Source organism: Benincasa hispida, chromosome 12 (assembly GCF_009727055.1).
Source record: "Benincasa hispida cultivar B227 chromosome 12, ASM972705v1, whole genome shotgun sequence".
In the NCBI taxonomy this organism is placed as follows: domain Eukaryota; kingdom Viridiplantae; phylum Streptophyta; class Magnoliopsida; order Cucurbitales; family Cucurbitaceae; genus Benincasa; species Benincasa hispida.
The window spans coordinates 24,113,034-24,185,122 of record NC_052360.1 but is presented as its reverse complement, the minus strand read 5'-3'; the positions used below and the strand labels follow the sequence as shown (position 1 = coordinate 24,185,122).

Sequence of the window (72,089 nt, the reverse complement as noted above, 5' to 3'; positions counted from 1 at the left end):
ACCGTGAACATAGTTCTAAATTCACAAATTCACACAAGAAAAATCATGAAGAAGATTAAATCCAAAAAGACGGGTTTACCTGTGTAGCAGGGCCGACTTTGAGTTCGACAACGGAGCCAGGTTCAATGAGCACGCCATTAAATTCATTACTCTCCAATCTCAAGCTCTCCACTTCTTCCACAGGCCATTGGATTATGTTGTTGCCTGTCTTCTGATCGAATAGCACTGTCCTCGGAAGCGTCTAAATCATAACAACAAACAACTAAATTATTACAAATAGTATAAGAAAATCTTAGGCTGCACACATTTTTTGCAGTATACACAGTATCTAATTAATATTTGTTAGGTTGCAAATTTTTACCTGAACAGAGGCCCAGCCTTTTGCCAAGTCATTATCTTCGGTGTCAGTTTCATTAATCCAACCCCACAAGATTCTCCTCTCTTTATTTTGGTCATAAAATGTCTTAGAAGCATAATACCTTCCATAATCCAATTTCAATCCAATCCCCACATCCTCTTCTGGGTTATCAGGAACCCAAGTATCATTATTACCAAAATAAGTCCCAATTGCATAATGATCCATTTTAGTATCGTCCAAGCTCGCCTTAAGCACGTGCTTAACTCCACCTCCATTGGCCGACGTGTCCAAACCCTTCGACCCATGGACCGATACCGGATAAAAATCGACACATTCCCACATACCTGTACCCGGGACCGCGTGCAAGAACCGGTCCACAAGCTCGTACTTTATAAAATCCTCAGTAGTATAAACCAACGAAACGCCCAACGTCGTCCCAACCCGTGACCCGATGGTGATCCGCCACTTACCGTCGGGGCCGAGCCACGCGGTTGTCGGGTCTCGAAAGTCTTTCGGGCCAATGCCGGGCGGGGGAACCAAGACCGGGTTGCCCGAGTACTTGACCCAATCCAAGAGGAGGGGATCGGATAGGTTGGCAGGGTATGCTAGATTTTGGACCTGCACCCCATCAATGGTATCGCCTGTGTAGAGCATTATGATCCGACCGTCAGGAAGAATTGTGGCGGACCCGGTCCAGACGCCGTTGACATCGTACGGTTGATCAGGGACCATGGCGTAAGGGAGATATAACCAATGGATGAGATCTCCTGAAACGGCGTGGCCCCAACTTATGTTGCCCCACACGGCTGATTCAGGGTTGTATTGGTAAAATAGATGATACCAACCCTTGTGATACAGTGGGCCTGCAATCCCACCAATATTCTTTTTAGCCTTTATTTTATATTATATTTTGTGTTTCGGAGTTTAAATTAATTTTGAAGCACATGGGAACAAGAACAAAACCAACATTTTTCATAAAAAACAAACAAACAAAAAAAGAAACAAAACAAAAAAGGGAAAGTGGAAAATATTAATGATTAATATTGTTGATTTAATTACTAAGGAATATGGTACATTCAAACTCGTGATTATAATAATTATCATGGACGTGGCTGAGTCGGATTTGAATTATTATTCTCTTACATTCTAATATGTTCTTTTGTTTCATTAGTATTTTTTTTTTTAAAAGTTTGGCATACCTAGATTTACACTTTCATCTTAAGAGAAAGATTACATGTGAATGTGAATCCTTGCTAAATTTTACTCATTTTAGTTTTTTTTTTTTCATAATTAGCTGATCAATAATAATGGGTGAAAATTATTTGATTCAAATTATAATCTTTTCAATAACATTTCTGTTTCTTTTTTTTTTTTCTTATTGGTCATTTCTTCCTCCTTTTCCTGGTAAAGAAAAAAAAAATCTTATGCTTTTACTTTTTTGTAAAAGAAAAATATGTTGAATAGTAATATTTTATATCACATGTTTTGCGTAGGTATTATTTTAAAATTAATTATTTGATTTATATAGGGATATATGACACTCAAAAATTAATGTCAGTCTCTAACTATTGATATGTATTCTTTCACTCGAAGTTAGAGGAATACTTCATTGTGCTGATATTAATAATAATAACAACAACAAAGGTGATAATGTAATTTTTTTGCTAGCTTTTCATTTCTATTTAATTAAGTAAAAATCAAATATAAAATTAATATACATGTACAAGAATGATATAAATAATGGATTAAAAATATTCAAAAACGATTTTTTTCCCTAACATTATGAAAAGTTTTAAAACATACTTTATACTAATTCAAAAATCATATCAAACTCTCATTAAAAGAAATTATTTAGGCTAATACCAACTAATTCCAAAAGTATTTCACTTCATATACAATTTTTAAAAGTTATCTCACATCCACTGTAACATTGATGTATTAATATGATTAACTAAATTTAAATATTCATTAAATATATAGGTATGATACTAAGCCTACAAAGACATTAATACAAAAAAAAAAAAAAAAAAAAAAAAAAAAAAAAAGTAGTCAAGAATTGCAAATGTAACTGGATACCAATTTTATTTTTATCACAACAATGATCTATTCTAGTCATATTTAGCCCTTCATTTTGTTATATATCACTACATATAAGGATATTTTTAGTTAACATAGGTAGAAGTATTTAAATTTCTAGACCTATATATCTTAACTAAGTCAACTTACTCAGGTTAGTTATAACATTAATTTTAAGTTTAAATACTACTTAATTTTTGTACTTTATGTTTTAGTTCGTTTCAGCCCTACAAAAACATTCGGTTTTAGTATATAACTTTTAATAGTTTTAATTTGTATACTCTCAAAATATCTCTTTTAGTTATTTTTAAAAAGTGATTATTTCAATATCTCGTTAAAATTTTATCATTTCACAAAATATTTTTTAGAGATAACTATAATTTTAAATAAAATAGAAATCTACTTTGCAGAAAATTTATGTTAAAATTTAATTGATACGAATCAAAATATAGTATAAAGATCCAAACGCTACTTTCTCAAAATAAAATAAAATTAAACTAAAATTTAAATTTTTTTTTAAAAAAAATGTTGCTATTATAAATAATTGCTATCTCTCGGCTGGCCTTTCCCTCTCCGTTCCTCATCTGTTTAACCAAACTTATTTAATGTTAAAAAATAATATGCGTTCATTTCTGGAGAAGAAATAAAGAAAATAATTATATATATCCAAATATCCAATCCAACGTGGTGAGGATGACGTGGATAGTTCTGGACCAAGTAAGATGTGGGACCCACCCAAACAATTCAAAATCAAGACTTTTAACACTTTTAACATTTCCTTGGTTGGTGGGTGCATAGACACAACCTAAAAAGCATAATCTCTTTCTAATTTTTTTTATTTCTAATTTACAGATCTTCATCATGTTGATTAATTATGTTGTCTACTAATATTTAAAAAATAAAAAATAAAGTAAAACATAGTGGAAAGTACTATTAAAAAATCAATCATTATTCATTCTAAATCTCTTATTTTCTTCGTTTTAAAAAACTAATCATTTCATTTTCTCACTTTATAAATTATTTATAAATCTCTTTTTTACAAATTTCTAACCTACGTTTGATAACCTTTTTATTTTTTTTTGTTATGTTTTTAAAAATTAAGCCTATAAATACTACTTTCACCTCCAAATTTCTTCGTTGTTATCCATTTTTCATTAATAATTTAAGAAACCAAACCAAAATTTGAGAACTAACAAAAGTTGTTTTGATTTTAGAATTTGATTAAGAATTCAACCATTGTACTTAAGAAAGATGCATAGATAAGAAATATGGATGGTACAGATTTAACATTCAAAAAAATAAAATAAAATAAAATTATTACCAATCGATACCTAAATATTTAGTGTACCCTTACTTTATTTTTATTTTTTTTCAAGTAGAGATGAAAGATCAACGATAAGATTACTAATATCTTGATTAGTTAATCCTAAAGATTATTAATATCTTGATTGTTATACATCTTTTTCTATTATGTCCATATGATCTAAAACTCTAACTCACCTTGAATACCACATAAAAATTAAATGTAGAAACGAAAACAGAACATGCTAGAATAAACCAAATCAAAAGACCAAATGGACTAAATAAAAAGTACCAATACAAAACAACAAAATTTACATCTCTGACACTCACATTCTAAATAATATTAGTATGATCTAATTACTTATTAAATACCTGGTACCATATAAGAATGGACTAATACCTATAAATTAGGAACTTTTTATTACCGCTGCTAAGTATAGAATTTTTTGCCATATCATGATAATAAAAGATCATGTGTATTATTACTCAATACAGATCATCCTATTATTATTGATCAACTGCTTATGGAAATTATTCTTAGTAGCAAGAAGTTAGCTACTAAGATTTAGCTGGAGTCAAATATTCAAATCAAATTAGTTAAAATTGAATGATCATCCCCAAAATTACCCAAAATCAATCGCAATGAAACTAAAACAGCCATTGGAATATGAAGAGGAATATCAAAATTCAAGCAAAATAAAAAGGAAAGTAAAAAAGTTACGTACCATTGGGATCTGCAGCAAGCAAGGAATCCATCCAATCAAACACCAGAGAGAAAAACCCCCACAAAAAAAATATTAAAATTAGTATTGTGATTTTCAAATAGTTAAAATAATTTAAAATTACTTTGGAATGATTTTTAAAACGATAGAAGAAAGGTTCAATCATTCTAGAATCACTTCCAATGGATCCTAAAAACAGGGGTGGATCTCTGAAAGAAAAAATGAAATGAAATTACCGTTCATCCAATTGCCTTCAGGTTGGAAATGGAAAGCAGTTCGTTGCCAAGAGAACATAGCGTTAGTCCAATTGAAAGAAGAATCGACGGAATCAGAAAAATAAGGATTCGATTTGGCGGAGACGCCCTCAGCGACTCCTCTAGCCAGCCGAAACGGCGGCGGCGACTGCGTATTGTCCGGCAATTTATTAGCATCAGGAGATGGATCGTGGTAAGAAATCAAAGCAAGTAAAGAGACGAGAAGAAGAAGAGAGATAACAATGGTAGTAGCAGTAGAGAGGTTGAGGGATTTTCGGGTAGGTGACGGCGAGGGATGGCGGTCCGGCAAGGCCGTGTAGGGCGGAGGGATGAGATCTGAAGTTGGATCCATGGTGGGGGATTTGAGAAGTGTTGTATTTGTGGTGAGAATAAGAGCTGTGAATTTATAAGTGGAGGGAAGAAGAAGAGGAACAGAAAGACGGAGAAGAGAGAAGAAGAAGAGGGGTGGGGGGGACAGTAGGTTTGTGGATCACGTGTATGGGTGTGTGTATAAAACTAAAAAAGATGGAGATGGGAAATAATTGGCAAAAGGGACAGCGAGGCATATTTGTATGGATTAGCTTCCATAAACAAATATTTGTTATTTTTCTAATCAAATCTCTTCGCTTCCCTTTCTGTTTTTTCATTTTTCTTGACTGCTTTTGCTTCTACCTATACTACTATTATCACCCTTTTTTTCGCTTTATTTTTGTTAGACTTAATCTATTAAATTATCCTTTTTTTTTAATCTAGTTCTTAATTTTTTGGGATTGAGAAAATTTTATTATGGTCTTATAAGATAATAATTTAATGATATATTAATTTTTTTTGGTTAAAAAAATTTGTTAACATAAGTCTTATAGAGAATGAACTTAGGCATTGTTTACTATTTCGTTTGAGATTTGGGTGTAATTGTAATTGGATTGCATTATAAAGTAATTGAAACGTAATAGTAAATGGAATACATTTGGTTGTGTTTATGAATCTATATAAATAATTGGCCGAAACGTAATGGGATTACTTTTGATTATATTTACCTACATGTGTAATTGTTAATAGAAAAGTGGTATTTTACCATAATACCCTCAAATTTTAAAAATTTAATCCCCGAACTAAGAATTTTAAAAAAGAAACAGTAATAATTTTAAATTTTGTTAATCTAATTCATATTTTAATTTTTTTTTTAATTGATAGAATACTTTTAACATATATATATATATAAGGAAAAAATAACAATAATCTCGCTTTGCAATCTTAAACTAGAGTGAGAAGTACCTAACGTGTCTAGTTTTGGTCACATAGCAAGGGCTAGAGAACGAGTGAAAGCAAGAGCGAGATCAAGTATGAGCGGGAGTAAAAAAATTCAGAGAAAAAAATGAGGGATTCAAGAAAAGTGCTAGGATGGAGAAAAAAATGCATATGAAGTTTGATACTTTTGAGTTCTTTTTTGTCTTCATAGTATAGAGTAGTGCGTTTTTGCTCAACTGAGATATACAGACTAAGGGAAAGCAAGGGCAAAGTACATCAAAATCCAAGTGGGTCCCTCCTAATTCATCCATTTTAATCAGATTAATACCTCAAGTAGGAGCAACCGAATTGAAGTAACGAGGATAATGTTAAAATATGGGTCCCACCAATGCTTTACTTTTACATAATTAGGTAAATAACCACAAAAGCAATCAAGTGGGTCCCACTTCTATGAATTGGACTGCATTTACTAGGATTGTGGGATAGTAAATGTCGTCTTATTACTATCCAAAAATCAATAGTCATTTGTGTGTTTCAGTTGATGGAGTGTGAAATTTATAGCATCTAGGTGTTATGACAAGCTATTCTCTCGATTTTATGGCTTGGCTGAAGTTTTTTAGCATTGAGAATTCTTGCTTCATGTAGCCAATAAGTTTGGTTGTGTTTGTGTTGGTTCATAGCATTTTCTCGATGTCTATCATGTTATGTTTGTAATAGACCTTATGATTAGGAAAACACTAAGTTTAATCTAGCCAATTTGATTTCGTGTCTATGTCAATCCCTAAACTTAATGCAACTAATTGGCAAGTATGAAACGCTATCGTGCCCAACTTGTTGGGTAATTTAGAATTAATTTTAAGTTGTTTATGTCTAATTAATTGAATTAAGCAATTTTTAGTCAACTTAGAATGCGTTTACCATGCTCAGCTAATCGGATTAGGCTTTAAATTAAGAAGTCATAATTATGTGATTAACTGATGAACGAAATCTACTAAGTAGTCCAACTATCTTTAAATCAGTTTAGTAATCTCTTGACTATCTCGCTTACTCTTTCACTCTTCATCTTATTTTCCTACATTTTACCTTTTCTATTTTAGTTTATCTATCAGTTCCTCTCTTTCACTATATTCCTTAGACTTAGTTAGTTTAGAGAAATTAAATGTAAGTTTCCTGTGGTTTGACTTGGTTCCTGTTAATATTATATTACTTAGTTTTAGTAATTCTTGATTGATTATCCTATAAACTTTCATTTGATTGAAGACCCTCGTCAACTCCTCCTTCAAATTGACATTGTTATCGAGGAGCCAATTGATTTTTTGATGTGAAATTTGTTGTTGTTTTTTTTTTTAATCAAAACCCCTAAAAATATTTTCCTTTTTCATGTGTCTACTTGTTCTAACGTGGAAAATGAGATTATTCGTGAACATTGGGTGTTGTCTGCAATGAGAATTGCTTATCAAGACGAGGGATTTAGTGAGTTTAGGAGTCAATGTTGTTCAATAGTTAGCTTTTAGGAAATTGCAGGCAATGTAGTCATGCATAAAATAGCATAAGTTAGTTAAGAAAAATACTCCTAAACTTTGCAATTCACGTAAAAAATACACCTAAACTTTCAAAGTTTTTTATCATAATCTTAGACTTAAAAAAAAAAAAAAGTCAAAAAAATACTTATCGCTTGTTTTGGATGGAAATCATAAGTATCAATATGCATACCCAACAAATCAATTCCATAACTTCACTTGTGATGATGCAAGCAAAATGTAGGGGTATTAAAAGAATCTGATGACTTGAAAAAACTAATCAGTCCAACCCAAAACTATACGCTATGAACTTCATTTGGATTGGGTTAGGTTGAATTCAAATAAATTAAAATTTTGTCGATTAGGTTGATTCATGGATTAACCTAAAAAATATGTTTCTTTACTTAAGACATAAGTAGATATACATATATTAATTTTAAATATATTCAATTTCCTGATTTTTTTAGATAATTTATTATTTGACAATTCCTTAAAATAATTTTTTAGCACTTGAGAAAAAAACTTTTCAAAATATAAACTAAAATTGAGTTGTTGGTCTTAATTCAATATATACACTACAAGAAATAATGGATACGATAGCTAAAAAAAAAAAAACTATAATAGATCTTTTATAGCCTTTTTCGAATATCTTGACAACCCATGTTTTAAAAATCTAAGATTTTTTATAACGTTTTTGTAAAGCTATAATGAATGCTATAATAGAGTATAAAGATATAGCTTATATATGTTGCTATAAAATCATTTGAGAGCATTTTTTTAGTAAAGTTATAATATGTAACAACCCCATCTTTCGATTACTTTGACAAGGGCTGTTATGACATAATGCATATTTATATTAAAAAAAATGACCATTATAGCAAAATTTTATTAAAACAAGGATGTCTATTACAAATCATTTTATTAAATAAATAAAAAATAATAAAAACATTTAATTGGTACTCCTAAAAATATTTACAAATAAAACATTCAAAACATTAAATTTTTTGTTTGATATTAAATTCTAGTTTTGAAATATTTAAATGACTAACAAAGAAAACATAGACTGAGCAGAAGCAGTTTTTCTTGTTCCCATGTGGCTCTATCACGGGTCTGTCTATCACTTGTCGATCGATTCCTGTCATTGCCTAAAAAATATAAAGAAAAAAGGATAAGTATAAAAATACTCAGTAAGTGACTCGCTACTGAGCTCTCTAGGTAACTGGTTAACTAGTCTATCTAGACATCAGTGTGATAGAATAAATTAACATGCAGCGGAGAAAAACAAAATCAATAAGCACTTTAATTACATTTAACTTGAGTTCTAAAAGGATGCTTTGACAGAAATCATAAGAGAGTTTCAAATTTAACATACATTTGTTGAATCCTCCCAATTCCAAGCTACTTTTCATGTGAATTCAACTCCAATTCTACAGTGAACCACAAGGAGATCTTCTCTACTATTCGTAACCTTCAATTTGAGTTGTGGAACTCCAAATTGAGTGAATTTGTGAAGGGAATTTTGTAAAGGTTTTAAGAGAGAAGAAGAAAGTTGCATATAACCTTTTTTCAACAACCCAATCACCAAATACTCAGCAAAATTTGAAGTCTTTTATTTAGTCTTTACATGCAAGCATTATTGAACTCCATAAATGCCAGCTCCAAGTTGCTAAATCAGTGGGATTTGTGTGTGATTCGAAGAAGAACACCTCCTACTAGGTGTGTTTTGTGGGACATTCCCACTTAAACCAAATTTTCATTTTTCAATTTCAAATTTTAATTAATTCCAAAATTAACTAAAATTTGATTTAATTAATTCATAATTAATTGAATCTAAAACACCAAAATTCAATTTCTTAAATTAAATTTGAAATTGAAAATTAATTTATTTTTTAATTAATTAAATAATTTAATATCAAATATTAAATTAATCACACACCTAATTTAAACATGAATTCTATACATGTAATTTAATTTGGTGAAATTAAACGTTTAGTTATATCACATACAATTATATAAAACCCTAATTTTGAATTAGAACTTATTCAAATTTTCACATACAATTATATAAAACCCTAATTTTGAATTAGAACTTATTCAAATTTAAACTTTAATTTCAATTTAAACATTCCAAATTGAGATTCAATTTGAACAATTCAAATTGATATCATTCCAAATTCACTCAATTTATTAATTCAAAGTGTTCATGTTTTACGAGCTAGTAGAGGGACCTTATGGGCCTATAAATCATGAGCTCCAAAGATTTAAGATTAATTGGCTAAAACTCTTTAGACCAAATTAATCAGTATTCATTAACTATCAAGTCACACCACTATAGCTCGATGATTGCATTCTCCTCACTGTAGATATATTTGTGTCCACTTGATTTAACCATATCAGTAAGTCGACCCTTCACAGATTATCATAATAGCGGCTGGGTCAATATGTTGTTTTACCCCCGATATTACATCTTGGTCCTTAAGTTCCACTGATCCTCTAATGAACAATTGGTTTGTGATCCAATTACTAAATCAGATCACTCTCAGGCCAATGAGAGGGGGGGCGCCTTGTTCAAGACCTGGATTTAGTACTTAAGAGAACAACCTTTCTTCTATCCCTGAATTGGGTAGGCGTGAATTACTTATTGCACTCTATGTCCCCAATTATCTACCCAGTCTTACCCCTGAAATGGGAGGCTTATCGAGCCGACGCTGTTGAGTCAACCCTCACCTATGAAAATCTAAGGATAATCCCAAATAAATAGGAGTTCATAGTTAGCTCAAGATTAAGGTTTAGTTACCTAGGTCATCTAAGCGAAATAGTCAGTCTTAAACAGTAAACAATGTTACAAAGTAAGAATGACTTATTTATGAAGAAAATCGAATTCGAGATTTCCATGAGCAGCGGAAAATAGATCATTCCAAATTACAATCATGAATGAACATTACAAATTACAGTCGTAAACAAAACATACAGTTGTGCAATTGTTACAGAAATTATAGATGAAAACTACAAATGAACAAGGCGAAAGCTACAAACATTTGTAGACTCGTCTCTACGCTCCCTTGCTCACGAACGCTCAAACACAGCAACCTCGAACACTTGAACAACACGATCGCAACACTACACGAACACTTCGCACTCATCCTCAGCGATCGCCTCGGTCACGAACACTCCAGCAAGAACATGAACGGCCTCCACAGAATCTCGATGGTATCAAATTGAGTATGACACCACCAAGAAGGGTACCTTGGTATTCTCGATGTGAGAATCCAGAGGGTGGGCTCTGTTTGGACTTGGAATGAGGCAGACGAAAGAGGAATGAACAATCGTGTACATGATTGGACAAGTGGGAGAAGACAGAAACCTACCGCATAGGTCGATGCCCAATTGTTTAGCTAAAGCTATCATCGTTTAGCTCAATGTCTGCCACCTACAAAACACTACATGATTATTTACTTTGCTCAAGCTATCGCTTAGTAAATCCATATTTACTTGACAAGTTCCGTGAGTTTCTTTTACGAGAGAGAAAGCTCAAAAACAATTTTCAACCTTTTGTAAAAACTTACTAAAATTAGGAAAACAATTTTCCTTTTAACTCACGGTTACCATAAACCACCAATAACCTCCCACTCAATTGGTTATTAGAGAAGAAGAATTAATTATCCAATAATTAATATTATTATAAATATAAATGATAACCAACTTATCATACTATATTTATAACCTATAGTTTTAATATTTCATCTCATGAAACATATAAACTATTACATCAATCCTATGGTACTTAATGTAAACTATAATATTCCATGGTACTTAATGTAAATCTCATTTACATCAATCCTCTATTAGATGTATCTCATACATCATACCGATTATATCATATATAATCAAAATATCTCTTGTCAATTTGAACATTTCAAATCAAAACCAATAATTGATCCTCAACTGAATCCATTGAGCTACCAAGAGGACCTTATGGACGCCCTCACTCCTCATGTCAATACATGAACGAATCAGGGTCACTTCATTTATAGAACCCTTACAACAACTTGTAATAACTACAAATAGGGTTGCATTCAATAGTGTTACCAAAATAAGGCACCCAATCTTATTTGTATACTATAGACCATTTTGGTTATTTACTCGAACCTGATCCACTTTTATGTCTCTATGTAAAGTTCAAGTACTCATATAATAACTGTGGATTTTAGTTTATTGGATTTAAATTGTATAAGTGCAATTTATAGATTTCAATAACAACTCTATTGAAGTAATGTCGAATAACATCTTTATTAATAATAGAATATGTTTAACTTTACAAACTGCGAGTTTTAGAACATACAACCAAATAATACTCCCACTTGGACTAAAACTCCAATAGATAAAGATATACAATGTTGAGTATGATAACTTGTAGAAATATGAGTTATTGTCTCTCAAAAGTTGGAATAATTGGGGGTTTTAATGATAAAATCTCATCATTCTTAGAGAAAATGTATGGAATTACTCAAACACTACCAAACTCATACAAAAGAGTGTTTATTGCTGAAAGCTGCGTCACTAACGCATAATATTGCAAGATTTCAACAAAGATTCTAAGTGTTGCAGGCAATGTCAATGCATGGACATGTGTCAAAGGGATTTCAATGCAACAAAGGTATTGAGTTTTATGTCCTAAAACTCGCAGTTTGTAAAATGGTAAACATTTTTTATAATCGATATACTTATTATTGATTTCATAAATTGTATGAAAGTCTAAATCCAATAAACTAAGACTCGTGATTACTGTTTGAGTACTTGAACTTTATATGGAGACATAAGAGTGGATCAGGTTCAAGTAAATAATCAAAATGATCTATGGTACATGAATAAGATTAGGCACCTTATTTTGGTAACACCATTGATGCGGCCTACTCCGTAGTTATTACAAAGAGTTGTAAAGTGCTACATACGATGTGATCTTAATTCATACATGTTATGACATGCGGAGTAGGGGCGTCCTATGCAATGAGTTTGCATAAGATCAGAACCAAGAAATAAGTCACTCTTACTTTATAATGTTGTTACCTAGATGACCTAGGTAACTCGATCTTAATCCTGAGCTAACTATGAACTTCTGTTTATTCAAGATTGCCCTTAGATTTGCATAGGTGAGGGTTGGCTCAACAGCGCCGGCTCAATAAGACTCCCATTTTAGGGACTGAATAGATAGTTGAGGACATAGGGTGCAAGACGGAGTTCACACCTACCCGTTTTAGGGATAGAAGAAAGGTTGTTCCCTCAAATACTGAATCCAGATCTTGAAAAAGGGGTCTCAAGGTTGTTCCCTCAAATACTGAATCTAGGTCTTGAAAAAGGGGTTTCACCCTCTCACTGGGCTAAGAGAGTTTGGTTTAGTGATTGGATCACAAATCAGTTGTTTATTAGAGGATCAGTAGGGACTTGAGGAATAAAACGTAATCTCGAGGGTAAAATAGATAATTGACCAGTCGTTATTACGAACAACCTATGAAGGGTCGACTTGCTGATTATGGTTAAATCATGTGGATATAATATATCTACAGTGAGAGGAGTATAACTATGGGCTTTATGGGATGACCCATTAGTTAACGAATGGGGATTAATCTAGTCTAATGAGTTTAGCCAATTAATCTCAGATCGTTGGAGCCCATGATCTGTAAGTCCGCGAGGTCCCCCTACTAGCTCGTAACGGACTAGCTCTAGAATAGTGTGATAAGTTCATTTGAAACGTTCAAATTAGAATTAAGGGAATTAGTAATTATATGAGCTATAATTACATGTTTAATTTGAGAATTAAACGGAATAGGAGAATTTAAATATTTAAATATGATTTAAATATATAAAGATGGATATGTGTTAAAATTAATTTAATATTTCATATTAAATTAATTAAGTTTTATTTAATAATTAATTTATGAAATTAACTTTAATTTTTCAGTTTTTAAATCAAAATTTGATTTTATGATCAAATTGAAAAAGAGAAAAAAAAATAAAACACTAAAATGGAAAAAGAAGTTTTTCCATTATCCATCACCTAAGTAGCTCACGCAAATAGCATACTTGTTTGCCTTGTCTTCTCTAAGCATGAGCTGCAACTCATACAAATCTCTCCTTTGCATGTTGATTTGTAATATAATGAAGATATTGGAGTGAAAATCGGGCATGCAACCTATGGAGATTTTTAGAGAAAATTTAGTTTGAAGAAAGGGTTCTTCACCTAGATTGTTGTTGTGAGTTTTTCTTCTTCATCCTTTAATTCAAGCTTGTTTTAAGCCCCACAACTCAATCTAGAGCACCAAAAGAATAGTGGTGAAGATCTTGAGGTGGTCTACAACAAGATTTGGAGAAGATAGCAGTTGGAGAAGGAACTTTAAAGAAGTTCTACAAGAGGTATGTTTTGGAACTCACTTGTTTTCTACAAGAGCATGCTTTATATTTTGTCAAAATTAGTGAATTAGAGTGCTTAGATGATTCTTGTGCTTCAGCTATTGCTGATACAATCCTAAAATTGGTATCAAAGCATCAAATAAGCATTCAATTTGGTTTAATTTTGGTTTGGTGGGTGTTTTATATGAAAAGTATAAAACTGGTGTACTGATATGGTTTTCTGAGTTTTGGCTTTTTAATTCTCTTTAATTTCTCATTTAAATTTATAATTGGCTCTTGTTTGATGAGCTTTTATGTGTTAGCAAGAGTTTGTAATTTATTTGGAGTCATTAGAGTTGAGATTAAGATGTAATTGAAGAAACAAGTGGAAGAGGTCGAGCCGTTGTTCCAATTTTTTTAGCTTCTGCTCAAAATCGTTGTTGAGGTTCAGTTGCTAAGTGATCGTCTAGCTTCAGACACTACACGATGTGAAGAAAAGCTAGGCGATCGTATAGCAATGGGCATTGGTCGTTGTGATGTTGAATGCTAGATGATCGTGTACCTGCAGAAGATAAATGATGCGTTCAATTTGCTATACTCTAGCACTAAGTGATCGTTTAGCTTTGGCGTGGGAATTAAACGATACGTTGAATTTACTACACGATCGTTTAGCTACGATGCGTGCTAAGTGATGCTATGAAGTGCTACGCGATAACGCTGAACGATCGTTTAGATGCGGAGCTAAGCGATCGTGTAGACGAAGTTTTAAGCGATGCGTTGAAATTTTTATGCGATGGAGCTAAACGATCGCCTACCTACGATATTGAATGATGCAATGATGTTCTATACAATAGAGCTAAGCGACATTTAGCTGCGGTGGATACAAAATGATGACATGAAGCTCTAGACGATGGTGTTAAGCGATCGTTTAATTCTATATGTTAGAACTAAGCGATAGGTAAGCGATAGAGTTGAGCGATCGTGTAGTTATATACGATAGAGCTAAGTGATCATTTAGCTTTAGCAGACACTAAGCAATCGTGTAGTTTTATGCGACAAAGTTAAGCGATCGTTTGGTTGAGGTAAACACTAAGCAATCGTATAGTGATAACAGGCAGAAATACACGTTATTACAGCGCAAAGATATAAAACAATGTAGGATTGCGACGGTAAAAATATATAAAATTGTGTCCAAAAGAATTAAATTTAGAACATTGCGATCACATACGTCCATCGCATTAAAGCAGCTAATTTATGTATTTTGTGCAGAAAAATGCATAGCTGCAAGGTAAAGTTGCGATCCTAGAAATTCAGCGTCCGAGCACACTAACAGATTGCGACCGCAAGGCTATGCGATCGTATGCGTTCACGAAGATCTGCTCAAGAAGGTGGCAGCATAGAGCCAGCGCATCAAGGTGAAAGCTTAATAAATCACGATGAGACAAAAAGCTAATGACGGTTGAATCCAAATTTAGTTGACAAGCCATTCATGACACACTATAGCAAGTACACTCAACTTTTCGGTGACAATTATTCGGCGCATCAAACAAAGAATTAATCACATCCCATCAGTGCAATCATTTGAGAGAAAAAGCTCTTCACCCTAAAGCTCTATAAATACCAAAGGCCACCTTCGTTAAAGAAGTTCGGTTTTATTCCAGCTGAGCCATATAAAGAGTTCACCATACAGAATATAGTTAGCCTTTGTTCATAGTTTTCTTACACTTAGAAGGAAGAGGTGAGAGAAGGGAGAAAATTCCAGAAGATCGTTCCTTATCAGCTCGAGAGAGTGTCGGAAAGCGTTGAGAACAGAGAGACGGCCGACTCTTGCGAGAGCAAGAATATTCTCTAGGGCAAAGTAGAGAAAAACAATGTAAAAGCCTTGGGAAGCAAGAAATTGCTACCAGGCTCCCTATCTTCACTTTCCGTTGTCATTCTGTATCTTGATTTCATTTAAAAAATGGAACTTGCATCTCTATATTTGCTCACTCTCTTTACATTACTCATGAGTAACTAAACATTCGAATGGGTTGAGAAGCACTTAGCTAACATGACCTAAGATCTTCATTGTATGTGATCATCTTGTCTTATGTATACGTTCATCACCCCTTCAGAGTTACTCGAGAGAGAGTCTAAAGAAAGAACCTAGACTTGAGAGAGCTAGATTAGAATCTAGACTTGAGAAAGCAAGATTAGAATCTAGACTTGAGAAAGCAGGATTAGATCCGCATAAGCAAGAGATAGATACTTAGAAATAAGCTCTGTTTGCTAACATGCATCACATGCACCCTAGAAATAGGTTATGGTAGTATACGATCGCCTTGTGTATGTATGTCTCATTCATCATCGAATAGATAAGAATAGAGGCTTAGACATAAGTCCTGTAGACATCATCGCATACATCGCATGCGTTCCAAAAATTAGGAGCTATAGCATTTGCATTGAGAGATGACTTGCTGTTATATGTCTGTAGCATGATCGCATAACGTGAACGCAATCTTAGGAAGTGTTAGCTAAAACCCTTATCAACCCATTCCCTTGCATACTCATTGTACTTTCATGTTATTAGCTCTTTTCTCAAGTTCGCCATATAGAATCTATACATTAAACAAATATACCAACCAACACATTGATTTATTTGTCACTGCAAAGAAATCTAAAATCACCATCGCATACTGTCTCCTTAGTCCCTGTGTTCGACCCTGGGCTTACCAGGCAACGTAGTAGAATTTATACGTAGATTTTGCTAGGAAAACTTGCATGCACAACGCATACTCCACCATCGCAATACACACCATTATTTTATCGCATTAACTATGCATCAAGTTTTTAGCACCGTTGTCGGGGACTACGGCAATACATTGTGCTAACGGTAACTTTTTTATTTTCTTTGCAGACTCTTCGTCCCTGTGCACTGCTTCTCCTTAGGTAAGGGAAGAAGTGGGTGTCGTATAAGCGAAGGACAAAATTCTGAGCCCAATTACGACCCAGAGATTGAGAGAACTTTCTGAAGAAGAAGAAGAAACAACCACCAACAACAATAACAAGAGAAAGATCCAAATAGGGTGGAGCAACCAGAAGACAGAGCATCAAATGCAAATAATATCATGGTGAACCCCATCTTATTGGCAAACGACCGCAATAGGCCCATCCGAGACTATGCATCGCCCAACCTCTATGATTTCTCACCAGGAATCATGAGGCCAGCTCTTGACGGATCGAGGTTCGAGATGAAATCGATGATGCTGCAAATGATTCAAACGGTTGGACAGTTTGGCAATAGGCGTGGCGAGGATCTGCACACCCACCTCCGGAGTTTTATTGAAATCAGCAACACATTTGTATTCCCAAACATCTCCTGAGGAGGTTCGATTAACACGGTTCCCATTTTCGTCGTGTGACCAAGCACGAAAATGGGCTTATTCTCTCGAACCAGAGGAGATTACATCATGGGAATAGGTAATGGAAAAGTTCATGAAGGAGTACTTCCCCCTGACAGAAAATGTCAGAAGGAGAAAGTTGATTACCAATTTTTAACAGGATATAAACGAATCGCTCAGTGACATCTGGGCGAGGTTTAAGAGGCTGGTAAGAGATTGCCCGCATAATGGCTTGCCAGATTGTCTACAAATGGAAATTTTCTATCACGAATTAAACCCTGTATCGCAGACGGTTGCCAATGTGACAGCAGCTGGAGGTCTGCTTGATAAAACATACGACGAGGCTAAGAATATACTTGATCGCATTTCAAAGAGCCATGAAGACTGGAGAGAAAGCGATCAAAGACTGAGAATTAAAGACAGTGACGCAAATAACGGGGCTATCACATCCCTACAGAACCAAATGACTACGATGATGAATTTGATACAAGGAATTGCAATCAGCAGCCCAGGAACGCAAAGGGGGCAGGTCAATGCAATCGAACAAGCGAGCGCAAGTTGTGCTACTTGCGGTGAAGGCCATCCAATGGAAGAGTGTCTGAGGAACCCATAGTCTGTCTATTTCATGAAAAATATTCCTTTTTCCAATACTTACAACCCTAAGTAGAGAAACCACCCTAATTTCACGTGGAAAAATCAACAACAAAATTTTTAACCACTGGCGCAAGAAGAAGGGCCACCGGGATCTTTCCTGCGAACATACAGTCAAACGCAAAATCAAGCCAGAAGTTCGCAGCCGCCACAATCTTCATCTCTGGAGAGTTTACTGAAGCAATATATTGAGAAGAATAAAACAGTGCTGCAGAATCAAGCGACGTCCATCCGCAATCTTGAAATTTAGATAGGATAGATTGCAGGCGAACTCAAGAGTAGACCGCAAGGGGCACTGCTAAGTTCAACAGAGCTCCCACGTAACCCAAGGGGTATGGGAAAGGAGCAATGTCAAGTTGTGATGTTGCGGAGTGGAAAGACGGTGGCGGAGGAGAAAAAGAAACCTAGCCGGACTGCTCCAATTGCGATGGAACCATAGATCCCGTTGACTCAGGAAGAAACAAAAGAAAAATAGGCGATGGAATCGGAGATTGCGTCCACTTCGAAGCTGAAAGAGCAAGGAACCGTGAAAATACAACTACCACCATTTCCCCAGAGATTGAAAAAGAAGAAAAATGATGAAGTGCAGTATCAATGCTTCATAGACATGCTAAAACAGTTGCACATTAACATTTCTTTCACTGAAGCGATTGAACAGATAAGTATGCGAAGTTTCTGAAGGACATGGTGACGAAGAAAAGAGGCACTAGTAAGTTTGCAACAATGGCATTGACGCAAAGCTCAAAATCCATAATTCCACTAAAAATGCGCGACCCTGGAAGTTTCACAATACCCTGCTCGATCGGCGGGTTATACATTGGTCAAGCGCTTTGCAATCTCGGGGCCAGCTGGTGATGAAAATTATGGAACACAATATGTGTGATGCATGTCTTAGATTATGCGTTTGTTGTCATGCGTCAGTGGTCATGCGTTGGAATGGAAAGTATGTGTTAATCTCTTATGCAATGACCATGCGTTCCTATCACAAGTTTTCTTGTGCTCTCGCCAAGTATAACGAGATTGCAAGTTTCTCGGGTGATTCGAGGTCAAACTTGAGACTTGTAGCTAAATGTTATGCGGTAATGTGTTTGCGGCGAAGAATAAAAGAATGTTGAGGTTTATGAGCTAAGCACTACTCCTACTCTTACCTAACAGATTAAGCGGTGGAAGTATGACCGAGAGGTAGAGACACGACAACTGTTAACGCATTGTAAAATGCATGGAAAAATAGATAAAATGGAGATGATGTCTTCACTGCAACACTAAGCTTGACCGCAAGGGTAACCCCAACCAACGCAAGCTATACGATCATGCTATACACACTTGACGTAGACGCATGCGATGAATATGCGATAGTGTCACGAGGCCTTATTTCTAAGTCTCTATTCTTGCTCACGTGCTCTCACATATAAGCAAGATGACTGTATACCATCATGTCCTACTTAAAGGGTATATATGCTATGTAGTAGCGAATGGAGCTTATTCCTAAGTTTCTCATTCTTTCTTATGCGATCCAATCCGCTCTCTCGAGTCTAGATTTGGTTTTTAGACTACTCTCCCAAGTATGCCTAAATGATGAATGATGCGCTCATAAGACAAGGTAATCACATAAACATGGTTGATGTAAGATTATTCTTATCTCTAGTGAACACTTGCTTATATTGCTTAATACGATCAACTACTTACCCTCCCGAGTAGTTGGTTGCTGCTTATTCTACTCATAGACAAGCATTGCATCCGCTTATAGACAAGCGTTACTACAGCTTCACACTAAATAAATAAGGTTTTCTCATAACACTCACGTAACGTACACCTCTCAGTGGTGTTGCTACATGCTTCATATTTCTATGCCACATGATTAAATATGCGATACTCTAACAGTCTTACTTAATGATGCAATGAAAGTAAAGGATGCTAAGTAAATGAAGATGGAGATAGAATCGAAGGAAAATATAGAAATGCATTGATCACAAAATGTATTAATCTCTTAAGCAAAAATGTAATACAATACAAGAATAGAAGAGATATTGAGGGGTGGATGGAAGCAATGTCTTGCTTCCATCAGATGTGTGCCAAGGTTGTCGGTGGTGCCATGGATGAGCGGTGGAGTAGACTCTCTTGAGTTCTAACTTCAGCGAAGGCTCCGTTTGTCACTCAGAATGATTGAAGGGATGAAGAACTTTCAAGACTATCTTCTCACGCTTTGGTCTAGATCACAAGGATCCACCCGAGAGTAAAAACTTGGATGATTTGAAGTTCTGCTCAACGGCTTCTATTTATAGAGTTTGATCGCCGACAGCATTAATGGTCCTGCTATGAAATTCTACAGCTAACAGCGTGATGGACCTGCTCTGAATCTCTGCTGCTAACGACGTGGTAGGTGAAATGTCAACATCACCTTTTGATACTCCCAAGGTATGCGTTCATGCTTGGTTTCTGGAGTATCAACGCATTCCACCACCCTTGCGGTCATCCCTCTATTATGGTTATTATTCTATAGCCGCAATCTCTCTGCAATGACCGCATTCACTTGACAGCCGCAACTTTTATGCGATGGACGCATGTGGTTGATGGCCGCAACATCCATGCGTCGAACGTATGCGTTCGCCTTTACGATAGAGAGATTCCCCGCATGCGGTCGTCTTTTGCGATAGCCTTGCTTCCGCGTATGCGACCGCTTTCTGCGTTAGCTACAAAGATAGACAACTGAACGGATAATAACGCATAAAAGTGGGTTAGCTGAGATTCTTAATGCCGATCAACGCAAGCTCGTTTTCTCTTGAATTCTTAATATTATCGCCGCATCTTCTACTTAACAGCCTTCATAATTGAAAATAAAAGGCCTATAATGATATGCATTTCTACCCGTCACCACCAGCATCAACTTGATGTCCCTTTCAATTTTTAAGCAGCTGAATGTGGGGCAGCTGGCGCCCACGATGGTGACTCTCCAGTTAGCTGGCAGGTCCCTTGTGCATCCAGAAGGGAAGGTGAAGGATGTCTTGGTCACGATTGACAAATTTATATTACCGGCTGATAAATTTATATTACCGGCAGACTTTATCATCCTGGATTATGAAGCGGACAAGGATGTACCCATCATCCTAGGACGACCATTTTTATCCACTAGTCGTGCTCAGATTGATGTGTACAAGGGAGAGATCACACTGAGCATGAATGGACAGAAGCTCAAGTTTGATATTATCCGAGTCATGAAATACCCGAAAGAAGAAAACCTCACTGAATCCGATGATGAACCCAATTTGAATGAAGAAGAAAAGTCTGAAGATGAAAATGAAGATGAGGATGCGACCGCATCCATAGTAGCCTACAATGCGATCACAGAAACAACAACCAAAGAAGACAAGTTGATAATGAATGAAGAAAGAAAAACACCAAAACCATCCTTGAAACAACCACCAACATTAAAGTTGAAGACCCTTCAAAACCACCTGAAGTATGCTTTTCTGAGGTAGAATGAAACGCTTCTAGTAATTATTTCCTTTACACTTCAAGAAGATCAAGAGAATGCGCTACTGAGCATCCTGAGAAAGTATATAAAAGCAATTGGCTGGACGCTAGCAGACATTAGAGGAATTAGCCCCGCATATTGCATGCATAGGATTCGTCTCGAGGACAATAAAAAGAGATCGATCGAACATCAACGCAGACTCAACCCTGCGATGAAGGAGGTCGTGAAGAAAAAGATAATCAAGTGGAAGGAGATAATCAAGTGGTTGGACACAGGGATTATCTATCCAATCGCCGATAGCACGTGGGTCAGCTCCGTGCAATGTGTGCCAAAGAAAGGAGGGATGACGGTAGTCTCAAATGCAAACAATGAACTTATACCGATGAGGACCTTCACTGGCTGGCGGATTTGCATGGACTACCGTAAACTGAATGCGGCAACAAAGAAGGATCATTTCCCTTTACCTTTTATCGACCAGATGCTAGACCGCCTAGCAAGAAATGATTATTACTGCTTTTTGGCTGGATATGCTGGCTATAACCAAATCATGATTGCTCCTGAAGGTCAAGAGAAAACTACATTTAACTGCCCCTATGGAACATTTGCATTTCGACGCATGCCGTTCGGCTTATGCAATACGCCGAGCACTTTCCAGAGGTGTATGATGGCCATCTTTTCTGAGTATCTTGAAGATTCTGTACAAATTTTCATGGACGACTTTTCGGTGTATGGGCAACATATGAAGTCTATCCCAATAATCTGGAGAAGATACTGAAGAGATGTGAAGAGACGAACCTTATGTTGAACTGAGAGAAATGCCACTTCACGGTGAAGGAAGGTATTGTGCTTGGGCACAAAGTCTCCAAGGATGGGCTGGAGGTGGACAAGGCAAAGATTTAGGCGATTGAAAAGCTCCTACCTCCAGCAAATGTGAAGGCTGTCGGAAGCTTCTTAGGACATGCTGGCTTTTATCGACGTTTTGTGAAAGACTTTTCAAAGATCGCATGAACATTGAGTGCGTTGCTGGAGGCAGAAAGAAAGTTTGACTTTGATGACTAATGCCTCGGTGCATTCAAATGACTAAAGAACACATTACAACCGCACCTGTGTTAATTGCATTGGACTGGACATAGCCCTTTGAACTAATGGGCGCACAAGCAGTTATGCGATGGGGGCGATGCTGGTGCAAAAGAAGAAAACAATGCTACACCCCATCGCATATGCGAGTAAAACCTTGAACCCTTCTCAAACAAATTACACTACCATAGAAAAAGAATTGCTTGCAATGATATTTGCATTGGAAAAATTCAGAGCTTACTTGCTGGGAACTAAAGTAATCATTCACACTAACCACTCAGCGATAAAATATTTGATGACAAAGAAAGATGCGAAGCCGAGATTGATTTGATGGGTTCTTCTCCTTCAAGAATTCAACATGGAAATCATTGATCGCAAGGGGACGGATAACCAGATTACGGACCATTTATCCAGATTAGAAAATCCAGAAGTTGACCGCAACTAGTCAGAGGTGAATGCAACTTTCCTGGACGAGCAGCTATTCAAAATTGAAAAATTACCATGGTATGCGGACGTGGTCAATTTTCTGGTTTGCGAACAATTTCCTAAAGACTATACAACCCACCAAAAGAGGTGGTTCAGGACGAGCCAAATCTTTATAAGAGGGGATCAGACCAGATTTTGTGCGTATGCATACCAAATGCTTCTCACCAGCGATATTATCACAATGCCATGACTCGCCATATGGAGGACACTTTGAAGGCCAACGCATAGCAGCAAAGGTGTTACAAAGTGGTTATTTTTTGCCAACATTATTCAAGGACACAAGAGACTATGCGATGAAATACGACCGGTGCCAATGCACGGGAAACATTTCATGGAAGCATGCGATGCCTATGAACATCATCTTAGAATTGGAATTATTCGACGTCTGGGGTATAGACTTCATGGGATCATTTCCACCATCAAATGGTCACAAATACATTTTATTGGTTGTCGACTACGTTTCCAAATGGGTAGAAGCGGTATCGTGTGTCGCAAGCGATGCAGTGGTAGTCTCCAAGTTCTTAGGGAAAAATATTTTCACTCGTTTTGGCACTCCACGTGCCATAATAANTAGACATTTTGCAAAAGACTTTTCAAAGATTGCACAACCATTAAGTGCGTGCTAGAGGTAGAAAGTGCGTTTGACTTTGATGATCAATGGCACAACACATTCAAGATACTGAAGAACACATTAACAACCGCATCTGTGTTGATCGCACCAAACTGGACTCAGCCCTTTGAATTAATATACTATACAAGTGGTTATGCGATGGGAGCAGTGCTGGTGCAAAAGAAGAAAACAATGCTACACCCCATCGCATATGCGAGTAAAACTTTAAACCCTGCTCAAACAAATTACACTACCACAGAAAAAGAATTTCTTGCGGTGATATTTGCATTGGAAAAATTTCGAGCTTATTTGTTGGGAACTAAAGTAATCATTCACATTGACCATTTGGCGATAAAATATTTGATGACAAAGAAAGATGCGAAGCCGAGATTGATTCGATAGGTTCTCCTCCTTCAAGAATTCAACATGGAAATTATTGATTGCAAGGGAACGGAGAACTTGGTTGTGGACCATTTATCCAGATTAGAAAATCCAGAAGTTGACCGCAACCAGTCAGAGGTGAATGCAACTTTCCCAGACGAGCAGCTATTTAAAATTGAAGAATTACCATGGTAAGCGGATGTGGTCAATTTTCTGGTTTGCGAACAATTCCCTGAGGATTACAATGCTCACAAGAAGAGGAGGCTCAGACATGAATGTAAATCATATTATTGGGACGAGCCAAATCTCTATAAGAAGGGATCAGATCAGATTTTGCGCCTATGCGTACCAGATGCTGCTCACCAACGCATACTATCACAATGCCATGACTCACCATATGGAGGACACTTTGGAGGCCAACGCATAACAACATTTCATGGAAGCATGCGATGACCATGAGCATCATCTTAGAATTGGAATTGTTCTACGTCTGGAGCATAGACTTTATGAGACCATTTATGCCATTAAATGGTCACAAATACATTCTATTGGTCATCGACTACGTTTCCAAATGGGTAGAAGTGGTATCCTGCGTCGCAAGCGATGCGGCGGTAGTCTCCAAGTTCTTAAGGAAAAATATTTTCACTCATTTTTGCACTCCACGTGCCATAATAAGTGATGAAGGCTCCCACTTTGTTAATCACATCGTCAACAATTTGTTGCTCAAATACAATATCCTCCATAAAGTGGCCACCGCATACCATCCACAAACAAATGGTCAAGCTGAAGTGTCCAACAGAGAAATCAAGCTGATATTAAAGAAGGTGGTAAAACCTTCACGAAAAGATTGGGCAATGAAGCTGGACGATACCTTGTGGGCATACAAGACCGCTTATAAGACACCTATAGGCATGTCCTTGTATGCGTTGGTGTTCTGAAAGGCATGTCATTTACCGATTGAGCTGGAGCATAAAGCATTGTGGGCAGTGAAAAAGCTAAATTTTGACTTAAAGGCTGCAGGGAAAGCAAGGAAACTTCAGTTGGTCAAGCTTAAGGAATAGAGAACTCATGCATACGAGAATGCAAAAATTTACAAGGTACGCAAAGTGCTGGCATGACAAACAATTATGCGAGAAGAATCTCCAAGTCGGACAAAAGGTCTTATTATTCAATTCGTGGCTACGACTCTTTCCCAGGAAATTAAAGTCACGCTGGTCCGGACCCTTTATAATCAAAGAGGTATTCTCGCATGGCGCGGTTGAGTTATCCAATGAGGATGGGACCAATGCATTCAAAGTCAACAGGCAAAGAATCAAAATATGTCACGGAGAAGATGTGCACCACAAGAACACCTCCGTGCACCTGAGGAATTCTGACTAAAAAAGAAGTGGGTGGTCCCTGCACAATAATGCGATTCAAATTCATCAGGGATGTAATTTTTATGAAGTATCCTTTGGAACCTTCAATTCATGAACTCAATTCTATATGTTTATAGTCATTATCAATTCTTTATCCTTTGCATAATTTATTCTTAAAATATATATATTTTTGTAACTCTGTCTTTTATTTGACCCTCTCGATTTTTTCTTTGCAATGATCATGGTAAACGATTGCGGAGGAGCTACTCGAAAGACGCGACTAGTTTATTCAGCCACCGCAATCGCAGAAATAGGCTTGCCGCAAAGAAGGATACGATCACAAATAATGCGGGCGACAGAGAAAGTTTGGGGGTTGTATCTTGCTTTGACTTTGTTTATTCCAAATTTTGCACTATCGCATATCCTTTTAACTTTGATAATTTTATCATCGCATCCTCTTTAGTCGGCACAATCATTAAACTTTGATTAATTTAGTAAATCACCACATTGTTTTTATATGCCAATTATGATTTCAAGGATGAAACACATGCCTCTATTTTTCATCACATGCACTAGAGTAAACTTAATCTTAGGACAGTTAATTCATGAAATATTTCTAGAAGTTAGTGGTCCACCATCTTTCTTTCAAACTAACTTTTACGAAATTTCCTAAGAGCATCGCATGAATTCTTTCAATCTTTCAGCAATGAGGACATTGTTGCATTTAAATTTGAGGGTGCGGTATTCATTTTCAATCTTGCTATTTTAGGCAGTTCGAAAAAAAATCATAATGTTGCGATCGGATCCTACTCATAGTTGGATGTCCGCATGACACCCATGGGAGCAAGCCAAAACAAAGGTAGGAATTGTGATCAACGCATAAATAAAATGATCGCAACTCCGCTGCCTAGTGGGCACGAGTTTAGACTGAGAAAGAGTACCTTGCTCGGATGTCCGCATGACACCCGTGGGGGCAAGCCAAAACGAAGGCTAGGCACTCGGATCAGCGCAAGGTCATAGGAAAAAAAAAAATCTAAACTACGCAAGGATTAAAATCATTTGAAAACACCCTAGTTGAAAAAGTTTTTTTAATGAAATAAATCATGTGATGCCCTGGAAACTAGCAAAATCTTTTTGAAGGTTAAACTTGCGGTCCTTAAATTTTAGAAATATTTTAAGAAGAGACTTGGATAAGAATTAAGGAGATTTTGGTACATAGGATTTGAATAAGGCAACCTTGAGGAATCTAGGAAAGAAGAAGGTGGTTGACTTTCTAGAGAAAATCTTTAGTTTATGCTTGAGGACAAGCATTGTTTTAAATTTGGGGATGTGATAACGGGCAGAAATGCACATTATTACAACGTAAAGATATAAAACAATGTAGGATTCCGACGGTAAAAATATATAAAATTGTGTCCATAAGCATTAAGTTTAGAACATTGTGATCGCATGCGTCCATCACATTTAAGCAGCTAATTTATGTATTTTGTGCAGAAAAATGCATTAGCACAAGGCAGAGTTGCGATCATAGGAATTCAGAATCCGAGTGCACTAACAGATTGTGATTGCAAGGCTATGCGATCGTATACGTTCACGAAGATTTGCTCAAGAAGGTAGCCGCATGGAGTAGACGCATTAAGGTGAAAGTTTAATAAATCACGATGGGACAGAAAGCTGATGACGGTCGAATCCGAATTTAGTTGACAAACCATTAGTGACACACTATAGCAAGTACACTCAACTTTTCGGTGACAATTATTCGACGCATCAAACAGAGAATTAATGACATCTCATCAGTGCAATCATTTAAGAGAAAAAGCTCTTCACCTTGAAACTCTATAAATACCAAAGGCCACCTTCGTTAAAGAAGTTCGATTTTATTCTAGCTGAGCCATATAGAGAGTTCACCATAAAGCATATAGTTAGCCTTTGTCCATAGTTTTCTTACACTTAGAAGGCGGAGGCGAGAGAAGGGAGAAGACGCCAGAAGATCGTTCCTGGTCAGCTCGAGAGAGTGCCGAGAAGCGTTGAGAACAGAGAGAGGGTCGACTCTTGCGAGAGCAAGAATATTCTTTGGGGCAGAGTAGAGAAAAACAATGTAAAAGCCTTGGGAAGCAAGAAATTGCTACCAGGCTCCCTATCTTTACTTTCCATTGTCATCCTGTATCTTGATTTCATTTATAAAATGGAACTTGCATCTCTATATCTGTTCACTCTCTTTATATTACGCATGAGTAACTAAACATCTGAATGGGTTGAGAAGCACTTAGCTAACATGACCTAAGATCTTCATTGTATGCGATCATCTTGTCTTATGTATGCGTCCATCACCCCTTTAGAGCTACTCGAGAGAGAGTCTAAAGAAAGAACCTAGACTTGAGAGAGCTAGGTTAGAATCTAAACTTGAGAAAACAAGATTAGATCCGCATAAGCAAGAGATAGAGACTTAGAGATAAGCTCTGTTTGCTAACATGCATTGCATGCACCCTAGAAATAGGTTATGGTAGTATGTGGTCGCCTTGTGTATGTGTGTGTCATTCATCATCGCATAGACAAGAATAGAGGCTTAGACATAAGTCCTTTAGACATCATCACATACATCGCATGCGTTCTAAAAACTAAGAGCTATAACATTTGCATTGAGAGATGACTTGTTGTTGTATGTCTGTAGCATGATTGCATAATGTGAACACAATCTCAGGAAGTGTTAGCTAAAACTCTTCTCAACCCGTTCCCTTACATACTCATTGTACTTTCGTGTTATTAGCTCTTTTCTCAAGCCTGCCGCATAGAATTTATACATTAAACAAACATACCAACCAACGCATTGCTTTATTTGTCACCGTAAAGAAATCTAAAATCACCATCACATACTGTCTCCTAAGTCCCTGTGTTCAACCCTGGGCTTACCAGGCAACCTAGTAGAATTTATACTTGGATTTTACTAGGTAAACTTTCATGCACAACACATACTCCACCATCGCAATACACACCATTATTTCATCGCATTAACCACGCATCATGTAGTTCTTCACAACACAAGGTGATGGAGCTAGATGATTGCCTTCAGTGCTACACGATCGGCCTTTGCAAGACTTTGAGGTTAGACCGAAAGCAGTCAGTTCAACCGATTTTCTCAATGTCCAATCTGGTTCAGCCTAAAAGTGTTTATGGCTAGTCCGGTTCAGACTCATCCAGTCCAGTTCAAGGTGCTTGGGTTCGGTTTGGAGCGGTTCGAGCGGTTCAAAGACGATTTTGAAGCTGATTTGTAATATAGGCTTCTGTTTGCTTGTTTTTGCCAAAACTAAAACCATATCAGTCTGTGTTTAATTCTTTATGCATTTGATGTATGTTATAATTAAATAAATCTTGTAGTGCATATAGTATGCCATTTAGATTTAAAATCCCACCATAGGAAGCATGTTACATGCATTGAAAGTATGTTATAAATGTTATAATATATAGTATGCATGTTTGGGTTTCTTGTATTTAATATAAGTGTTATATTAAATATTGAATGCCTTATGTATGTTATGGATGTTTAACATGTCTAAAGTTTTATAAGTTGTTATAAAAATTGGGTTAGACATTTAAAATCCATAAACAACAGCTGCATGCTCACATAGGTTGACCACTTGTTTTAATTATTAAAACTTATAAAGCCTAGGTTACAAACTCAACCGATATATAATTCTGTCTAAGGCTAGGGGTACTTAAGTTGATGGTTTACAGAACACCTCCTACCTGGGGATTATGGCCAAATTATTGGGCGTTGGTCACCGATTTTATGAGCATACGTGAATGATATGAGGTAATAAAATGGTTTATCACTTAGACATCATAGGTTAAAATCCAATTATAAGAGTTATACTTGGATAAACCACATAAACTTAAGGTTTTTTTATTAGTCGAAAATAACCTAAGTATAAATCTACCCAAATAGAACACTTCAGTGGCAGTTTAATAACTTCTATATGATAGAGTTATTAGAAAACTTCAGTGGGAGATTAATAACATATATGATACATTATTTTTAGCTCTCACGTCTTTAAGAGTTCACAATCTAGATTTAAGTGATACTTCATGTCACCCTGGAAGTGACCTCCATTCGAAAAGTATTTTTTAGCTTAAATTTAGATTTCAGTGAATAAGAAGAAGTTGTTCAAATATAAGTCTATTATTTGATATATAGATTTCAACTGCCACATCTCCATATAGTTTACACCGTGAGATTCATATGACGCTTCGTGTCATCCTAGAAATGGCCTCCATTCAGAAAGTGTTTTGTATGAGTCAATATCAAGGTAAACGAAGGAAGTAATTCATAATAAGTGGGTGAAAGATATGTGTCAATATATCCTACGGTCTCTTCCATTATTCTGAACCGTGAGATTCCTATATTGCGCTTGCTGGTTTACTTTAGGCAGCCCTTTGCTAGTCGTTTAGCGACAACTATCCCCTCGTAGGGTTGTAACATAGGATTCGGAACAACACAGGCTTCAGTAAAATGAATAAGGTCTTATAGTTTCGTCTTGGATGTTGTCTTCTATTTCAGAGGCAAATTCATACTGTCCTATAGGATCTGAAAATGACGGGTCACACTTACAAGAATTACTAAGTTGTTAGTAAAGATCTTGACAGAAAATGATAACTAAACGACTATAGGAATAAGAGTTATTCCAGAGACAATAGGAATAAGAGTTTGATGCGTTATTTTATGATGTGAATTATGGATTAAATGCGATGGTGAAAAATGCATTGAGCACTCAAGTTTCCTCAGTGGAATCCAAGTGTAAACCCCATTGAGTTTCCTGGTAAGTCCAGGGTCGAACTCAGGGACTTGTGAAAACAGGTTACGGTGATAATTCTTATGAAAACTTTGCGGTAACCGGTAACTCAAATAAGTTGTTTGGTTTTGTTGATTGCGGTAATGAAAAATAAACAAATACGATGGAGTTTGAAAAGAGTTGATAAACGAAAGATACGATGAATATGCGGTGAACGGGTTGAGAAAGGTTTCGACTAACACTTCCTAGAATGTGTTCATGCTTTGCGATCATGCAACATGCATACAATAGTAAACCATCTCTCGATGTGAATGCTACAACTTCTAATGCTAGAACGCATGCGATATATGCGATAAGTCTATAGGACCTACACATAAGCCTCTATTCTCATTTATGTGATGACGACATGACACACACACAAATAAGACGACCACATAGTATCATTTTTATCTCTAGGATGCATGCGATGCAAGTTGGAAAATAGAGCTTATCTCTAAGTCCCTATTTCTTGTTTATGCAGTTCTAATTTTGCCCTCTCGAGTCTAGATTCTAACCTAGCTCTCTCGAGTATTAGGTTCTTTCTTTAGACTCTCTCTCGAGTAGCTCTAAAGGGATATTTGGCACAGCATAACACAAGATAATCACAAGCAATGAACTTCCTAAGTCATGTTAGCTTAGTTCTTCTCAACCCATTCCATTAGTTTAGCTACTCATGCGTACTAAGAGAGTGAACAGATGTAGAATAAGAACTTCCATTGTATAAATATAAAGATGAAGTACAAAGCAACAATGCAAGAATAGAATAAAGAGCCTGGTAGCAATCTCTTGCTTCTCAGGTTTTTACACTGTCTTTCTACTCGTGTTCAAAAGATAATCTCACTCTTGTGAGAGTCAGCCTGCTCTCTGCTTCTACGCCTCAGGGTTCTCTCTCAAGTTTCCCTGAGCGATCTCCGGCGTCTCTACTCTTCTCTTGCTCTGCCTTAAAAATAAAAATGAAAATTATGGACAAAAACGAGCTGAGCTGAACTTATGCATTTTCGAACCCCTTTTCTGAAGGATGTCTTTGATATTTATAGAACTTCCAGGGTGAATGGCGGCTTCTCTTTCATGATTGCACAAATAGGATAGCTTTAATTCTCTAACTGATGCACCGAATATTTGTCACCGAAAAGTTGAATGTATTTGTTATCGTTAGCGGCTGTAACTTAATTCGGATTCGACTGTCATCAGCTTTCTATCCCATCGTGATTAATTATGCCTTTCACCCAGATGCGCCCACCATGTTGGGCCGACCAAGTTGCGACAATCCTTCTTGAGCAAATGTTGCAAACACAATCACCGCAAAGCCTTGCGGTAATGCTGCGCTCGGCAATGATTTCTTATGATCGCAATTTCTGCCTTGCGTCAACGCATATTCTGCATAAAAATACAAAAATCAATTGTTCCTATGCGATGAACGCATGCGACTGCAATATTATGAATTTGATGCTTTTTGGACACAATTTAACACATTTTATCAACACAAGCCAACATTGTTTAAGAACTTAGCACTATGATAACGTGCATTTCTGCTCGTTATCAGAGTTATTCCGGGAATAGTGTTTGGTCAAAATTGTTTGCTTTAGTGAAGGAGTATCTGACTTCCCCACAGTAACACATATTCTGACTCACTAAAGTATCGTTGCAAATAAATAATGGTTATGGGTACATTATTACTTTTTGCTAAAACTTGATTTTGGATTTAGTTACAATTTGCTAATTAGAATTTGTCTGACTTTTATCAGCATGTTGAATTCTTCTGTAATACTCGCTTCCGATGTACATAACAGTAAAATCAAATTACTAGCAGTTGATTACACCAAAAGAGTTTTAACAGAGGATTGTCCTCTATCTCCCAACTCATCTGAAATTATGAATTATGTAGATGAGAGTGCTGAATTCGAACAACAAGATAAATATGATTGACTTGTTATCGAAGCATGTTTAGTGGAAAACGATAAAATCTGGATAATTGATTCAAATGTCGCTAATCATGTATGTACTATCTCACAGGAAGCAAGTTCCTGGAGACAGTTGACAGAAGATGAAACAATCTTTAAGGTAGGGACCGGAAAGATTGTTTCAGCCAAAGTGGTGGGAGATATGAAGTTATTTATAGGAGGTAAGTACATTTATTTGAAAAATGTATATTATATTCTGATAATTGGTAGAAATACAAGTTATTAAAGCTCAAATTATTAAAACAATGGGAGAAAGCGATGGTGAATAGGCAATATTACGATTGAATGTGCCAAACTAAAAGAAAAATTGCGATCGCTAACTCTCATCACATAAAAGCAGCTAAACGGAGTTATTTTGTGCAAGAACAATGCGATAGCGTGTTTTGAGTTTGCGATCCAAGGGTACCTCAAAGATGATCGTGTGATGACCTTACATAAAAACGGTGGCCTAATGTAATAAAACGTGATGGGACGTAAAGTCGATAACGGTCAAATCAGAAATTCAGTTGACGGCCGTTGAAGACCATACCGTTGCAAATACATTGAACTTGTGGTAACTATCAGATGGCGCAGTAGGGTATGGAAATTAATGCTGCCCATCCACACAATCATTAGTGAGAAAAATTGTTTTGTCTGGAAGTCTATAAATACCCAATGCTACCAAACCAGGAGGACTTCCAAGCGAGGTGAAGCCGAGGGAAGGGAATTCTTGAGAAGAAATTAATTTTCGGAGAGGTTGAGAGACTACCGGAAATAGCATGGAAGAGAGACTCCAAACCCTTGCGAGAGTAAGAGTTTACAACTTAGGAAAGAATTGAAGTGATAAGAGTAGTGTAAATGCCAGAGGAAGCAAGACATTGCTTACCTGACTTGATACTTACACCATTTATTGTTTTGTACTTAAACACTTTATTAGCAATAATAGAAACTTCATTTCAATTTATGTTCAGTCTCTTCACACCATGCATGAGTAGCTAAATTTGTGAATGGGTTGAGAAGTACTTAGCTAGTATGACTTAAGTTAATGCATTTTATGCAATCATCTTGTCTTATGTATGCTTCATTCATCATTTGGAGTACTTGAGAGAGTAGTCTAAAGATAAATCTAGGCTTGAGAGAGTCGGATTAGATGCATAAGCAAGAGTAGAGACTTAGAATCTGTTGCATTCCATACACATCGCATGCATCCTAGACACAGAAAATGTGTCATTATGCATTGAGAAATGTAGTGCTTAATATTTGTGTATAGCATGATCGCATGACTTGTACAATATCTTAAGAAATGCTAACAAAACCTTTTCTCAACCCTTTTATCGCATATTTGTTACAACACCACCCTTTCATCGTCGTGCATTTAATTCCATCGCATTAGAAAATCAAAGTTAAATCGCTATCTACTTCTTAATCACCATCGCAATAGGATCAGAGAGTCTGCCGCATATCTATTTAGTAATCCCTGGGTTTGACCCTGGACTTACCAGGACCCTAAGAAGGCTTATACTTGGGCTTTGTTAGGAAAACTTGCATGATCATCGCATCCATACATCTTTTCATCACATGATAAATCAACGCATCATATTCCTTCTATGGAAAGGAATCTAATATCTGCCTCTTGTTTGCTAGAACAAAATTATAAAGTTTATTTCGAAAATGGTGAAGTGTTCATCAAAATGGGAAATAAACAAATTTGCTCTGCAAAATTAGAAAATAACTTGTACATGTTAAAACTAACTGAGGTCAAAGCTGTTTTGAACATAGAGATGTCTAAAATTATAAAGTTTATTTTGAAACGGTGAAGTGTTCAAGGAAGAAAAATAACCAAATTGCCTTTGGAGCCAACATTGCTACTCTCTCTTTTACGCTCTGATTTATGTTGTCAACCCGCGAGCACCAATTCAGAAAGTGTTGTGCCGCTGCCTTGGAGTGTTGTTACGCTATGGAGATTGAGGGACACGAAATCATGTGTGAGAGCGTAAAGCTGGACGTCGCTACGCTTGAGGCCTACACTGCGGCAAAAGTGTAGCTAAGCTGCCTCTCAATGTAGCGATGTTGCCTGCTATGTATAAATATCTCTCTTCGAATTTTAGGGCTTTTTTCATGGTAGATTTGATGGAAGCCGAAGTAAAACCCCAAATTCCTTTTCTCCCTCTATTTTCCCTTCATCTGTAGGTTAGATTTTACTTTTATTTTGGGTTGTAAACAATGGATTGGATCTCTGCTCTTCGATTTTTCTATGGATCCATGAGGTAACTTTCATTTAGTTTTGGGAGAAAGAACCCAATGTATTTTTTCTTGAGAATTCTATGGTTGAACTGAATGTGTTGATTTTATGCCTTCTTTGAATGTATTTCAATTTCTAGATGCATGTTTATATTTGGCAAATCCTTGATAAATGTGTGCCAACCTTGCTAATTGATTAGTAGCTTAGTATGTTGTGTGCTTCTTCTTCTAGCTCGATCATAAAGTAACAAAATAGTAGTATCATATGGCTATCTTAAATCTTAGGAAGCATGCTTAGACTAATTCCAAAGATTATTTGGTTAATTAAGTCGAGGATTTTCCATCAATTAATCACATAATGGAAACCTAGGACTTAATGCATTTGTTAATTAATCCTATATGGGTGCTTTGGACCTAGTAGAACTGACTGCATTTAGTTTAATTAGGCTTTGCTTTCAGGCTTTAATTATTATTTAGGTCGCTTGCTTAGGTTAATCAAACAATTTAGCTGCATGTAGCATTGTTGAGTTAGGTTAGGTTATGTAGGTCGTCGTGCACGCATAAATTGAATGCATGTTCAATTAGCGGTGATAGAAATTGCATTAGAATTCCCCTTGCTCTCGAAACTACATACATCAAGTCATAGGTTATATTTATCCATTGTACTCTATTTTCTTGAACTTCACCATCTCTTTCCACACCAAAACCTCCCATTTACCGCTCTAATTAGTCAATTAGCTTAACGAAAAGCCCATACTAGTGCTTCCCTGTGGATCAATCTAGACTTGCCACTGTTACTACGTCATTGTAGTAGTAGTTGTAGAATTTGGTATTACAAATTTCATTTGATTGTCAAAGAGAGATTTGTGATACCCATCCCTCAATCCTTTTAATTAAGCTTGAGAAAGAGAGTTCTAAACTGGAACTTAAAGGAACTCTTATTCAAGAGAACCAGTGAGCGAAAGAAAGATCTTTTCAAGCCCATTGTGAAAGAATAAAACGTTTACAAATATACAACCACAGTTATGCATTATAGAGAAAATTACAACATGCTTTCTTAACTTAAATACAAAGGGAATCGAGTGACATACTTTTAAAAGAACTCTTTTTCACGTATTCCCTCGATCTGCACTGGTCAAGCATCCCAGAAAAATCTAAACGATCACGAACGCAACGAACACAGTGTAATCACGAACTGTCTGGTCCTCAAACGGTAATCCTCGACACTGCCACTCGGTTATCTGGGTAATCTCGGAGTGCGAATCCATGAGATGTGGGCTCTGTGTCAATTTGGTAGAGGGAAGGGGGATGTATAAGATCGAGTTACACAACCGAGTAAGTGGGAGAAATAAAAATCTATCATACAGACAAAGGGGTACTCGATCATTTAGTAAACGAAGCAATCGTGTAGCTAACTCACTCGTCGTTCACTCTCTGAAAGGGCTATCGTATAGCTCTTTCTCTTCACTCGATCGATTGTATGGATAATGATTCGATCGATCCAAAAAATGAAAACACTTTTCATTTTATTCTTCAGTTATTAAAACTGAAATTAACCTCCCACTTGCACGGTTAATGGAGAAAAGAAAATAACCAACTAAAACAATTATCTCATAATTGTTTTTATTATAAATAAATTTAATAACTAATTTCTCATATTATATTTATAACTTATAGTTTTAATATCGCATCATATGTAATATTTAAACCATAGTCATTTTCTCCTTTATTTAATATGAATCATATTTATATTAATTCCTCCAATTAATGTATCTAATACATCAAATCAATTATATCACATATAATTAAACCAATTTAATTATATCATATATAATCAAATTCCCTCTTGTTAATTTGAACACTTCAAATTAATCCAAAAACTGATTCTCAACTTAAAGCCATTGAGCTACCAAGGGGACCTTATGGACCTAAAGCTTGAAGCTCCAATGGTACGTGAATAACTGACTAAACTCTTTAATCACGATATCCACCATCCTTAACTGTCGGGCACTCCAACTAAAGACCGACAGCTACACTCTTCGCACTATAGATATATATCTGTGTCCATTGGATATAACCAATCAACAGTACGATAACCCTTCACAGATTGCTCGTAAGTACAACTGGGCCGTTTACCATTTTGCCCCTGTAGTTACATTTAACTCCTTAAGAACCATTGATTCCTCTAATAAACAATACATCATAGTCCTACTATGAGTGAACACTTCTTGGGCCATGAGAAAGTGTGTGGCGCCACAGCGTTAAAGCCCCAGAATAAGCCCTCAAGGGAGCAATCTATCGACTTACCCCTGCTTCGGGGAAGGAGTGAATTCCGTCTTGTGTGGCTGAGTTCCCAACTCCCCAATCAGACAAATCCCCAAGGTGGTAGGTTTGAGTCGGTAATTTGGCCACTCGCACCTATGCAAATCAAAAGACCGTCCTCTTAGGTAGGAGTTCCCAACTCACTCAGGATTAAGGTCATGTTACCTATGGTCATCCTAGTGAAATGAAAGTCTCTGTCATGAACGATGTTATAAAACGAGACTAAACATTTCATGGTCCGGTCTTATACAGACTCCTTTGTATAGGATACCTCTGTTTGCATCTCTCCACATGAATGATCAAGATCAAACCATCTGTAGCACTTAACAACACTTGTAACATCTATAAAGCGGCTCGTATTCATAGTGTCACCAGGATAAGGTTTCCCTCCTTTATCCATATACTACAAACCATTTAGGTTATCACTTAAGGCATGATCCACTTGTATGTCTCCAAATACATGCTTAAATTATAATGATAACCAGGGATCTTAGTTTATTAGTTTGTGGTTAATGCAACCAAAATATCTCATATTCCATAGACAACAGTGAAGAAAATATCTCGTATTATTACATCACAAATGTTTGTTCATACATATGTTTACAAACTACAGGACCCTACGAGATTTAGGGCATCAACCCCAACAGGACTAGCATGTTGAATTGGTATTAGAATGACAAAACAATATTGGAGGCTTATAATGAAGAAACTTAAGGTTGTATCTATTAGTTTCAATTGCATGAAAATAAGGTTGGTTTCCAGGCATTACAAAAGGGATTGAGCTTGAGAGAGGAAACTTGGTTAATAAACTTCTAAGCCTAAGTAAATAAATACATTAATTGAATGAAAATCCCTTAAGTCCACAACTTTGTTGAATGCAATCAATACCCAATCCTTTATTTTTTTTTTTCTCTTTCTTTATTATTTTTTAAAATTTTTATACTTTATAGAGGAAACCTAAACTAGACACACTACCTTCTTTTTTGGCTTGCCTACATAGATTACATGAAAAGACATCCAACTATGAACAATGTATCCTTAAAGACAGTTAATCCTACTTACTTCACAGGGAGATATTCATGCAATGAAAATTATGAGTGCCATAGTCACCCATGGTTACTAGCACCCCAGAAAGGAGGAGTGATCCTCATACATTTTTTTAACAACAAGCTTTCTTTTATTTTACAAAAACAACAACAAGCTCACTCTTTTTACTGTCACGACAACTTTATTTTACATACAATACAAGTTTTGACAAAAATGTAAGCATGCATTATTAAATTGACCATTAGTCACTTAAAAATATTACCTAGGTCTTTCAAGGTGACAACAAAAACATAAACCATATCATTTGATTCTAAGATCAAAAGAACCTAAGATAGAGGAGCGAATATCTTTAAACATGGATGAGAGATACCCCCTTCAAATTTTCTCAAAAGCAAACACAATCACAAGAAAAATATCATGTCATCACTTGTCCTAATCACAAGTAAAACAACAACTGTTCGTGCATATATAATCCGAGCTACGATGTTCAAGGAATCAACCAAATCACAACATATTATTAATTCAACCACACCAACTTTTTGAAATTAAATTGTCCCCAATGTATGTAAAACAATGAAAATCAAAAACAAATTAAAGGGAAATAGAAAACATTCCTTAAATTAGGATCTGCACCATGTGGTGGCACATGCATGCTTGTTCGCGTGATTTTTACATCATGCAAAATCATAAGTGTATGGTGTCAAGTTTTATAGTGATTGAGTTCGAGTATCGTCCACAAAATTGGGTCATTAATTTAATTAAGTACCACAACTACTTTTACCTCATTTTGTTTAGAGAACTAGACTTTAAAGATGGTTTTGTTAATAACACTACTCCTACTTAGATAACTGAAGACAACAATTAGAAATAAAGCTAAGATAAGATTCATGTAGTGTAATAATCAACTTAAACAATTAGAAGACTACTTTTTATCATACAACAAACATAAGCTAAGAAGATACTTATATAAAATGTTAAAAAATACTTTCGGTCTCCAAACTTTTATGAAAACAACAATTTAGTTCCTATACTTTGATTTATAACGATTTAGTTCCAGTACTTTCAATTTTGTAACAATTTAGTCTCTGAACTTTAGTATGTGATAATATAATTCTTGTACTTTCAAATTTGTAATAATTTAGTCCTTAACATACAAAAATTCATCTTAGTTAGATATCAGTTTTTATTATTTTATGATCTAGACTTAGGTTATCGGTTTATTTATGCAAAAAATCTAATTAAACCTTAACACTAATGTCTATAATAGAAACTAAATCGTTACAAATTTTAAAGTATAAAGACTAAATTGTTACACAGAAAAAATTATGGACTAAATTGAGATTAAAGTATATGAACTAAATTGTTACAAACTAAAGTTTGAGGATTAAATTGTTATTTTTATAAAAATTTAGGGACTAAATATGATTTTTAATGTAAAAGTCAGTAAAAATAAATGGAAAAGAAATAAAGTGAAAGAATAATGAAGTACTGGGAATAGAACATGAGAATGCAGGGTGACCAGCAAACAGTCTAACCACTGGATTGCGAGGAATATTTGGTTATCGAAACTATCCTTGCTTTATGGGTAGGAAATGCACGTGTTGACTAAATGAAAGACTGTTTTTAGAAACTATTCTTTTAGTTTTTGAAATAGAGTGTTTTTAAATATAAAAAATAATCAAAATATTCATAAATATATTAAAGTGTTATTATCTATCGTATATTGATAGATTACTATCATCTATCATTGATATATATTCATAGATTTCTCGCGGTAATATTTTACTAAAATTAAAAATATTTTCAATACTTTTTTAATTTAAAACAAATTTCCTTTTGAAATCTCTTTAACATTTTTTAAAATGTTTTTAAAATTGAAAAAACCGAAAAATTGAATTGGATATCAAATATATTTTTTAAGAACTAAAAACTCAAAAATAAAAAATTAATTAATTATCTATAATATTTTAAAATTTATAGATCAAATAAAAATCAAATTTAATTTTTTAAAAACTATTAAAACTTACCGCAAAATAGGTGTAACATCTTATAATCAGATTAGACAGAATATATATTTTAAATTGACAAAAAGTATTATTCCTTGACAACAAAGCCGTATGTTTGACTATTTCTCCGTTCCTCCCTTCCTTGTGCTGCACTCAAATTTTCTTTTTCTTTTTCATTTTAATTTGTCATTATTATTATTATTATTTTTTCCCCTTAAACCCTATCTCACATTTGGCCACCCCTTCCCTCTCATTACCAGTCACTGCACCCTGCCCCGCCGCACGCTGCACTCAGCTGCCGCAGTCTCAGCCTTCCGACAAGATCGCCGACGTCCCCTCCGTCCCCTCCGTCTCGCACTCTATATCCTCCTCGAAGCACTGGTTAGTGATTGGTTCATTTGATTTTTAGATGGAACCGGAAAAAAAACCAGAAGTGGAAGACCCTGAGAAGAAGAAGAAGAAGGAAGAAAAGGTTTCTTTCCCTTGTGTTATTTATGCTTGATGTTATTGTTTATGACTGCGTCGATACTTGTAAGGAGGATGCATTATGTGCTTAGTTTTGGCATTTTAACTTTATTTTTATTAATGTATTTCAATTTATTGTTTGGTCATATCTAATTGAAAGGAAAATTACCTTTTTCCCCTAACTACTCATGGAAGTTTTTGAATTCATTGCCATTTCTTGTAGAATTTTCCCTGCTCCCCAGTAGCATTGGTCCAGAAGTTGAATTCTCCTAGTTTTAGTTGTTTATATTCCAGGGAAATGTGCCTTGAAACTATTCTACTGGAATTTATTTCTAGAAAACTGAACTTCTTCAAAGGCATTGCGTGTTAGTGTGTGTCTAGGTCGGGTGAATTAACTTCAAGAAATTGTTTCTCTTAGCACCCGATAACATTCATTCTTGTGTAGTTTTTATGTTCTATGTTTTTGAAGAAATTTTGTTGATTAGTACATCTGTTGGTTGATGAATATTCACTCGGCAGGCAAGAGAAAAGGAATTGAAAAAGAAAAAGGCTTTGGAGAAAGCTTTGAAGCTGCAGGTAATGTTTATGGTTTATCGATCGTATCAAGCTTTTCTGTGCAGTTTAAGATACTATTCTTTCATTTTCCACTAGAACTCATTTTACTGTGTGATTTATTTGTCTAAATATGGAAATTGATGGCTTGAGTTTGTTATTAATATTTAACTTTTTCCCATTTATTTTAGGCCCAACAAACATCTAATGCTCCTAAAAAGAGTGAGAAGAAGAATGCCAGACGAGGTGGAGATGAAGAAAATGCTGAGGATTTTGTTGATCCTGACACCTCTTTTGGTAAAAAGAAACTATTGTCTCAGCAAATGGCAAAGCAATACAATCCAAGTGCCGTGGAGAAGTCGTAAGTCTGACTTGTTAGTTTTCTATGACTTTCCATGCCTTGATTAATTCTATATTATCTGATTGCTGCAATTTGTTAAATTCTTGTTTTGTATCTAGGTGGTATGAGTGGTGGGAAAAATCAGGGTTTTTTGTTGCTGATGCTAAAAGCTCCAAGCCGCCATTCGTAATTGTGAGCTTCTTTTATGAATTTGATTTTTGTTTCTTGAAGTTTATAACATAAGAACATCTTTGTATACTTTTCAGTTTTCATTGATACAGGGCAAAACTCCATATTACTTAAAAATGGTTAATTAAGATTTTTTTTGTCTTTTACATGTAACTTGCTATGACCATATGATGGATCTTCCCTTCTTATTTTGGACCAAAAGTCTGATTAAATTCTGTGTTAGTGAATTATTCATGATTGTATTTTTGGTTCTTTCTTTATATGTTTTTCATCTATTATGAAAATTGTGGCAAGCGCTCCTACAGGCTATAGCCACATTCTTCCAAGCAATTATGTGACTTGACGTCCATAAATTAGCACATTTACATTACCTAGATTTAAATATGTTTATTGAATTGAAATCTTGTAGAAAATAAATTTCAATGGTATGTTTAATCTTTTCATTTTGCAGGTGTTGCCCCCACCTAACGTGACAGGGGCCCTCCACATAGGTCATGCTCTTACTGCCGCAATTGAGGTGCTGTAGGATGCATTTACAAATATTTTCTTCCTGCTGTTTTATTCAACTGTGTGAACTTTTTTCTTCCAAGTGATTTTTTTTGGTGTTATGCAGGATGCCATTATTCGATGGCGGAGAATGTCTGGATACAACACCTTGTGGGTTCCTGGGACAGACCATGCTGGGATAGCTACTCAGGTTTTCAACTTTTGTGTTTTACTTTTCATTTCCTTTGACATTGATGGGACAGGCCATGCTTTAGTAAGCATGCCAATACAGTTTTTTCCTTAGTGGTTGAATGAATTTATTAATTATTTTTATTAACAAGAATGAATGAATTATAAATTAGAGACTGCATTTCTACTTATAGGGCTTCTTAGTAGGATGACTTTTAAGTGACATTGATGAAATGGGCCATGCTCCCGAGTTTTCTATTACATTGTGTTATGCTTTACATGATATGATGGAGGGGATTATCTCTGTTTAGGGAAGGGGAAGCTTATTATGGAAAGCAAGTTTCTTCATTGAAGTATTTGGTTGGAAAAATAATAGGCTATTCTATAGGTTGAGCAAATATGTCTTTGAGTTATACAAAAAAGGATGATTTTTTTTTCTAAAGTGTTGAAGGTCTCGGGTGGGAGTTGGAGATTTGGTCCAATTTCATATATCAACACGAGTTCACAGATCTAGTCTTTTTCTTAAAAATGTTACTTATTTTCCTCAAAAAAATATTGTTATTATTACGGGCAAGACAAATGAGCTTTCTTAATATATATTTTTTCTTTTCATTGTCCCTTTGTTGATTGGACGGACCTTTTTCTTGTGAGGCCCCATTTTCTTTACTTTAATTAGTGAGAGATGGTTCTTGCAGAAAGAAAAGGAAAAAAAATATAAAATTTCTTAACTTAAAACTCTAAAGGGTATTATCAATTATAGGATTATGATAGAACCCAAATGTATTGTAAGATAAAAAGTAACCAAATTGCAAGATAAACTAAGTGTTTGAGGTAGTTAAACCCTCCCTCTGTTAAGATTTCTCGCAATCCCTAAGTCACTCACCAAAATAATGTCAAACTTTCTACTTTCCCACTACCTCTATTTATGATGGAATACCATAAGATAACAACCTCCCTATCTAATTACTAATATGCCCTTAATGTCATAATAATGCCAGTGTTTTCGAGGCGACCCAAGGCGCGCGCCTAAGGTGAGAGGCAAGGCAACCTTGAGCCATTGCGCCTTGAAGACAGCTAGGGCGAGCACCTTCAACCAGGCGCTTGCCTGGTTGTGCCTTTTGTCGCCTTGCTGCACCTTCACCATACATGAAGGCGAGCGCCTGTCTTTCTTTCTCTTCCTTTTCTCATTCAAATTTTTTATAACAAGTGAGAAATGAAAAATCACGAGAAGACAATTGATTTTATAAAGACTAGGAGAGTCAGAAGATTAGAAAGATAAAAAATGAAGAAGAAGAACGAGAAAGAAGATACAGAAGAGGAGTAGTGGAAGAAAAGATAGAAAAGTGAAAAATTACCGTACAAGAAGAAAAATAGGAAGAGTCAGGGAAGATAAAGAAGAAAAAGAAGAAGAAAAGTCCTAGTTATGAAAATTCACACCTTCATTTTTTAATAAAGAGAGTTGGTTGCATGTTGCATGTAGTATCTCTCCTCCATGAATGCCAAATGGCCATCTGTTTCTCTCTTCCACTCTCCATGATTGCCAGATGGTGTGTATTTCTCTTTTCCAATTTGTATCTTGCTAGTATCATTTTCCATTTAAGAAGAAAAGCCAACTACTGAACAAATGACATTATAAACATATTTTGTTTAATTGCATAAACTCACTCTCATAGAACTATTTGTTTTCTAAATTACATATGTTTTTTTTTTTGTAATTATCACGAAAGTTAATTTTTATTTAAATATTAAATAGCTTGATTGATATTTTTGTATTTTGAAAATTAAATACTTTTATATTTTACTTACTATAGTTTTAGATAATATTTATTTATTATTTTACCAAGGTGTGCCTTGCTTAACTCGGGCGATGCCTTTTTATCGCCTCTCATCTTGAGGCGATTGAGAGACTTGTCACCTTAGGGTGTGCCTTGTGCTTTGAAAACACTGAATAATACCCTAATAACATTCCTATTATTATCGGCCCCTAAAACACACTTGTCCTCAAAGTGTGGTTAAATTAAACAAAAAACAAAATTGGGTATAGAGTGGACTATAGTTGTTAAATCCTTTAGCAACTTGAAATATAGGCTTGTGCAATGGCAATTGGTGGATGTGAGCAAGTGGTGAGCGACAACAATGAAGACTTGCAAGGGTGTGCAACAAGAAAGGTGAAATGAAACAAAGGAAGAAACACTAAAGGGAAGAATTGCAAAATTATGAGCCACAAATGATAAACAACCGGAAACGGATTGAGAAAAGGGCCTAGTCCAAGAACCCTTGTATCTCCCCTTTCAGCCTTTAGAAGGTAATGGGCTTTATCCGATTTCATTAAATTTAGCGGCAACGATGAAGACTTGCAAGGGTGTGCAACAACACAAGTGAAATGAAACCAAGGAAGAAAAACTGAAGGGAAGAATTGCAAAATTGTGGGCCACAAATGATAAGCAACCAATGGAGAAAAGGGCCTAACCTAAGAACCCTCGTACCTCCCCTTTAAGCCTTTAGATTTAGCCTGCATAGACCAATTATCAAGCCCATGGTTAACATTTCTATTTGATTCTTCTTTATTCACACAACGCTTATTTCAATCAGTAACATTTCTGTCTGTACTTGTCTGTGCGCTTTCATTTCTTCAATGAAAAGATTTGTTTCTGTTTTTTAAAAAACCAGTAATCAGCCTTATACCCACACACCCATCTTCATCCAGCTTGGGTTGTTGTTTTCCCCAAGTTTTCATCTCTTTGCATGCCATCCCTCGTCGGCGACGACCATTGTTAGGTATCATTTATATTACCATTATTTTTTTAAAAAACTTTTGTTTTCTTCATGGCCTCCCACTTTCGATTCCTCCATTGCCACTTAACAAGCCTTGCGTCGGCATTCCTTCCAGGTTTTATCTCCAACCTTCAAACAAAAATCAGTGATGATCTCTCTTAAGACACTTTTTTGGCGGATCTCTCTTGGTCACTTTGCCTCCTTCGCCTTGGAACACATTACGTGCCCCTTGGTAGGTTTTTAGTTACTGGCAAATTATTGATTGGCTTCCCCAATTCTTCTTCCTCGGTGTTTTCCAGCTGCTCCGTGTTTTGGTTTGTTCTACATCTTCTGGTTGCTCTTTCTTTCACTTTTGTACAACCTCATTCTTCCTCAACAAATTCTTACTATTTTTCATATATTTTTTTGCTTTCATACGAGGTCTTTCCTCTTCAATCCGCCCTTATTTCTATTTCTCTGCCATATCGATTTCCCTGTCACTATGCCTTTACTAGATAAGACTTCTGATTCTTCCTATCCCCCTGCCTTTGTTCCTTTATGCAGATTCTTTCTTCTGTGTGGCTTACAATTTCTTTTTTCTTCCGATTCTCCAGCCTTGCTCCTCTTTCCTTATTGTTTTGCAGTTGCCTCTTCCTCTAAGAATTTATTTAGCGATCTTTTCTTATAGTTATGCAATTTCTTCTTTAGTTTCTTTGAAACTCTTACTTCCTTGTATCTAGATACAAATCGATGATCAAAATCAAATGCTCCAACCCTTCACGAATATTTGCATTTATTTCCATGGTCAGGGCCAAGCAACTCTATTACCAATGGATAGAACCCAAAAGATAAAAGGTAAACCAACTACAAGATGAACATTTGCATCTATTTCCATGGTCAGGGCCGAGCAACTCTAATACCAATTGATAGAACCCAAAAGATAAAAGGTAAACCAACTACAAGATGAACCAAGTGTTTGACCTGCCTTCTCTTGAGATTTATCTCAAGCTCTAAATTACTCACCAAAATAATGCATAACTTTCTTCCATTCCACCCCGTCTATTTATAATTTAATACCATAACTACCTCCCTACCAAGGAAAGAACCACGACTATGCATCTGCTACCTATCATTATCCACAGACCACAATGGCACATCTCACTTTTTGTGTGCTTATGTAGTCATGTTGATGAGTAAACTGTAATCTTCCAGTAGAAGTTGGTCTTTGCCTGTCTTGATTTTCATCTGCTCATGTATATATGGCGGTTACATAAAGTTTCTTCTTTTCCTTTTATAGGTGGTTGTAGAAAAGAAGATAATGCGAGAAAGGAATTTAACCAGGCATGATATTGGTCGGGAGAAATTTATGTCTGAAGTAAGTTTGAACTCTACATTAACTGTCCTTTCTTTGGTTTTATTTTTCATTGATAAGCTGGTTCACACTGCATTTTACTAAATGGTTTCATCAAAATTTTCGTGAAGGTCTGGGATTGGAAAACCAAGTATGGTGGTACAATTTTAAAGCAATTGCGTCGTTTGGGTGCCTCTCTTGATTGGACCCGTGAGGTAAATACTTCATATTTTCGGCTGCAATTGGAGTTGATATTACATTATGGGCAGTACTAAATATTTCATCATATTTTCTGTGATATTTTGTTTATTAACTTCTGTTTTATAAATTTTGCTAAATTCTTGTCCTTAGTGCTTCACAATGGACGAGAAGAGATCGAGGGCTGTCACAGAGGCTTTTGTCAGGCTGTTCAAAAATGGACTTATTTATAGGTATGTGTGAAGTTAGGTGACATTTGTTGATTTTGAATTTTGGAGGTGATTAGTGGACTTGGGAAAGCAACTACCAAGTACTTAATGGTTAGATCGGTAAGCTATGAACTCAGATGCCTTTGGAAATAATGTGTGAGTCTTGGTTGCCACCTAGGATATTTATATCCTATGAAGTTTGTTAATGCCAAATTTTGTTAAATTAGATGATAATACTGTAGGAATAGGGTTGATGTTTGCATGAACTTGCGCTGATGTTGAGAATCATCATTTAAGAAAGAAAATCATTGGAGGGGTTTCCTCTGCCACAGCCTTAATGTTGTTTACTTTTTGTTTTGATGTACCTTCTCTTATCAAGGAAAGAAAGAAAAAGAAAATGGTGGTGCCATTGTGGTCTAGCCTGGCTGTTGCCCACTTGCTTACACAAACAAGTACTTATATATTACTCTAATCAAGTTACCATGTACAGATACTTAAAGGTGTCCGTATTCATTTTAGTATTTTACAAAAAGTTTGACAATTAAGTGTCGTTAGAGATTATTTTAGTTATACTGGAAAGGACAGACTTCGTCATAAACTTGATCTGATATTAATAATCATCATTAAGCAAAGATGGAAAATGTTTGGAGGGGTTTCCTCTACCCCAGTTTAAGGTTGTTTACTTCACGTTTTGTTTTATTAATGTATCCTTTCTTATCAAAGAAAGGAAGAAATAAAAATGGTGCCTTTTGGTCTAGCCGGATGTTGCCCACTTTCTTACACGAAGTACCTCTATATTACTCTAATCAAAGTTGCCATGTACAGATACTCAAAATTGTGTGCATTCACTTTATGAAAAGTTTGACTGTTTAATGTGGTCTGAGATTTGTTTCTTGATAGGACATTGTAATTATAGTTATTGGTTAATGCTGCAATATGAATAATATGAATTTTGTTTTTCATTTTCCTCCAGGGATTTGCGTTTAGTCAATTGGGATTGTGTCTTGCGTACTGCAATATCTGATATTGAGGTTGGTTAAATGCTATAAGGGATGTGTTTATCAATGCATTTTGTATTTATTAATGCTTCTGTGCATGTTTAGGTGGATTATATCGATATCAAAGAGAAGACTCTTCTCAGGGTTCCAGGATATGAGAACCCTGTGGAATTTGGTGTTTTGACTTCGTTTGCTTATCCACTGGAAGGGGAATTGGGTGAGATTGTGGTGGCCACTACTAGAGTGGAAACCATGCTTGGGGATACTGCGATTGCCATTCATCCTGACGACACGAGGTACAAGCATCTTCATGGAAAATTTGCTATCCATCCATTCAATGGAAGGAAGCTTCCTATCATTTGTGATGCAATTCTTGTTGATCCAAAATTTGGAACTGGCGCTGTTAAGGTAGGGGTTGCCTTTTGTGCGTCTGAGTATTTCCATAGTGTTATTTTGCTTCCATGATGCAAGCGTTTCTCCAATTCCCTCCCCCATTTGGCCATTTCTTATATCTGCAGATCACACCTGCTCATGACCCAAACGATTTTGAGGTTGGAAAGCGTCATAACCTTGAGTTTATAAATATTTTTACCGATGATGGTAAAATAAATAGCAATGGTGGCTCAGAGTTTGCAGGAATGCCACGTTTTAAAGCCCGAGAGGTGGTAGTGGATGCCTTGCAGAAGAAGGTACTATACTGTTGTTAGCTCGATGGATTTGTTCTTTTGGAATGTTAATTACGAATTAATTTTTCCTGGACCTGTTGATTTGGGAGTAAATATATATCTTTTTACCCCTTCATGTTGGCCTGCAGAAACTTGAAAATATTTTCCATATGAAACTAAATTCTCTACTAAATATATTTTGAATTACTTGATGGGAGAGCTACTGGCTCATTTGAGAGTTGAAAACTATACTTCTAGCAATCTTCGATGTATGGTGGCCTAATTTATGATTTTCTAACTTTATAAGAGTGTCACATTGCAATTTCTTATTTAGCGTCTGGGATATGTCGATTGTGTCTTCTTATCTTCTGTCTGTAGGGTCTTTATAGGGGTGCTAAAGACAATGAGATGCGTCTTGGCCTTTGTTCAAGGAGCAATGATGTTGTGGAGCCAATGATAAAGCCTCAATGGTATGTTAATTGTAAAGATCCAGCAAAGCAGAGTCTTGACGCTGCAATGGACAATGAATGCAAAAAGCTCGAGATCATACCAAAACAATATTCTGCTGACTGGAAGAGGTTATTTTTTTATTTGATTAACTTGCTTTGATTTTAAACTTAAAAAAATTTGTCAACATGATTTCAATTGTTCTTTCTGGCTAGGCATATTAGAATATTTTGTCATTGTTATTTTTATGGATATGGATGAAGAAAAGGGGTCGCACTTGTTTAGATGTGATCTTGTTGAGAGGTCGGTAGCTTAAGGACTCATAACCAATCCTTGATAACCAAAGGGCTTTGGTAGTATTGCTAGCAAGGATGAGTCTCACCCCTTTGAGGGGTTTTCGGGTGGGGTTAAAGGCACCTATTAGAATCTTAGGTAGGATATTTCTAATGAGCTTCCCTCTTTCTCCCCATTTGTCCTTTGTTGGTTGGAGAGGGTAAGGATACATATTTCTAGGAAAAATTGTGGGTGTGGGATGGTCCTCTTTGCTCTTTGTCCCCCCACCACCACCCCCCCACCCAAACCACCGGTTTCATTTCTCTTTCTTTGAAAATCTTCTTGTTTCTAATCTTTTAATTTGGTGGGGAAGCTTGTTTCCCTTTTCCTTCGGGTTCATTTGCTCTCTAACTGAAAAGGAAGCGGTGTGTTTCCCTTTTCCTCCAGGTTCATTTGCTCTCTAACTGATAAGGAAGCAGTGGACGTTGTCTCTATGTTGTTGTTGGGGGAGGTTAATTTTAGGCATGGAAAAGAGATTTTTCGCATATGGGATCTTGATCCTCAGGATAGTTTCTCTTGTAATTCATATTTTCATTGTTTGATGGATCCTTCTCCTTCTAGTGAGTTTTTTTGGCCCTCTAGAGGATGAAGATTCCTAAGAATGTGAGATTCTTTATTTGGGAAGTTTTTACATGGACATGTAAGCACTTTGGATCGACTCTTGAGGAGGATGTCTTTTTTTTTTTTTTTTTTTTGGATGAAAACAACTTTCATTGAGAAAGAATGAAATGATATAATATAAGGGTATACAAAAAAACAGGCGCACCAAAAAGCTAACCCCTCCCTAAAGAAAGGGTTTCCAGTTAAGTTAGATATTACCAAGCGAATAATTACAAAAAAGCTTCGAAATCGAAACCCAAAGCGAAACGTGAAACCTCACTAAGGACTAAACCTCGTAAAGGGCCTTTGTCCAATTCCCTAAACGCCCTATTGTTTCTCTCACCCCAAATGTCCCACAACATAATGCACACCCCAACAGACCACAACAAGCAGCCTTTCTCTCTAAAGGGCGGATGGAAGAGGAACTCCTCGATCACCACACGAGTATCCCTCTGGCCAACAATCTGCATGTCAAATCTTGTAAGAGGTAGCTCCACACAAACCTTGCAAACTGGCAACCTCAAGAAGGTGATCCAAGTTTTCCTTTGCCTTCCGAGAAGGAATACAATAAAAGGAACCCGTTAATGAAGCCGTCTTCTTGACAAGTCTATCCAAAGTCTTCACACGGCCAAGCAAAACCTGCCAGGTAAAGAACATGATTTTCTTTGGTATCTTAATCTTCTAGGCCACGTCAAAGATCGACTCACTAATAGGAGAGGGATCCAATAGCACTCTAAAGAACGATTTACAAAAAGAAGCCATCAATAGGATTGGGCTTCCACACACGAACACCCGTCCCTTCTCCCTTCTCTAAAGTTGCACCCTTCCAATAGAGAAAGAAGAGACAACCTCCATCGTCTCCCTATTGGATAAATGACAACGAAAATCGAAAGAAAAGTACACAGAGTCCCCGACCACACCAAAAAGTCAAGTGATAAAGATGAGGAAAAACGAAGTGAAGGAAGACAAGTGATAAAGATGAAGATGAGGAAAAACGAAGCAAAGGGGGCTGTCCCCAACTCACTAATCTTTCTAAAAATACGTCTCCTTACCATCCCTCACAATGTAACGAACCAAATGGGAGAACGAGGGAAGCTCTGTTGTTAGTGGGCCTATTTTGTTGTATTCTCTACCAGATAGTGGTGGAAGGCCTAGATCACATTCTTTGGAGATGATAGTTTGTGCATTTTGTTTGGAACTTGTTCTTTCAGATGTTTGGTTTGATGCTTGCCTGTCATAAGGGCACTGGAGATATGATTGGGAAGTTCCTCTTTCATCTACCCTTTTGTGAGAAGGGTCGTTTGTTATGGTTGACAAGGGTGTGAGCTATCATGTGGAATCTTTGATGGAGAGGAACAATAGAGTGTTTAGAGGGTTGGGTAGGAGCATAATGATGCTTGGGTCCTGCATAGGTTTCATATTTCTCTTTGGGTTTGACTATGAAGTTCTTCTGCAATTAATTCTAGAGAAACTATTTTGCTTGATTGGTCCCCTTTTCTTTTTGGGGAGGTCCTTTTTTTGGGATTCGTTTTGGATTTTGGACAACATTCGTTTTACTACTTTTTATTGTTGTAAGAGTATTCCACGTGAAGTAATGAATATGTTTCTACTTAAAAAAACCCACTTTAATATGATCGTGATTTATAATTTCATTGATCAATGAAGTAATGAATATGTTTCTACTTAAAAAAACCCACTTTAGTATGATCGTGAAATAGACACAATCTCAGAGTACTATTAATTTGAAATTTGTAGTGAATGTGGCCAATCATTTATGTTTATCTGTTAGCAATTCAAGTCATGATATTCTTATCTATTGGGTTATATGGGAGGGAGAAAGTTTGGTGGTTTTCAAAAGCAAAGGAAACAAGTTTTGGTGGAATATAATGAAAGCTGAAATACATTTTTGAAATTTCCTCTTCAATTAGGTTAGGAAAATGGCTTCTTTGGTGATATCCGATAAAATTAGCTCAGGAAATGGTAAGATTGCTTTTTCTGAAATGATATTTGGATTAGAAATCAGTCTTTTTTCAAAAAAGGCTCCCAATCAGGGATTGGTTATCATCATCAACAGAATTAGAAATCAGTTTTTGGGTCTTACATTTCCTATTCTTTACTTGGAAGAAAATTTTGTGGGTTTAATAAGATTGGGAGGAAGTCTCTGGATGATGGAGAGTTATGGTAAGGAAAATATTGATGCCGAGAATTGGTAGTTCTGAGGGTTGGGTATTATAGTTGATTAAGGGCGTTCTAATCACTAAAAGGGAAGATAGGAGAAGCTGGAATTTAGATACGGGGCAGGGATTCTTTTCAGTAAAACCAGTTTTCATTTTCTTTTGCTCCAAATGACAGAGAACAGGGAGAAGTTGTCTCTTGAAAGCAGTGGTTCATACATTCACGGTGAGATCTTTGGTGCAAAAATTGATGGTGTTAAGCATGCTGTATTGAGTCCCTCTTATGTGAAATCGTATTTGGAAAAAGGAAGTGGCAAGGACCAAACTACACTGTGGCTTTCTCAAGGATATAGCTGGGATTATTTGGTCAAACACTGTGACAGCTCTCCTTGCTCTGAAAGAAACAATAGGGTCTTTAACCGGAAGAGTCTAGCTGGGAGTTCTATTCAGATTGTTTGCTTCTAATTGATGTACTCTCATTGGGGCCTTTTGTATTACTAGTGAGTTCAAATTTACGCTAATTGGGAGCCTTTTTTGTTGACCATTTGGTCTGGTGGGGATAGTTATCTCTTCTGCCATGCTCTTTTAAATTTTCTATCGTTTCCTGAAAAAAAAGAAGGCAAAACCACATCTCAAAGAATTTTGTTGTTTCTCTAGAATACCCAAAGATTAGAAACAGTAGTTTCGTGGGTGGGGTAGAGGTATTACTGTTGTTTCTTTTTCAAGAGTTTTTAGGTCTGGATGAAATAACAATTGTGATAATCTTTTTATCCATGCAAAATTAGCAAGTTTTTTTTTTTCCCACTCTATCTGTATTTATGTGGATCTGAGTGGGTGATATCTTGTCGTTCCTCCGTATTGTAATTTAGTGGTGATTGTATGACCAAACCACTCTGTAATTATTTAAAATGAAAAAAATAACGAGATAGTGCCCTTCGTAGCTCTTGGTTTCTTGTACTTTCTTATTTTTGGGCATGGATTTTCATTGACCTCTTACCTTCTTTTTTTTAAATGAAAACACTACATTTCATTGAGAAGAAATGGAAGAATGCACTAGCACAAACATTATTCTGAAGTGAAAGAATTGCCATTAACCTCTACCTTCATCTAACCCCCATCTTTTTTATTTGACACGTGAACATATTCTAATATAGATTGTATGCTACAGGTGGCTAGAGAACATTCGAGATTGGTGCATCTCAAGGCAACTTTGGTGGGGTCACAGAATTCCTGCATGGTATGCAACATTAGAGGATGACCAACTGAAGGAGTTTGGTGCTTATAATGATCACTGGGTGGTTGCCAGAACCGAGGAAGAGGCTGAGGAGGACGCTAGACAAATTTATGCAGGAAAGAAGTTCCATTTAACACAAGATCCTGACGTGCTTGATACTTGGTTTTCCTCGGGGCTCTTTCCATTATCTGTGTTAGGTTGGCCTGATGACACAGAAGATTTAAAGACGTTCTACCCAACATCAGCGCTGGAAACTGGTCATGATATTTTGTTTTTCTGGGTTGCTCGCATGGTAATGTTAGGAATCGTGTTAGGAGGAGATGTACCTTTTCGGACGGTAATGCAACTTCTTTCACATGCTAGGTTTTTTTTTTTTTGGTTTGACTGTGTACCATCTGTGACAAATGCAACTTTAAATCGATTATTCTAGATATATTTGCACCCCATGATTCGTGATGCACATGGTCGCAAGATGTCCAAGTCCTTAGGAAATGTCATCGATCCAGTTGAGGTAATAAATGGGGTATCTCTTGAAGGCCTTCATAAAAGGCTGGAGGAGGGCAATTTGGACCCCAAAGAATTGGCTATTGCCAAGGAAGGACAGGTTAAGGACTTCCCTAATGGCATTTCTGAATGTGGTGCAGATGCTCTCCGTTTTGCATTGATCTCATACACTGCTCAGGTTTGTCTTTGATTGTACATTTGTGTTTGTTTCTGGAAACTGTGTAACTGATTACTGATTATGCTTTCTCTCTGTTTATCAGTCTGATAAAATAAATTTGGACATCCAAAGAGTAGTTGGTTACCGCCAATGGTGCAATAAATTATGGAATGCAATCCGATTTGCTATGAGTAAGCTTGGAAATGATTATGTTCCAAATAAGAATGTGACACCAGATGTCTTACCATTCAGTTGTCAGTGGATATTGTCAGTACTAAACAAGGCAATATCCAGAACTATTTCATCACTGGAATCATACGAGTTTTCGGATGCAACTACTGCTGTCTATTCTTGGTGGCAGTATCAATTATGTGATGTCTTCATTGAAGCAATTAAGCCGTACTTTTCTTCCAATGATGCAGAATTTGCATCCGTAAGGAGTCATGCTCAAGATACATTATGGTTATGTCTTGAAAATGGATTGCGATTGCTTCACCCATTTATGCCTTATGTTACAGAAGAACTATGGCAACGTCTTCCTTATCCAAAGAGTAGTACGAGGCCAGAATCAATAATGATATGCGACTATCCATTGGTGATAGAGGTTAGTTTTTCTTTGTTAATAGCATGGATGCATTTATGAGGTTAGTTTTTCTTTGTTGATAGCATGCATACATTTGAGGTTCCGTCGCAATATAGCTTCAATGTTCATGTGAGGGTAATATTTTACCTTTATATGATTTTGATTGGGCCAGATTTCAGGGCAGATTTTGTGTGAACTGGCTGGAAAATCGTCTTCTTGGTTTGGTTTGCTTGTCATTTCTTTTTGAGTTTCAGAAAGCTATATGTTGACCCCCGAACAATGCAGGGCAATGGCAAGTAACCATATTTATAAAACAGTCTCTTAATCATAAGTCGATACTTCAAACCTCAGGGTCTTGTATAGGACCGACCTTATGCGATTGAAGATGTCTAATACTGAGAGATCCTAAGAAATAAAAATGAAAAAAGGGTAGAATCAAGAATGCTCAACTGGTATAATCTAAATGGAGAATACAAAAGCTAGGAATTTGATAGCTTGAACTCTGTCATGAGCCACAGCTCACAATTCTCATTTTTCTTTTCTTCTACGCATCTCTCTACTCTTTTCTATATTTCATTGTCTCTTCAGTACTTCATAATGAATGGCTCTGTAGCACTGGTGTTTGATGAAGGTAGAGATAGCTAACTTAACCTTCTCTACTCTTCTCTATTATCCTAGTTGTCCAAAACATCTGCCTGTTCAGCTACTGTTAATAAGTTTCCCCTCCTTTGTCCTTTAAGGTTTGCATACCATGCGTACGTGAAGCTAGGAGGTTGGAAAACCTCATAGTTTTGAGATGGATATGTGGATTGTCTTGAGAGAAAATCTTTATGGGGTAGGTTGGTTTTATATCATTAGAGCAGTTGCGTATAATACCTGTCAGTCATTGATTATGACTTAATGGAGTTTCTTTGTCTGGGATGGGATGTTTTGTAATTGAAAGGGCTGCTGACTTGACCAATCAGATGCATGATTTTCAATCTATTATCATGAAATTGCTGTTCTTTTTCTTTTTTTCTATTTTGGGAAAAGAAACAGTCTCTTCATTAAGATAATGAAACGAGACAAACTCAATATACAAAACGAAACTACGAGCAACAAAAACTAGGGATCAGGAGGTGCACTCGGGCATCTCAACTAGGTTGACATCCCCTTAACACCCTCATCATCTCCAAATAATCCTAAATATCAAACCAATTCATACGACCAAAAGTTCGACAAAGCCACTTACAACTCGGCCAAAAGAAAAAAATTAATGACAAACAAAACAAAGCCACAAAACTTGATCTGCCAGCAGTACACAAAACAACAAAAAATACTACTAAAAATCGTGATATAGAGTACTCCTACGAAGCTGTCGAGATGAAAGCCCGGCAATTTAAGCTTAGTTCTTGGATTGAAAATGCTGCAAAATGTTTGGATAGTGTACACCAGGACGATACGTTAAGTTGGGCTGTTTCAAAGCATTCAAACCAAGTCAACTGCTTGTCATGGAAGATCCATTGATTCCGTTCAAACCAAAGATCAGCCAACAATGATTTCACCGCGTTGAACCATACAAATTTAACCGCCTTCTTCAAAGGAGGGCCCATCAAAATTTGCAAAATGTTAAGAGTGAAAATCATTTCCAAAGACCCATGTCAAATTAAAAATCGAGAACAATTTCAGCCAACATTGTTTCGCGTAGCAGCAACAAAAGGAAAAAGATGCAGCATTCCTCTGTGTCTTCCATACAAAGAGGGAACATTTGTGGAGAAAGACAGTGATTAGGCAACTTCTTTTGCATCACAGAGGAGCAGTTCAACTCTCCAAAAACCATTATCCATACTGAGATGTTAACTCACCGAGGGCTTTTAGTTTTCGTGCTTTCTCTAGCTGTTTGTCTAAAGGGGAGGCTAGAGATAGGTGCTTCACAAGGGATTTAACGATGAAGACTCCAGTATTTTCAATGGACCGGATTCTCTTGTCTTGATTATTTGTTAATCTCTTTTCGGTAATGAGTTTGAGGAGATTTTGAAAATCTAGAATCTCATCATCCTTCAAATTTCTACGGAAGAAAATGGATCATGATGAGGAGGGATGATCCCAACATTCTACTACTGAACCTTTTGGGTTGATAGCAATCTTATATAAGTTAGGAAAATGAACATTCAGCAGTATCTTTTCAATCCAAGGATCCAACCAAAAGCCAATTCGGCATCCATTACCAAGTTTAAAAGTCGCCATGGCTTCAATTTTCAGCCAAGATCTAGAAATGCTAATCCAAGGACTCCTTAAAATGAGGCCAGACTTGTTTGTTGTATGCCAATTAAATTAGCTGCTGCCATGCACACTTCTTATTACTCGACTCCGAAGGGAGTTACCTTCTTGTATAAAATGCCATTCCCATGCTAACAAAGCTAAATTTCTAGTTCTAAGGCCTCCAATGCCAATACCTCCATCCTCTTGTGCTCTTATTACCAAATCCCATTTGACCAAGTGATTCATCTTTCCTCCGTTGTGCCCTTCCCAAAAATAACTTCTCATTTTCCGTTCAATAATGGAAATCAATTTTTCTGGCATTAAGAATGTGGACATATAGTAGGTGGGGAGATTAGACAAAACGGATTTACATAGAGTGGTTCTTCCACCACGAGATAAATTATACCACCTCCATTTATCAAGTTTATTCTGAACTTTGTCAATGACCGGCTGCCAAAAGGAGACCTTTTTTGGGTAGCCCCAAGGGGTAGACCTAGGTATATGATGGGCAAATGATTAACTTGGCACTTAAAGAGGCAGTAGCTTGCACCTTGCTGTCTTCTATATTGATACCACAAATGGCTGATTTCTCCCATTTTACTCTTTGACCCGAACACCATTCAAACAATTCAATCGTGTTCCTTAGGTTTTCTAGTATCTCATCTTCATATTTGCAAAAAATCAATGTATCATCGGCAAATTGAAGGAGTGAGATATGAACTTTATCTCTTCCCACTAGGAAGCCTTCAAACTTTCCTTTTTCATGAAGTCTAGCTATTAAGGCATTCAGCACTTCACTAACTAGTAGGAAAAGGAAAGGTGATAATGGGTTGCCTTGCCGAATACCTCTAGTGGTGTGGATTCTACCTTTTGGCCTCCCATTTACGAAGATCGAGAATTTTGGGTTCTTTACACAACCCATTATCCATGTTATCCAAAGAGGATCAAAACCTTTTCCATTTAGTACTTTCTCAAGAAAAGTCCAATCCACGCGATCAAAGACCTTTTCCAAATCTATTTTGAGAATCCACCCCTTCCTCTTTTTGGAATGGACTCATCAACTGCTTCATTAGCTATAAGTATCGGGTCCAAAATCCTTGATAAATACACTCTGTGTAGGAGCTATTATGTTTGGCATTACTCATCTCAATCGCTCGGCAAGCACTTTTGCTATAATTTTATAGGTTAAGGTGGTTAGGCTAATAGGCCTAAAGTCCTTAACTAAAACATCTTCCTTTTTCCGGATCAAGCAAATAAAGTTCTCTTTTACACAAGCATTCAGCTTTCCATTTCCATAAAAATCCTCAAAGAGGCTCATGAAATTATCTTTGAACTACTCCCAGAATTTAATGAAGAATTCCACTGTATATCCATCTGGTCCAGGGGCTTTGTTTCTACCTAATGACCTCAGAGATTAAGAGCTTGTTTTGGGCATCTGATACTAGAGCCCATTCCAAGTTAAGGGGGATAAACCGTATTCCAATAGTCTTAGTATCAAGAGTATTATAAAAGCCCAAAAGTAAGGATCTCAAAAGGAGTTGGTCGGAATACCTTGATCATTTATCAATTTCGCGATCAGATTCTTTCTTTCTTGGTTGCTAAGAACCGGTGGAAAAAACTAGTATTTTCGTCTCCCAATTTCAACCAATTCAGCTTGCTTTTTTGCATTAAGTTCATTTCTGCTGTGTGGTAATCGGCCATTAAGTCAGCTTTTAAGGCTAATCTCAGATCAATCTCTGCTGAAGACGAATCAGAATGCCGGTTGTCTCTTTCGCTAATTTCTTCAAGAAGTCTTTCTTCCTGTTTTCTTTGACTGCCCTCAAAATCTGCATGCCATTTCTTTAAAACAGTCTTTAGGCTCCTTAATTTTAAGGATATGACAAAGCCAGCTCAACCTTGATGGTTACCACAGCTCAAGTGTCTTTCAATTACCCGGCAACAATCCTTATTTAGCAGCCAGCTGTTACAAAAACGAAAGGGTGAAGTGCTCCATTCGAAAGAGCCCACTTCAAGCAATATAGGAAAGTGATCTGAAACAGTGTGTACCTGTCTTATAACTCTAGAATTTTCAAATGCCTCATCCCAACCATTTGATACTAAAAATTGGTCGATAAGTGAGTGAGAAACCACGTTTCCTCCCTGGACCATGTGAATCGGCCATTGGACAAAGGGATTTCCAGCAAATTTGCCTCATCTATGAATTTATTGAATTTCTTCATGCCTTTCGTTACTCTTCCCACAGGGAAACTTTCCTGGGCCCTTCGAGTCATATTGAAATCACCTCCCAGGCACCTTGGTTCTGCACAGTAGGAGAATAGGGAGAAAAGCTCCGGCCAAATGATTTTTCTCTCTTTGTAATTAGTCGGCCCATTTACATTTGTGATCCAACAAACTTTTTTGTTAATGGTTGTGCATTTCACCGTCAAGGAATAGTCTCCTTTGAGAACTTCAGTGACCGCTATCTTGCTTTTATCCCATATTGTTAATATGCCACAAGATCTGCCATAAGCTTCAACACACATCCATCCAACATCTTTGGAGCTCCATAGGGCTTTAATCAAGTTAATATCAAAGCTCTCTCTTTTTGTTTCTTGGATTAGTACCATCTCAGGATTTATTTTCCTTAAATTCTCGTTTGACAATTATTTAGAAGGGTCATTTAGACCTCTTGTTTTCCACGAAAAAATCTTCATAGGACAAAATGCATCTGGAATTACTCCTCTAAATGCTGCTTTTCTGTCCAACCAAGAGTTATATCACGAGCTTCAACTATAGGTAGCAGATTGTGGAATTTTCTTGTCGAGGGGAACAAGGTTTGGATTGCCACTTTGACAAAAAACCTGTTGTTCTTCTGTCTGAAAACAGGGTATGTATATCCTCCCCAAATTCGGCTTCAAAATCAGCAACTTCTTGAACTTCCTCTGTGCATGGGCAATCAATTTCCTCATTGCTTGCACTTACAATTGAATTGGCATCATAGTCTATTGGAGCACGTAACATTTGGTACATCAATTGGAATTCCTTGCATAAAAGTCACATTTGATCTTGAGATTTTAAACTTTGAAAGCTGAAAATTATTAGACATACAATGGAGCTTAACTGACCTTTTAAGTGAAAGCCTAGGGACTTGAATCCTGACACAGCACTCCTCAAGCAAGTCTGAGTTCACTAATGTTGACCATGAGTTCACAGAAAAGGTCCTTTTCCTGATGAAATGTTTGGGAAGCGGCTTATGCAAGTGTGGATGTCTTCTATAGAGAGATGATGTTGCAGTGGCCAGTTTAAAACTCTCTTTTATCCCCAGAGCATCATTGGCAGAGATGTTTTTTCTTTTAACTGAGTTACATTGCATTCTTGGCTTGTGGAAGGAGAATGAAAAGCTGGAATATCTAAACTGCCTGAGCTTGAGCAAGATTCTTGCTTGCCTCTTCTTTGAGTTTCTTCTTTATTTTCAGGATAAAGCTCACCGTGGAAGGTCGAGGGGGCTAAAACTTCATCCGTTTCAATGTTGTTACTCTTAGAACAAGGGAGAAATGAATGGTTAGAATGTTTGGGTCCGTCCGAGCGATGGGAAGTCAGAGAAGGAATGCCAAAGGTCCTGTTATTAGTTGGCTGCTTAACATTAATAATAGGGAAGACACGTGTTGGCGACCCAATAGGCCCATCACCCTGACGATCAACTGTTTTCTCTTTCATAAAAAACGCCGTCTCTTCATCTTCTGTTGCTGTGTTCACACCAATCTGGTTTACCATTTTTGAATAGTTGGAAAGCAAACCGTCGGCCGGAGTAGGTTCAGACTTTTCCGATGGATGGTGATTGTCTTCCGACGAGGCCTTCGATGTTTGAGGGAGTTCCTTAGAACTGGTCTTGAAAGGATTTCTTGATTAGCTTGTTTTCCTCTGAGTTAGGAAGACCCAATTCGGTTTTAGAAAATCACTATCCAATCCTTCATCTTGAGCAACTTGATTCAGTCGAGCTAAATCAACTGGGTTGGTGAAGTCTTTGATAAATAAAGCATTTTGTACTTTGTTAGGCGCCTCTGGAGTTTCAATATCTCCGAAGTTAAAAAAAAAACTGCCTCTTTTTTCTTCTTAGATTTCTGTAGTTACCGGCATAAACCCGCACAGATTCTTTTTAACTTTTATTTTGGCTTTGGAACAATTAAAGATTTAATGTTTCAAATGCAATACTCTCACCAGACCTCCAAAATGAGCCTTGATGCGATGACTTTGAATGTACATCTACTCCAATAATCCAGTGGGAGATTTTTTATCGAGATCCAAAAATCCTTTCATGACTTTTGGCCTACCATGCTTGAATTTGTTCCATTTTTCAAATAGCAAATGATATTTTCCATAATCAAACCATTTCTCTGAAGTTACAATCAAGTCTTCAATCTTTCCTTGGTTAACTTTGATTACTGTTTTGTCTGCAAACAAGTGATTCAGGCTGACGTTCACATGAAAGAGCTCTTCCAGAAATTTAACTATTCCTTCCATTCATCAAACACAAATAATCTTGATAAAACCCATAAATTATTAAAATCTTCCTTTAGTACATCATTGCTTTTTCTAACCCAAAACTGAAGCACACTCTGCTTTTCGGGTGGTGAGACAGGGGAATGAACAAACTGAACTCTCTTGAAAACCCAATTCTCGTACCAGATGCAATAAAAGGCTTCGACCACTTTACAGCTCTCCACTTCCATTTCTCCCATAAGCTACCACTAGTTTTTGTATCATGAAATTGCTGTTAACAATCACAATCCTTCAATCTTCCAGGAATGGACTAATGAAGCTGTGGAGAATGAGATGGATCTTATAGTATCTGCTGTTAAATCTCTAAGGTCACTGGCGAAAGAAAGCCGTGAAAGGTTTGTTATCATTTTCATAATTCTTCTACTTTTTGGAGTTGAAAAATAATACTATCTATTTGTTTACTTGAAGTCTGTGAAGTCTATCATACAGTCATGTTCTATTTTATCACTAGTTACTTTGTGAGAATACTAGTTAGGGTTATATTGGGAATATTAGTATAATAGTAAGCACATTGTGGTAATTAATTAGGGGTGTCTTGGTTATAAATAAAGGGGCTTGGACACCTTTATTGGGGATCAATTTAGTGAGAGTTTCCATTGTGGGACTTTGGGAGAGAGAGCACTCTTGAAAGATTATTGGTATATTGTAACTTCTCACGATATGCTATTACATTCTTTGTGTTTTTTGTATTTCCTTGAGTTTCCTTGTGGTATCCTAATATACTTTAGTGGAAGCTACACTTTTTCATATCTGTTTAATTCCAAGTATCATACATACGTTATTGAATTCAATTGCCTAAGAAGATGTGGATGAGATTGAGATGATTAAGAATGAAAAATGATTAATTTAACAGTTGGGGTGGGGTTTTCGAGCTTTGAAATAATGTGTTGCTTATTGGTTTTGAGATGGAACCCCATGTTATCTAATAAATGAGATTGACAATGTGTAATAGCATAGCAGGACTGATTTGATTGTTCCTTGTTCAATTTCCCTAATTTGATTCAGGAGACCTGGCTACGTGTTCCCCCGCAACGATGCAGTTGCTGAAACTATCAACAAACGCAAGTTGGAAATAGTGACCCTTGCCAATTTATCATCATTAACGGTATATTGCCCTCCCTAGGTTGTAGATGGAGTTGATCCCACAATTTTCAGTTGTTGGGATGTACACTTTTATGTTTATTTCATTCTAATAATCACTATTATGAGCCATTTGCCTCATGTAATGCTCATATGTTCTCCATCATGTGGTACAATTTCTGTTCAGGTAATCAACGACAACGATGCTGCTCCAGTTGGATGTACAATATCTGTTGTAAATGAAAACTTGTCTGTCTATCTCCAGTTTCAAGGAGCCATTTCTGCTGAAGCAGAGCTTGAAAAGATAAAGAAAAAGATGGACGAAATTAAAAAGTAAGCCACTTTTCTTAGAAAAATTGTTGCATCTATTTCATCATCTTTTTTCACACCTTTGACTCCCTTTTATTATCTGTACCCATTTGTATGAAACGAACTGAACTGATGGGCAAAGGCAAGGACAATGGTGTGGCATTTTGATCAATCATTTTCGTGGTGCAGGCAACAGGAAAAGTTGAAAAAGATGATGGATGCAAACGGATACAAAGAGAAGGTCCGGCCGCATATTCATGAGGAGAACGTGAATAAGCTAGCATCCCTTATGCAGGAGCTTCTGTCTCTTGAAGAAGCAGGGCAACATATCCAAGCTCAGAGATAACTTTATTCAAAAGTTCTTATTAAAACCATTAACACCTTTTTCTTAGTTTTGGGAGATGGCCCATTTCGGCCAATACAATGAATAATGCTGTTTTCGTATTTAAAGCTTTATTCTAAAATCAGTCCCTACTTTTGCCGACTCCTATCGACCAAAAAATGGGGTGTCGAGTGATGCAGGAGGCCATCTATGCTTTCCAGTTTTTAGAAGGCCGAGGCCAATGTTCAGACCCTAAAGGAACTAAAGAGTATGCATCTTTTTCGTAAAGCGGAGGTTTTTTTAGGTAGTTTCATATTCTAAAAAAACTTCTCTAAATATGTATTTTTATGAAAATTCGCTAATTATTCATTCATATGTATTTTTTGATATACTCGTATTTTTCCTTTTGCATTGTTACTTTTAATATAAATTATGCTCCTAGTTTTTATGGGTCAACTTCCCTATAGATTTCAAATTATATTCAATAACTGTTGGTGGAACTATTTAACGTTATAATTGTGGGGGGTAGAGTATATGTAGGCCATTTGTTTGATTGGTTGGAACTTTTATAGCGGTTGTGTTGAGAAATATGCTATTTTATCTGAGTGGTGGTTTTGGTGCAAGCCATTGTCTTCCAAGTGGAGACGTATCTTATTATTGTTTATAGGAAGATTGTCATACATTAATGAAATCCAACTTGTAATTAAGAAGTTATGACGACATTCATCAAATTAATATTCAGGGTTTTCATCATATTTTAAGAGAACCAACTCGAGGTGCTAGATTTTTAGAGGTGACCTATGCACTTTTGAATTAATTGATCATAGTGAGTTTAGCTTAATAGTATTAACATGTGTTCGATTTTTGAATATTAAAAAAGAAAAAAAGGTTTGTCTTATTTTTTTGTCTTGTTTTACTCCGAAGGAAAAAAAGGTACACATGTAAATGTCTACATGTCATTTATTCATCTATTAGGATGAGTTAGTTTTATTAGTTATCTCGTGAAACTAAAAATGTGAATTTTAAGAAAAATATGTCCTTTTAAACTTTGAGTTTGAAGAATAGGTTTAAAAGGTTTTTGAACTAATAAATAAATTGAATTTAAACATAAAATTGAGTAATAGATGATGTGACTGACTTGGATAAGAGGAAGTGTTTAACTAAATCATCGAGATTCAAGATACTAATAAATTTCTTCCGTTTCTCTTCCATTTCATTCTTATAAACTATAAACTAATAAATCTTGATGATTTATCAATAATATTTAAATAAAAATGAATTTCTGAAAAATACTTTTTTTATCAAATCAATTCAGATGGATTCTAAAGCAATCCAATTCTAAATGAACCATAATTACATATTTCCATTCATTTGTGATGATCAGTTGTCCGCCAAATCAGACCACTTTTATACAAATTTTATTTTAGTAAACATTGATGAAATATACTAATTAATTATATTTCATTCTTAATTTCAATTTTTTTGACCATTATTGTCACACCCCTTCCCGATTTTACCTCTTTAACTCAAAAGGAGGCGTGAGGACAACAGATACCACTCTTATGACATCTATTGCCCAACTCTACTAGCTCAATTTAAACAAATAAACTTACAGCGGAAATTTAAGAAGCGTAACTCATTTTGGAAACCAATTTATATACTTTTTAATAAATTTTACAACTTTAGTCCATCCCAACTATAACTTAATCTAGCAATATTCTAACTTGTGGTAGACCTCGACTTCTCGTAGCAACCTAGACTTTTTTGTTACATGCAACGAAGACATTAGAGAAAAAGTGAGCCTTTAAGCCTAATTAGTGGTAACAGCTTAACAAGTATCTTTCAACTTATAAACATAAAAAACAAGTCACAAAATGAGGTTACTATGCAAACCTCCATTTTGAACGAATCTGTTTTCAACCCTACCTACATATACGGTAGATAGTTAAAACGATTACTGCTTATTTTTCTATGTGCATATAGATCCCCTTTTTATGGGCTTAGAAGTTAAGCCCGTCGGTCCTCTGACCATCCCATGCAAGGTTCCTCCCACAGACTCAGGAACTTGGCCTCTCGGCCCCCTGACCATCCCGTGAGATTCTATCTCGGGCTCAGAAGCTAGGTCTGTTAACCCCTTGACCATCCTGACCACATGTTCTCCTCATGGTTTTGACCATTTGTTCATAATAATAGCATATAATTTAAAATATACTAAAAGATTCAAATAAGAAACCACTCACCGTGATTTGTTGGAACCTTTCTCTCTTCCCAAATTCCCTGGTTTCCCTGGCTTCCTTTTGAACCCTGTTTCATATTCATTTTGAAGCTTAGATTCCTCATTATTCCAGACTGTATTTCAAAACACTTCATTCTACAAATATGTTTATAAATATCTTAACTTACTTACCTTAAAATTTGGCCTTCAAATTCCAATGTGAGAGTTCTGAGTCTCAATATTTCTCCACCTGGCTTGTCTAACCTAGATTCTGTGAACACCTCTCGGTTTCCTTCAATTTTGACAGCCTTTCACTTAGAATTTCCTTACAGCGATCGTATATAAATTACTATGTGATCGTGTAAAAATTACTATGGGATCATGTATAAATTACTACGCCTCATACAGAAACTAAATTCAATTTATGAGATTTTGGCTTAAGAATCACCTGATTTGCACGAGTAATTTGGGAGAACTTCTCATTTGAACTTGGTGTTGCAGTCTGCCCGCACAGCCTGAACAACACTTGCACATTCTGTCTTTGACCAACGCAAGGGTTTTCACTATCAACACATGCCCCTTCCTAATCAACGCAAGGTTTCCTCCGAACTTGCTCTTAAACACACTTTCTAATGTCTTTTGAAGGAAATCTGTGTTGTGAGCTGAAGTGAAAGCCTTGGGTGCTATTTATAGGCGTCCAAAATTCTTCCTAGCTTAACACCTCCAGCTTGTTTACATGTCTAAATGTCTTCTACTTATGCTGCCAGTGCAACCCTTGCCACATCTAAACTGAAGTGTCCTTACCACTTTTAAACAACGCAACTCCTTTATTTTGTATGTCTTTTCATGCGCCTACCTTAATTTGCATGAAATCTAAGACATCCCTTAGTTAGCGACATGTTCGGATGAGTTAGTAACTCAACCTTGTCCTCCAAGTTTTTCTTGTCATCGCATAAACTCCTTCATGGTCGCATACTTGCTTGAATGCATAGCTTATCCAATGCTCACCTCCCATGCACCACCCTAACCTCAATATCATCGCATACCCTTACTTGGCCGCATAATTTTTCGCACGATCTACCTTTGGCATATGCGTCCATCTAGATCAATGCATCTTCTTCATCGCATGCTACTCACATCACCAACTCCATGCCTAACCAAACTTGTCCTATATGCCCGTGAAGCCTTTTCTAACCTCGAATGACCTTGGCATATAATTAACCTTCACCGCATGCCTTTACCCTTCAACATTAACGCATCACACACCATCATCGCATCGCAAAGCTTATTAATGCATGACTAGGGCTTTTCAATGCATAGCTAGTATTGACCACCATTCTTGGCCAACAACTCCATGCATCCAACATGTCTCTCATGCCCCGCCTACTCATATATGTCCAACTAGCTTCTCAAGGCCAACGCATAGTCCAAATGACCGCATTCTCCTTCCCATGCTTAGCCTTATGATTGGCGCATACTTCATAGGCCAATGCATAGCACCTTCAACGCATGCTTTGCCACCGCTTCATTCCTTAGTCGCTTGCCTAAGACCATCGCATGCCTCATCGCATGCTTCCTAGCTTCATCGCATAACCCTAGACTCATCACCTTGCCTTTGTATCGCATAGTCTTAGCGCACATTGTATGCTCATCAGTCGCATGCTCCAACGCATATTGCATGCCTAGCGCCTTGCGCTCAGCTTCTCGTGCCCAGCCTTGCGCTTATCGCCGAGCAACCATACGCTCACCCTCACGTAACACCTTAACGCCCAACGCCCACGCTCGTGCACAACTGAGCAATCTTTGCTTGCGCCTGGCCCATACTCGTTACACGATGTCCTTTACTTGACGCCACCTGGTAAATACTCGATGCTTGGCCCTTCAACACCTAGGCTACTTCCATGCTTGGCCACCATTCCCACGATCAATACTTAGCCATCAAACGTGCTCACCTAAACTCCAAGTCCTTGTGTGCCGCAAGCCTCTTGTTAGCGCATGGCACACCTTTTCGGTCAACTTCTTAGCCTAGGGCATGCCTCGCATGCCAACGCCCATACTATGCACGCTTCATGGTTTGTTCTTGGTCGTGCACTCCACCTAACCCATGGCGCCCCTATGCATCCACCACTTAGCCCACAAGACACTTTCTTGGTGCTTGCCTAACCTTTAATGCGAAGACCAAAGCCTACTAATGCCACATACCTGAAGGAACTCAAAACCGAGAATTCCATGAGCGGGTTTAGATCGATCCAATTTTCATAGTGGCCGGAATAAAAACGATATACATTCTAAATAACAGTTATGCATAATACAATTCAACAACAACATGCTCAGAATACAATAAAGCATAGAGAAGAGGTTCATTACCAGAGGAAGAAAATATTTGAATGTATGAACCCACGGCAGCGGAAGAATTCCACCGATCTACCAGCATCCCGGTGAATCTCTCGTCTGATACTGCACGATCCAAACGTACACGATCAAGAAGACAGGGACAACACCACCAATAGGGAGACCCGGGTATCCTCGCGTCAAAAACCCAGAGAGTGGGCTCTGATGAGTTTGGTAGAAGATGGAGGAAAAGTAATCGTGTAGACGAAAAGCGTGCACGAAAAGAACTTCGCTATCGTATAGCAGAGACGCTTATCGTATAGTAAAAACTACATGATTGTTTAGGAAGAACTGGACGATCGTTTAGGAAACTGATGTAAGATCGTTTAAGGGACGCGTGAGTTAGACGATCGTTTAGACGACTGAGAAGCTATCGTATATGCTCTCGACGATCTGTCTTTCACGATTTTGTTTTTGGGCGCGGGGATTCTTTTGCACGACTCGAATTTCTTTTACAAATTGAAAAACTATTTTCAACTTGTATCCCACTGGTTACATAACCTTCAGTGCCCACGATCCCATTTCCAAAACGTGAGAATTAGTTAATTAAAAAATAATTAATCAATTAATTTATTTAATAAATATAATCATATTATATTTATATCCTATATCTACTATAGTATTTTTCCTATATTTGATATAAATCATATTTATATCTAATTTCCTCTAAAATAATGTATCTCATACATTTAGCCAATTATATCATATATAATTGTACTTCCTCTTGTCAATTTGAACATTTCAAATTAACCCAAACATTGGTTCTCGACTTTATCCAAGCTACCCACATGACCTAATGGACCTGTGGTTTGAAGCTCCAACGGTAGGTGAATAGTTGACTAAACTCTTTAGCCACGAGATTCACCATCCGTTAACTGTCAGTGATTCCACTAAAGACCAATAGTTGTACTCTTCTTACCACAGATATATTTTTGTGTCCATTGGATATAACCAATCATGAGTACGATGACCCTTCACAGATGCTCGTAAGTATAGCTGGACGAATTTACCGTTTTCCCCCTCTAGTTACATCTCACTCCTTAAGTACCACTGGTTCCTCTAATGAACAATACAACATAGTCCAACTATGTGTGAACACCTCTCAGGGCAAGAGATGGTGTGTGGCGCCACATCGTTCAAGCCCCGGAATCATCCCTTAAGGGAGTCATCTATCTACTTACCCCTGTGTCGGGAAAGGAGTGAATTCCTTCTTGTTGTAACTGAGTTCCCAGCACCCAAATCAGACGAATCCCCAAATGTGTAGGTTTGAATCGGCGACCTGGCCACTCGCACCCATACAAATCAAAGAACCGCCCTTAATGGCAGGAGTTCCCAACTCACTCAGGATGGAGGTCATGTTACCTATGGTCATTCTAGTGAAGTGAAGTCTCTGTCATGAACGGTGTTATATAACGAGACATTAACACTTCTGGTCAGGTCTTATACAAACTCTTTGTATAGGACGCCCCTGCTCGCTGTCCCAACACGAATGATCAGGATCAGACCATCTGTGACAAGTCACAACACTTGTGATCATTCCACAAAGCGGGACGCGTCCGTAGCGTTACTAGGATAAGGTTTCCCTCCTTTATCCATATACTACAGACCATTTTGGTTATCACTCAAGACATGATCCACTTGTATGTCACCATATACATACTTGAGTCACATACAGATAACTAGGGATTTTATGTTTATTGGTTTGTGGTAAAGCAATTAAAATAAGTAAATGAGCAAAACAACAAGATGTGAAGTAAATATCATATATTAACAATCACAGGTGTTCGTATGTACTTTTTACAAACTACAGGACACAGACTTTAGGGCATCAACCCCAACAATATCAATGGTCCACGGCTTGGCCTTACACTATCTCATCATGGAAGTCTAACTTATGCACCCATGCCTTGATTTCAACGCACAATTTGTCCTTGGGTTCAACATTTAGCCTCACACAACCTCTATAAGCCCTGGTTGCCACACACACACAATGCCTCATGCGCCAATGCTTCCTAACACTAATGCATGCCTACTCTTAGCTTCTATACTTAAGCCAATTTTTCACTTGCTAAGGCTAACACAAAGCCACCCGAGAGTCCTATTTCAACACTTGGAACTTTCTTCTTTCTCTAATCTTTTCCTACAACATAAAATTAACTTATACCTTGTTTATCACCCTAATTACTCACTAAAGTAGGGAAAAAGGGATTCGGGTTTCACAATTATCCCCACATTTAGTCACCTCCACGAGACGTCGCCCCTGCCGGCTAGCGCTTGCCACCAACCGCACGTCTGTCTTTGCTTCTGGAAAATTTGTACGGATGACCCATTTTTTGGGCCTAAAATGTAAAATGACCAATTTTTTAAAAATAATGTCAATTAACCCTCTGCTGACATCATCGCCATACCAAATTACATAAATGCCTTCACCTCTTTGTCTTCTTACCCTTTTACTGAAAACCAATAAAATCTAAAAACTCTTCAAACATAATGGCTTCATATTGCTTATAAGCTCCGGACGATTTTGCTGCATTTTAAATCCATCATTTGGGATTGCAAAATCTTCTACTGCCACCGATAAATCGAATTTGATCGATAAGTGATTTCAATCTATGTCTGAAGATGTCTTAAACTAATAGGTAATGGAGAAAGGGTGGGTTGTTCTGGGGTTAGAAATACTGTGGACCTATGATTTCTTTTTTTGGTTTTCGATGTGTTCGAAGGTTGAAGACGAGTAAAAAGAGAGAATATGAGCGAGATAAGTGAGAGTAAAATCGGCGAGAGCGATACTAGGGATAGCAACATCGAAAAAGGTGGGTCGTTTTGGGGTTTAGAAATACTGTGAGCATATGGTTTTTTTGTTTTTTTTGTTTTTTGGTTTCTGATGTGTTCTGAGGTTGAAGAAGAGTAAAAAGAGAGAATGTGAGTGAGATAAGTGTGAGTGAAATTGGCAAGAGTGATACTAGTGAGAGCGACACCAGAGAGAGCGAGACCAGAGAGAGCTGTTGAGGTTGATGCCCTAAATCTCATAGGGTTCTATAGTTTGTAAACATTATAGAACAAACTCATTGTGTTTTAAATAAAATATATGATATTTTATTCATTGTCTATAAAATATATGATATTTTAGTTGCATTAACCACAAACAATAAACTAACATCCAAGATTATCTTTGTAACTTAAACATGTATGTAGAGACATACGGCTGGATCATGTTGAAGTAATAACCTAAATGGTCTGTAGTAGATGGATAAGGCTGGATACCTTATCCTGGTGACACTACGAGTATGGCCCACTTTGTAGGTATTATAGTTGTTGTAAATTGCTACAAATGATATGATCTTGATCATTCATGTATAGACATGTGAGTGGGAATATTCTATACAAAGGAGTTTGTATAAAACCGGGCCACGAAATGTTTAGTCTTATTATATAACGTCGTTCATAATAGAGACTTACATTTCACTTGGATGACGATAGGTAACATGATTTGAATCCTGAATGAGTGTTGAACTCCTACCTATGAGGGCGGTCATTTGATTTGTATCGCCGACTCAACAAGCCTACCATTTTGGGGATTCATCTGATTGGGGAACTGGGAACACAACTACACAAAATGGAATTCACTCCTTCCCTGAGGTAGGGGTAAGTAGATAAATTACTCCCTTAAGGGCTGATCTGGGTCTTGAATAATGTGGTACCACACCCCCTCCTAGCCCGAGAAGGGTTTTGTCATAGTTGGACTATGATCTATTGTTCATTAAAGGAATTAGTGGTACTTAAGAAGTTAGATGTAACTATGGGGGAAAAACGGTAATTTGGCCTAGCTGTACTTACGAGCAATTTGTGAAGGGTCATCATATTTTTTATTGCTTATATCCAATGGACACAGAAATATATCTATAGTACGAAGAGTACAACTGTCGGTCTTTAGTGGAGTGTCCGACAGTTAACGGATGGTGAATAATTTAATTAAAGAGTTTAAGTAATTATTTATGTACCGTTGGAGCTTCAAGCTACAGGTTCATGAGGCCCCTTGGTAGCTCAATATGATTAATTGAGAATCAGTTTTTGGATTAATTTGAATTGTTCAAATTAATAGAGGGAATTAATTATTTATGATATAATTAAGTTGTTTCAATTATATGTGATATAATTGTTATAATGTATTTGATACATTATAGCTTAATGAGAGAAAATAAATATTTAAATGAGATTCAAATATAGTTTCTATGAATTGGATTCATAGATGTTAAATTTAATATAAATGTGATTTACGTTAAATGTCATATAAAAGAGAAAAGAAACTATAGCTTATATTATATGTGATACAATATTAAAACTATAGGTTATACGTTATATTTGATATAACATATAATATGATAAGTTAGTTATCATATTTATATTTTTATTAATTATTATTTTAATAATAAGGGAGGAAGTTACAACTCCCTTCCCCTTCTTTCCTCTCCACCCACGTAAGTGGGTGGTGGTTATATATGGCGAGTAGAAAAGAAATTCTTCTTCTTCTTTCTGCTAAGGTTGTCATTTGAGAACATACATTCCTTCCTCATTACCATTAAGTTTTCCTTCAAATTCTAAAATAGCCAGAGCCCACCACTTCTAGGTTCTCACCCTAAGAATACCGAGGAAACTTTTGTGGCCGTGTTCGTTCTTGGTCAAGGTTATTCTTGAAAAAAGTCTTCAAGGAGTTCGTAAACTATTCGAGGGAAATCATGAAGAAAGGTCTTCAAAGGTGAGGTTTCTGAAACCTTTTTCATTAGCAGGCTGTAATTTATAATTGAATGCATATTTTGTATCTTGTTTACTGTAAAATTTTTATTCAATGAAAAAAAGAATTTGGTCGATCCACTTCTGCTCAAGGTTCTCTCCCTAAAGA

The 72,089-nt window shown here is 36.6% G+C and overlaps 2 protein-coding genes across 4 annotated transcripts in view; one reads left to right on the top strand and one right to left on the bottom strand.

The window, feature by feature from the left end:
• LOC120067233 (acid beta-fructofuranosidase 1, vacuolar-like) overlaps positions 1–5,207 on the bottom strand; it is a 7,339-nt gene extending 2,132 nt beyond the window's left edge. The window contains exons 1-4 of the mRNA XM_039018758.1: positions 4,695–5,207; positions 4,462–4,470; positions 362–1,221; positions 80–241 (exon numbers count right to left, since the gene is read on the bottom strand). Coding sequence (XP_038874686.1) covers positions 80–241; positions 362–1,221; positions 4,462–4,470; positions 4,695–5,064 — 1,401 coding nt within the window. The 5' untranslated portion in view covers positions 5,065–5,207. The remainder of the gene's footprint in view (positions 1–79; positions 242–361; positions 1,222–4,461; positions 4,471–4,694) is intronic.
• Positions 5,208–39,867: 34,660 nt separating this feature from the next.
• On the top strand, positions 39,868–62,974 carry LOC120068282 (valine--tRNA ligase, mitochondrial 1). 3 transcript variants are annotated; one of them, XM_039020001.1, is made up of 20 exons: positions 39,869–40,136; positions 40,649–40,705; positions 40,873–41,042; positions 41,141–41,213; positions 41,662–41,727; positions 41,824–41,907; positions 45,937–46,014; positions 46,122–46,205; positions 46,342–46,421; positions 47,371–47,428; positions 47,501–47,803; positions 47,914–48,084; positions 48,439–48,638; positions 52,783–53,185; positions 53,279–53,530; positions 53,613–54,113; positions 61,116–61,207; positions 61,878–61,977; positions 62,140–62,285; positions 62,451–62,974. In XM_039020001.1, exons 1-20 carry the CDS (start codon positions 40,074–40,076, stop codon positions 62,605–62,607), a joined length of 3,138 nt encoding a protein of 1,045 aa, XP_038875929.1. In that variant the 5' UTR covers positions 39,869–40,073; the 3' UTR covers positions 62,608–62,974. The 3 variants fall into 3 exon arrangements, 2 of the variants coding, with proteins under 2 accessions (XP_038875929.1, XP_038875930.1); XR_005479143.1 differs by lacking the exons at positions 62,140–62,285; positions 62,451–62,974 and having other exon boundaries at positions 39,868–40,136; positions 53,613–53,942; positions 54,028–54,113; positions 61,878–61,922; XM_039020002.1 differs by lacking the exons at positions 39,869–40,136; positions 40,649–40,705 and having other exon boundaries at positions 40,920–41,055.
• Positions 62,975–72,089: the final 9,115 nt, after the last annotated feature.

Excerpts from the sequence above, each read along its gene's own strand:
- LOC120068282 (XM_039020001.1), top strand. The coding sequence starts at position 40,074 with ATGGAACCGGAAAAAAAACCAGAAGTGGAAGACCCTGAGAAGAAGAAG. Across the intron at positions 41,908-45,936 it reads ATGCTGGGATAGCTACTCAG|GTGGTTGTAGAAAAGAAGAT; the intron begins GTTTTCAACTTT and ends TTCCTTTTATAG. Across the intron at positions 54,114-61,115 it reads ACTATCCATTGGTGATAGAG|GAATGGACTAATGAAGCTGT; the intron begins GTTAGTTTTTCT and ends TCAATCTTCCAG.